This window comes from Apium graveolens, chromosome 9 (genome assembly GCF_009905375.1).
Source record: "Apium graveolens cultivar Ventura chromosome 9, ASM990537v1, whole genome shotgun sequence".
Taxonomy (NCBI): domain Eukaryota; kingdom Viridiplantae; phylum Streptophyta; class Magnoliopsida; order Apiales; family Apiaceae; genus Apium; species Apium graveolens.
In genome coordinates, this window is record NC_133655.1 from 139,717,915 (window position 1) to 139,790,003 (window position 72,089).

General features: G+C 34.3%; 2 protein-coding genes and 1 pseudogene across 3 annotated transcripts; all 3 read right to left on the reverse strand.

Moving 5' to 3' along the window:
- Nucleotides 1–3,166: 3,166 nt before the first annotated feature.
- Nucleotides 3,167–10,808, reverse strand: LOC141683041 (dual specificity protein phosphatase PHS1-like). The gene is made up of 11 exons (XM_074487729.1): nt 10,687–10,808; nt 10,484–10,561; nt 10,240–10,385; nt 9,513–9,717; nt 8,884–9,060; nt 8,633–8,793; nt 6,905–8,000; nt 5,854–6,000; nt 5,536–5,763; nt 3,822–3,979; nt 3,167–3,692 (listed from the first exon to the last, which is right to left on the reverse strand). The coding sequence occupies exons 1-11, from the start codon at nt 10,735–10,737 to the stop codon at nt 3,338–3,340; spliced, it is 2,802 nt and encodes a 933-aa protein (XP_074343830.1). The 5' UTR covers nt 10,738–10,808; the 3' UTR covers nt 3,167–3,337.
- Nucleotides 10,809–12,060: 1,252 nt separating this feature from the next.
- LOC141683042 (serine carboxypeptidase-like 45) lies at nt 12,061–15,460 on the reverse strand (annotated as a pseudogene).
- A 428-nt stretch (nt 15,461–15,888) lies between these two features.
- Nucleotides 15,889–34,361, reverse strand: LOC141683411 (coiled-coil domain-containing protein SCD2-like). Of its 2 annotated transcripts, none has more exons than XM_074488121.1 (17): nt 33,831–34,361; nt 33,127–33,296; nt 31,547–31,631; nt 24,799–24,840; nt 24,633–24,695; nt 24,125–24,174; nt 24,019–24,046; nt 23,742–23,816; nt 23,517–23,627; nt 23,337–23,397; nt 22,477–22,581; nt 22,260–22,384; nt 21,217–21,286; nt 20,670–20,711; nt 17,604–17,644; nt 16,529–16,655; nt 15,889–16,321 (listed from the first exon to the last, which is right to left on the reverse strand). In XM_074488121.1, the coding sequence occupies exons 1-17, from the start codon at nt 34,188–34,190 to the stop codon at nt 16,182–16,184; spliced, it is 1,695 nt and encodes a 564-aa protein (XP_074344222.1). In that variant the 5' UTR covers nt 34,191–34,361; the 3' UTR covers nt 15,889–16,181. The 2 variants fall into 2 exon arrangements, with proteins under 2 accessions (XP_074344222.1, XP_074344223.1); XM_074488122.1 differs by having other exon boundaries at nt 22,260–22,381; nt 33,831–34,359.
- Nucleotides 34,362–72,089: the final 37,728 nt, after the last annotated feature.

The following is a 72,089-nucleotide window of genomic DNA, read 5'->3' on the forward strand; positions in this document are numbered from 1 at the left end:
AGAAGTAATCATACATTGGTGAGTAAGTGTTAATTGAATATAATTAGTCTGAGTCTCTGTGGGAATGAACTAGAATTTATTATATATTACTTGCGAACGCGTATACTTGCGTGAATTATTAGCACGTGTTTTGTGTTTAACACATTTATAAATACTTGTTGACTCAGATTTCTTGTCATACTAATTTTTTTAAGTAAAAATTTCTGGTCACATTTTTAGTCTATCAATTTTTCATGTAACATTTATTTTGTTTCAAAACTAATTTTGTTTTGAACTGAATTAGATTTGTATTGTATCAATTATTAATATTTTATAGAAAAATAAGAATTTATTAATTTGAAAGAGTATAACAAAAAAGAATCAAGTTAGTGTTGAAGCAAGTAAAATTGTTATCGAGTTTCGTTTGATTTTATTTTAATATAAAAAGGACAGTTACGAATTTTACATAAAATTATCTATTCAATATAGGGTTTCTATTTTTTTGTTTAAATCATGAATCTATAGAATATTCCTTTATTTTAGATTCAAAAGTTATCATTTATTTCAAAATCTAACGGTCCTTTATAGTAATATGTATTACTCCTATATTAATATTTTATTATAAATTCGATTTATACTTTTGATAGTTTTCTAAATTCTAATTGAGATGTCAACTAATTAGATCTAAATTTACAATTTACTGATAAGTTAATAGGTATATTATACAATTATGATATAAATTACACCAAAAAAAGTTTTATTATGATGTATTGCTATTAATTAAAATTATTATTTTTATAATTGTTATTTATTAATAATTTAATGTCTATTGCGTACTTTTGTTTTAAAAAAGATAAAAATTATTTTTCTCCCTCGAGTCCCAACAATAATAAAATTATCATCTTACTTTATTTATCATATATATAAGATATACAATATACAATATAGATAATAAGTATATTTTTAAAAAATATGAAGATAGAGTTACACAAAATTAATAAAATAGATGATTTGAAAAATTATACTAACAAAGGTATTGTTATTTATTTTCTAGTTTATACAAGTATTTGAATATGTTGTTAGATTTACCTCAGAACACATGTATGTTATTTTGAACATTTATTTATTGTTATTAATAGTGAAACTAATGTTTTTAAATTTTAAATCAAAATTTCAAAAAAGAAATATTTTTACGAAGGTAAAAACAAAACTCGAATAACTCGATAAGAACCCGATAACTCGAAAACATGTTAAAAACTCGATAAACTCGTAGGCTCGATAAACTCGATAACTCGAAAATATGTGAAAAAACTTGATGAACTCGAAAACTCGTTAAAAAACTCGTTAAGTTCGAAAACTCGCGAACTGCTCGAACTCGGCTCGTGTATTACCCGAGCCGAGCTCGAACACACAATTCAGGCTCGATTATTTTCAGGCTCGACTCGACTCGATAAAAAAAAAGCTCGAACTCGACTGCAAAAAATTCGAACTCGGCTCAACTCTGCTCGGCTCGAATTACAGCCCTATTGGTTGGGTGCCTTGGAGGCTACTTAATGAAGAATTTTATCCTTTATGGGATATACTTAATGAGCTGTTATTTTACATTATTTATTAATTATGAAATTAATAAATAATCAAGGTTTTGGGCTTCATTAACTGAGTTTCATTACTGGATCATATCGGGTTAAATAATTCAACATTAATTATGCTTCTAGGCTAGTTTCCGGCCCATATCAATAGTATATATATGTATATGTCATTGCTAGATGAAAAATACTTTTATATATAGAACAATAAAAATTATCATAGAATCTTACATAAAATGACATATATATATATATATGGGTTCCATGGAGAACAACTTAATTGGAGAATACCGGAGAACATTTTATTTTTCTAATATTTTTTTATCTCTTATTCAAAATGCATATGTTATGTTAATGAAAACAAAATTTGTTTATAAATAAGAAAAATATGAGAATTTTTTACGGAACATATACATATATTATGCGCAAATAACATAACATACTATATTTCTATATTTAGTGTTCAACAATAATCATGACAATATTGATTAAAATTTTGACGTGTTATGTAAAACTAAAATATATTAATGAGAATTTTTGATGTAACTAAAAAAAAAGCGATTTTTTTTGCGGAACTCATAAAACATAATTACAGAACATAATAGTTCTCCGGGGAACTAGTTATCATTTGAGTCTAACCCTATATATATATATATATATATTATAATTTTCACACCATTAAAAATAATTTTTTTACAAATAAAAATAGAATATAACAAAAAATAATGATCAAATATAATAATACTACACATAATTCCATTATTACAAAACTATATGGAAAATTCACATTTGATTCTATGTTAATTTTGGAGGATTTTCTATAATACATTTAATTTCATTATTACAAAACTATATAGAAAATTCTAAATATGTTAATTTTAGATGAGTTTTTGTAATACATTTAATATGTTAACCTTACTTGTTTTTAATTAGTGTGATTCTAATATTAACAAATCATTTTTATGGAAAGGAACTTAGTATGATTGTGTTTCTTATTATTTTTCATGTAGCGCAACCGATATATAAATAAATTTATTAATTAATAAATATATCCGGACCAGATTATTAACGGATCGAATCATGCTAAATTCATGCTTGTTATCGGATCGGATTCGTATTGGATCGGATTATTAATGGATAAGACATTTTTTAAGAATACATATCCGTCAATTTAACTATGAATTGGATCGAATTTCCGATCCATTGCCATGCCTGTATTTTAAAACTAAAGTTGATAAAAAATCTTAAAATCAAAATAAGTTAGGTTTTTTTCCCTATAACCAGGTTATAAGTGGTATTATTTGTTAGATTCTGGAGCCGAGTTCCTATTTTGATAAACCGTTTGCACTTGTTCCATTGCATTACTTGGAATCACTGAAAAACAATCATTCTTTAAAGATGTGGATTCATAACACAAAGTAATCTATTATTTAAACTGTCCGGAATGTGTTTGAGGATATAATAATCTGTAGTTTATCCTGTGGGTCAGTAATTGAGAGGGCTTGGTGCTAAATTATCCATGTTTTTATAAATTTCAACGAACCAATTACTATAATCTTAACTGTGCAAAAACAGAAGAAAACTTTTTGTGGATTTTCGGAGAAAATTAAAGCATTCCTGTTTTTTTATTTAACTTTGCCTCACATTTAGGGTAATGTAAATTGCCCTGATGTTTTCAGTATGAAGCTTGAGATTTGAAAATGGAAGGTGGTCGGTGGAAGGTGTTGACTAACAGTTGCGTGTAAACATAATGAAAGACAATTCTATTTGTACTAGTCTATCATTGAATGAGATTGCTGTTTGGGGCTGACGCTCCCACCTCGGCTTATCTTCAGAGCATCCACCACTTTCTCAATCTCCATTGACATGGCACTGTCCACACTACCCGATGATAGTTTCTTGTGTGATTTCTGCAAATGTAGCTTTAATGAGCTGCTGCTCAAGCCTGCATTCTTCCCACATATCGGACAGACCTTCATCGTTGGTCTACGCTGCTGCCATTCCATGGAAACCTTTCCATGCAGCTTCCGATCAAGGTCCAGAAGTATCTTTGCAAAACCATCATTTGGCTGAGCACGACGATGGACTCGCTTCAGAGTATTCCATGCTTTTAGCAAAGTGAAGTTCCTACAGTGAGGAAAGCTAGTAGGCTGATAAAATATCTATGACGAATTTAATAAGACGGACACTGAATCTTTGCTAATCAAGCACCAGGAATGACCAAAAAGCACTCTCTATGAGAAGGGGTACACTTACTTCTTGAGCATCAAGTATGCTAGTACTACTGTTGCACTTCGGCTTCTCCCTTCAAAGCAATGAACTAGGACCTTTCCTCCTATTTGTTCAACCTCGTCAATAAAATGATGCGCCTCTGCAAAAAGATCATCAATGTTTGCATCTTCTTCATCGCTTATCTGCCCATAGACATCAGAGTCAGAGAGTATCTGTAAATTCCTGGATAATTTAATAATATATGTGCTTCCACCATGTAAAAAGGATCATATATTTAATGTCATCAATATTCATTTGATGGATAAAGATATATTGCATCATTCTTTACAAGCAGAAAACTTGCAGTTAGTAAGTTGTACCTCCCTCCTTCCATTTAAGTTGAATCATTTCTCTTTTTTACTCCAAATTACTTACAGCCTACTGATGCTATTAAGGGATTTCATACTGAACAAAACTCCTTGTACTTCAACTACATAGTTTCTCATATGCTTAACTATGAAATCAAAGCACTGCAAAAAATTCAGAAGTAGATCCTACTTTTGCATGTGAAATATTATGACCTTATAAGAACAGAATGTTGGGACGGTTAAGATTCTTCGTTTGAAACGGTCCCATTTGGTTTTATGCAATGGAGGTCAACAAAATATGAATGAACTTCTCGAAATTATGAAGCATTATTCAAGAAAGTAGTAAAGACTTACACATGGTTTTAATTGATTTCAAGAGAGCTTATGATAAAGTGCCTATAGAATTTTATCTTGGGCAAAGAAAGGTCCCCACAAAATATATTACTGTACTATTGTTAAGGACGTGTATGATAGAGTTTTAGCAAATGTAGGGACATGTGCTGAGGTTATGATTAAATTCTCGATCACTACTGGTTTGAACCAATGAAGTACCTTGTACTATGTTGTTCGCAGATGATGTCGTTTTAAGAGATGAGAGGAAAAGCAGGAATCAGTGCCAAATTTGAAAAATGCAGAAAATCATTCGAAAACAGGGGACTAGTGGGGTCTTAGACTAGTCGATCCAGGACAGGACTAAAGAATACAAATCCAGCAAGCGTTGATAGGCAAAAATCCCAATAAAAAATTTAAAGGAAGGATTAATAGACGAAACCCTTTCTAAGATTCATACGATGGTAACTGCCTTGGGATTTAATCGGCAGCAGATAAGCTAGGTAAGTCAGCATACACAAGTATATACTTCAGAAGATTAAGTTCAAATGCAAGGTTATAATGGGAGCTGCAGCGAGCCCTAATACTAGTAGACCTCCAGAGAAATAATATCGATATGGTGCCCACAACAGCATTGATATAAAGCACCATGTTTTTAGGTCAGATTTTTCTTTAAATTACGCAGTACAGGGATATGTTTAAGTCATAAGTAGAATGTTGAATCCCATGACTCTGGATATGAGTACTTTTCAGTACGAGGGTCAATTCAAGGACCACATTAATAGTTATTTATAGTTTCTTAAGAGTATAGGAAAACATGTGTCTCCTTGGTGACACCATCAATGGTTTATAAAATCAGTTAAGATATATCATACATGTAACCTGAATAATATACTTGTAAAATTATATATTGACTTGTGGCAATGCCATATCTTTGGAGTCCGCCTCAGGCGCCATGTTATCAATATGCCAACAGTATTGTGGTACAATAACAAATATGTTCATGTGTACTAAGAAGAAAATCATATATATAACAAAAGGAGAAATAGCGAAGCACTTACTGAGAAATTTTTGTACTCGAAAATCTCAGGATACTGAGAATCTGACTGTCCAATTTCATTAGAGCACAAGCACAAAATATGTGTGATTCCTAAATGTTGCAGCGTGTACTGAGATCTGGCAGCCAGGGCCCCGCCAATGAACAGTGTTCCTGAAATTAACGATGGCTTTTCTGTGTTGGCCGCATCAGATATTAATGCAATCCTCTCAAGAATGTGCTCAAGCCTAACCTGCAAGAAGATCAAAGGAAGAGAAACAAAACTCGACAAGTCTTCAACTGACAAATTTGAATTGTCATACAAGCATGAGTAAATTTGTACCTTTAACTCATAAGCATCAATAACACTACTACTCTCGCCGCTCTCAAAGAACCCCGAACTGAAATTGTTCTCCTGGCACAGTCTAACTGCTTCAACTTTAAGCATTTCATTCCACTGCTCGATTTCTTTGTTTAGTTCCACATCATCCTGAAAATTTAAGTTAGCTTAAGTATTCAATGTATCTAATTAAAGAAAAAGTTTACAGTGACTTGGGATTTAGAAACACTGCATATTCATTACTTCCACATATCTACAGCTATGAACTGTAAAAGCTTTGCAGTCCCAGTCCATATCTATTCAAGAAGGAAGAAGGGAAAATCTACCATGGTAGAGCCACAAAGTGGGTCATCTTCAAATGGGATGATTATCGAGGCATTTGAAGCTTCAACTTTAATCTCCCTCCTTGCTGCAAACACTTTTCTTACTCCCACTTCAATTAGACCCAAAAGATGATCATTAATTTTCTTTTGTGTATCCTTATTTTATAAAGAAGAATGTGATCAATTTTATGCTTTTTTTATGTTCTTACTATTTAAGAATTTTATCAAAACCTTATTTTTCTTACTCTCTATCCAGTCCCATAATTTTTTGATAAACCTACTTGGAAGAGCTAAATAGATTAATTTCATATTATCATGCATCCCAAGCTAAATTGCGATGATACTGACTTTCATGCTTCTAGGTGCAAACAACTAAAGAGAGGATCGAAATGTGAAACTTCAGAATTATCGCACATCTAATCTTTTAATTTACTGTGTCAAGTTAAATAAACTATTTGTTGATATTTGATAATTATATTTATCAAGTATTTAATCAGTTCGCAAAAGGTGCAAACTGCCCATACGGCAGCTTATCGTGTTTTGTGGTGTGATTTTTGCGGTTTAAGATCTATGCACTGCGGGTTGAAATATGGAGAAAACCGTATGTGCAGGCTGGTTTGTGATTTTAGTAAAAAAACGCAATGCCCTTACCGCGAAAACCCCTAGCACATTGTTCAAGCTGTTCATAATTACTCTAGGATGCATCAAGAAGCAAAGTGAGCAATAAGAACCTTAGCAAATTTGTGAAAGTCACGTAACTTGGATGTCAAAAACATTGTACGGAAGGATTCCGAATGTCCTTTGTTGAACCTCCCATGGCCGCCATCTCGATACATGGGGGAACCCGAATCTGACGTAGCTTTGCATCCTAGTGATGATGCCTTAGGAGTACCTTTCTGCACCTCTGATTCATTTAAATCTGTTTGGTTATCAATGGGTGGACGTTCTTTACTTGGAGTGGATGGACAAGGAACACAGCCTGTAGGTTGAGCTGAGGATCCAGAAGCAGAAGCCACCGCGTCAACATCCTCTTTGTCAACCTCAGTATTGGAGGTTTTTTCTATAATATTAAGAAATGCTTTTAAAAGGCTGTCTAATTTCTGGTGAAGAGTAAGAAGAAATATATGAAATCCCTGCAAATCGCGAACGGCTGAACGGAACCCCCTCCGGAAATCATGAACAATTGAAGACATGTCAATTAAATGAGAAACATCCACTGTATCAGTGTTCTCTGGAGAAGAGCCAAGTTTTCCTCCACTCACCTCATACAAAACTTGTGATGCATATCGAGAACTGTTGATAAGAAGCTCGACCAGCTTCGGATACTTTGCCCGATCATTTGCACGTTTACTAGCAGGGGGTCGACGGGGAACACCAGAATCAATCGCCACGATATGAAGGTCCGATATTGCTACTTCTGTTGAAGTTTGGCTTTTAGGTAGTGCTTGGCTCGATTTCGGAGATTCCATAATGTCAGAAAGATCAGAGTTTTGTGAAACCAATCCCGGTTTATGGGAGAGTCTGCTATCAACTGAAGTTGATCTTAGCTCCTTTTGGAGGGCCCGAATTATAGTTGGTCGGTATTTATTGATTATAGATTCAAAGGGTTCCTTCATTCCATCAACATATACTGATGCAATTTTGTCAGCGAGCAATAAATTTGCAAAATTTCCACGCCACCTCAGCAGCTGACAAGGAAGTCTATCTTCATTTCTGATGACAAGATCCAACAGCAAGATTCGGCCGAGGGCTGCTGCAGTTTTTGCAGCACCTTCTCGTGATTCAAATGCAATTGAACTTTCCAGTAGAGGAGATCCATGTATGTAACTGCAAAACAGAATTTTCTAAAGGAACAGAAAAGAACCGGAAATAAGTCACCAATCAAATTAAAACTCTTGTTTAACATTGAACTGAGTTTAGGATATAAAACCATAATACTTAAAAACAGAAGTACGCCACTCATGCTTTCTAAATGCAACCAGAACATGCAGCATACTGAAGCTGAGATCTTAAAACAAAATCTCGAGGATAAGTTGCATTTTACCCTATGGTTCGTATACATTTTGCATTTCACCCACCTGTGGCGACCTGGTGGGAAACCTAAGTTAACATTTTGTTAGAGAAGGCTTATTCTGACCACTTCAGGTAAAGTAAATAATAATTGAAGGAGATATAATCCATATTTTTTTAAAATGGGGTCATTATTAAAACGCAGCAAGTAAATTGCAGCGTGCTCCAAATTTTTTTATTACTAATGGATCCTTCAGAAAAATTAACTGTATCGGCCAAATGACCCTAAACATCTAAGTAGTTTACTATTTCCTTAAAATTAGCAGTATTAGGAAAAAAATGTTCGCGTTTAGTCTGGGTACCTCGGCATTAATACCAGTCAGAATGGGAGAAACAAGTTGTCATTGCTTAGTTTCTAAATGACAATAGAAATTAGGTTCTGTACATACTTCATTAGAAAAAGGCAGCGGCTCAGCTCAAGAGCTTCTAAAAGTTCCGAACATGTCATTTCACCAATTTCATCACCATCTGCATTTGCTGCATCTCGTACCCTTTCTGCAGCTTCCTTGATCTGCAACCACTCATTACTAAGATTGTGTACAACTCGAGCCTGCAATGTTGTTATCTTGCAATATTAAAAGGCCTCAAATAGGTGCTAGATGCTAAGGATCAGGTTAGAACTCTAGCACAAGGCACTGACTTGAGGAGTTAAGACACCTAGCCATTTGGCAAATTCATAGCCTAGGCGTTCTGATTGAGTCGCCATTCTCGTGGATGAAATTTTAATTACTGCAACTGCTTCTTTTGATGGAGATCCGTCCCTTTTAGGTTGGCTGAATAGTGCAAAAAAAAGAACTCCTCCAGAATTCACTGTAACCTGTAACCACATGAAGGTACATGTGGAAGATTATCGGGTTGGTGTCACAATCAGATACCCTCAAGGAAAAGATATTTGAAACCATGTACTTCACGGATTGACTTATAAATTTTCTGTAACTACTGTTTTCACATGAATTTCCAATTAATCTTGTGCACCTTTTGCACAGGACCCTGAGATTAGAAGGGCCTGAATGCCCAGGCCCAATTTTTGGCTGGTTTCCACTTCTTTGCCTCTACAATCTTCATCGTTAGTCAAGATAACAACTCGCAAACTCAATATGAATAAATTATATTGTGTTCTGGTGATTTTTTTGTAAAAAAATTGATAAGAATGCAAATCAAAATATATTCTTGTATATTAGAGTTGCACATGATTTCAAATTTCCAAGGGTCCAATTTCTAGTACATGGCAAGTGGCCTTCAAAATGGCTTAGACGGACCTGCACATACCTCTAATGGTTTGTTCATTTCATCCTCAGATGGCTCGGTGCTGCTACTATTCTCTGTGCGGTGAACAGAAGAAAGCATGTTCCAAGAGAAAGAAGTTGACTCAATATCCAGCATGGCTGCTTTACCAAGTCGGTCCAATAAACTAAATTCTGTCATTTGATCAGTAGAGAGAGCATCAGTGGAGTCCGAACTTGGTTCTCCTACACTGGGTCACAAATTTTAATATGATTAGCCTTCTAATAATAAAAAAAAAGGAACACATTAACACCTGTCACATTTTAGTCCCACTGAAAGAAATGATCCTAAGTAGCGAATTGGTTCAAACAAAGGACTGGAAACAGCATTTGAGTTTACACTAGAAAGCTGCAGAGATTGTACTCGGATTCTCGGGATACTCAGACTGCTGAAAATTTTAAATTAAAATTCATCTTTTTTACAATTTGTACTAGAAACTTAAGTGAATTTACTTAATATTCTTGTGTTTTAAATGCTTATACTGTGTCTGATTCAATTTGCATAAAACTATTAGTTTCATTAATGGATTTCATCATTCATAACATCAAATATATATATATATATATATATATATATTTATGGTTTTAATTTATGTACGGTAGTCGACTACCGCACTTGAATCCCCATATTATTTTATTTTCCTACGTATTCCCGCAGTACACACCAGCGATCCTTGCTTCTTAGAGTTTACAGAATAAAGATTATAACTAACCTTAAGAAGGGCATAGTATCTGTTGGACGAGGGTCGGGAGACAAGCCTGGATTACGGTATTGGCTGCTGCGTTTTCGAACCAATTCAAGCCACTGAGCGAACTTATACCCAGAACCCGACGTAATGTCGCCTAACATGTACAACACCTGCGCGCATATATTTTTGCACCGCCAACATTTACACAAAAAAAAAACAAACAAAAAACATACATCAGTGAATCATCATTATAATTTAGAAATGTAACCCGAGAGGTGCGGGTAAGAGGCATAGGAGCTTCATAATCATAAGATCCGAAATCGATTTCCTTATCGTCCTCGTCTTTCTGCAAACACATGCAAATCCTACATTACATTCATCTTATCAAAAAAATAGCGAAATTAATCAATCGAAGAAAGAAAAAAAAATATGGTGAGTAACATATGGAATTAAACAAGAATATATAGGTACCTGGAAAGCGTAAATGTCTTGTTTGTGATGATGATCTGTGTCTCTGGACATTGTAAATAGATTAAGTTAGATATCTTATACTCATGCTGATACTAATACTAATACTAGTATTAATGTATCACTTTTGTTCCCGGACACGAGAAGAAATAGAAGAAAGAAACTTTAGTGTTCGAAATATAGTTAATAAGTTGGTTAGGGAGGAATCATTTCTTCGGTTTATTTGGGTCCTTAATGCGGGCGGATCCGGTTCAAATATAAGGGAGGTTGAATTTTTTTTTACTAAATCAGTACATATAAAAGCAAATTAACAAATAATCATATATTAGAATAATGTAATATTTATAAGATCATCAGTCCCAATAAAAATAAAAACTGACATCAGAAAATTTTAAGTAGGGTCTATATTTTTGAGCAAAAATTAAGGGGACCATTTTTAATTTTTATTTAATTTGAATATACATATTTAACTAAATTAAAAAATTTAAGTAGGTCGGATGACCTCTATTATCCCTTGGAACATCCGTCTTTGCCTTAATGAAATCAATTATGTAGAACTAATTTAGATTGAAGGATACATAAATACATATATGATTGACAAAAAAATAATGTCGAAGCATGTTGGTATTTAGGCTTTTTTTTTAAAAAAAAATGCTAGGTACTATTTCCAAATACATACGTGTATTGTGTATATTTGATAACTTTCTAAATAATAAAATCTAAATTTGGGGTGTCTATAAGCGCCAACAAAATAAAATAAGCCAAATATTATATTACATGATTCGAATATTTTGTGAATCAATTCAGGATACACTCATCATGTTAAAGAAAAATTGTGGTTTTTCTTTTACAATAAAGATTATGGTTTTAAGATCAAGATAAATAATAAAATTGCTTGAACTGCAAAAGGTGTATATGGGGGTATGCACAGAACAGGAGTTGCATGTTCTCATATCCTAATATAATTTTGAATATCTACCGAACTTTAATGTCCTTGGATCAAGTCCACCCCATTAGCTATCTGGGCTGTTAACTAGAAAGTTAAGAAATGAGAGCAAAAATAGTATTTTAATAAGTGCTTTATTGAATCACTAATAATTATAATATAATATGAAATTATTATATCTCTCTCTCTTAGTATTACATTAATTTAATTGAAAGAATGAATTTTTTATACTAAAATATTGAAATAAGAAATATGTATAAGGAGCAAGGTTGAACATTAAATTAATTATTTATATATTAAATAACAAAAAAAATAACTAAATGAAAATATTTTATATTTTAGGAGTGAGTTAAAACATTGTTGAACTTCTTCTTCCTACATGCCTTTATTTTATCTAAAAACATTCATCTATAATAAGAACTTTCTAAAGAGGCTATATTTAACTCCTAATAATCATCAGCTATGTCTTTATGAACATTTTAATCTTAATGTACAAAGATTTTGATGCCGGAGACTGTATGAGGATTTTGATGCTGGAGACTATATGACAATCTAGCATCATGTGAAATAGAACAACGATTACATACAAGTTAAGACAACAATTCTTAATCTGTTCACTACCTATCTAACTAATGTATCATGTTAACTTTTCTGGTAAAGGCTTGCTTTTAAGAAATGATTTGAATAGCAACAGAGATCGCTCCGGCTGCGAGAAAGGAGTTTCATGCGCAGCACCTCTTAGTGTTGCATATGATAGAATATTTCCATAAACTTGAGTCCATCCACCAACCTTCACAAACCAAATTATACATCAGAGTCAGAGTTCTAGTTGATTAACATACGGAATTAGTTTAAGTTATAATGTGTTTTTATCAGATCTTATTATTATGGGTTATCTCTTGTCATCTCAGGTTCTGATTTCGATTTTCGCTCAACACCGAGATTTGTTTGAACAGATACTCACGTGTTAGGCATATAAGCCTCATTAGTAAAAAAAAGAAGTAAGTCTGTATCATAAACTATTTTTATCATAAATCTTATTTGTATAAATTTGCAGAGTTGCAGATTTTTATTCTGAAATGGTTTGTAGTGAACTGACAAAAATATGCTGAATGAAGAATGAGTGTGCCCTTTCATCTAAACTGTGTTTTAATATTCTAATAGTAGCTAGCTACTGAAGTAGTCATGGAAAATTGTTGATTGATAGGGGCTTATTAAAAAATTTATCTCAGTACCATCAAATAGTTGATCTTCATTCGTAAAATGAGTGCAGAGGAAGTGTTTTCGACAGATCCCTTCTTCTTTAGCCAAATGAAATATTATGGATTTAATATAATAATTTTTACCTGCTTCCCTTGAAACCAAACTCTGTAAGGTACAGTTGTATTCAGTCCTAACTGTTTTGCCAGTCCATGCAGCAAGGTCCGGGTTCCAGTCAATGGAAGAATAGAATCCTGATCTCCGCTGTTGTTCAGAAATGCATACATTAAATAAAACTTTTACTGAATTTGATTGATGTTAAGGAATTGGTGATTCAGAAGTCTGTGTACCTGTAAATCAGGACAGGAATTCCTTCCTTGACTAGTGAACCAATCAATGATATTGTAGGTTTTTCGACGTCAAGATAATCATAATCCAGAATTGTATTGTGAATGAACAGAAAAAATATTATGAGTTTCAAGTTCAACTAGCATATGCATGCATAGATTTATCTAAAGACAGGTACTTTGCCAGCGAGTTTTAAAATCAACTAATACTTGGATTTGTATAATGAGAATAGTCTCTGTTTTATCCATTTTGATAAATTTGACGTGTAAACTCCAAGGAGTAAAATTAAGATCTACCATCTACGTATATCTTATGCTTTCAAGACCCTACTCTACATGCAGGAAACAGATTGGGTATGTTTGTTTTTACAATTACTTGCTGCAAACCTCCCATTTTTTGACTCCAATAAGCCCAGCATGAAGTGCCTTCTGGACATCTTTGCGGTTCAGATAATTAACTGTTTCATCTTCCAAGCATACATCAATTTTGTCAGTACCGACCTGATTCAAGGATAAATTACTTGAACAGCATGAGGATCAGTCAAAACATTTTTATATAAGTAAGAATTAAATTACAAGAGAAGAATTAATTACCTGAGGGCTAATAACCTTTGATTGTGCAAACACTGACGAAATGCAGACGTCAAGTGTAACATCATATGAGTCCACAAACTTGCTAGTTTCTTTGTTAACTTCATCCATCACCCCTGAACATAACGATGAAACTGAATCTCTATAAAATTCACTCATGTAGCGAGAATAGTTGCATACACAAGTAAAGATATTGTATGTTGAATCTGATATAACTCCATGACACCATAAGAACTCAGCCCTCGAATTGAAGTCTGTCACAAATTCTAGAGCTGGATTACCCAGCTTTACAAAAAGAATAATAGAAAAAATTTAGAATATTTTTTTTTAATGCAAGTGCTTTATGCAAATTAGAAGTATATTAATCTTGAATAGTTTGTAACACAAAATATCACATTCTTACCGCAATCCCTTTCAAATTAAATACTTTCTGCTTATTATTGGATTGAATCATGAGATGCGCAAGATGAGGAATATAGTGACCTGGTATTCAAGGGGGAGATGAATCAGTATTATAAACAAGATATAGTTTAAAAGAAGTTCTTAATGCACAGTCAAATACATAACATACCTGCATAGCTTTCTCCCATTAAAAACAAGTCTCTGTGCCTATACTGAGGAAACTTAAAGAACCAGCGTTTCAAGAACATAAGATTGTCCCTGGCTTTAAATATATATCAAAAGTTCAGTAGAAGTTTTAGGAAAGGACACAACTCAAAAGTAATGTAGCTTCTTTTATTCCTCCTCATTTGAACACGTACATTTCAAAGAAATTAAAGAATCTTTCATTTCAATAAATAGGGGATCTTTAGGACTATAGCTTACTGAATATCCCTCTTTTTATAGTAACAATAGCTTGAGGATGTGATTCTTTATCTTCTCATTTCGTTTCAACTCATGGTTCGTGAACGGAATGCATAATGCAAAGATAAAAATAAGAAAAATATGAATCAAAACCTGTTAATACATCATTCAGTTCCGTTTTGGATGAATTAGTTGAGTAAGAGAACCCGACACCTGCTGGAGTCTCCCAATACAGCATATTTGCCTCTACAAAATCAGATACCAAAAATACACATATATCAAAGTCCACATTATTATCTATGATAATGCAGAAAACATGAAGCAATAATGTTAATTAACGTAAGACATGCATGGTTTGAATTATAATGATTGTACCAGAGTTCCAGGCTGCAATTATTTTTAACCAACACATTCCCATTTGTTTTAAAAGGTCCGTTTTCAGAAAATGCTCCAATACCCACACAAGAACAACCAGGCCCTGCCAAAAGCATAACATAATAAAATTCTGCTACAATTCTGCATTCAAGATAAAAATCCAAATTTTAAGCATACCTCCATTAAACCAAAGAACCAAAGGCTTGGAAGCAGGATCTTTCTCGGCCTCGACAAAGTAGTAAAAGAATGCTCTTTCTGTGTTGTTTATTTTATCTATGACAACATAACCTGAATATTGTTGAAACCCTACTTTAGGTTGGCCAGGTAACCGTGTGATCTTGTCAAAACCAGACAATGAATACTCAATTTTCATGAAAGAACAAAGGAAAAGAAGAAGCATTGAATAGGTCGTTGCCATTTGTTTACAGACCACTGCATTCTCCATCCTTTAATATACACATACTACATTGTATGAAAATGGATTAATTATCATACAGAATATGGTAAAAGTCTACCGTCAGAAATAGGAAATACAATGCTGAGTAAAAAATGTAATCCGAGAGAGGTGCTTTTTTATAATTAGTGTTAATATGATAATCTTCGTCTCTTTCCCATTGTTTGTAGAATAATTAATGATCATCTGCTCTAGTTTTTTCTGTATTGTATGTATTTCATATAGATAATATTTTACTAATAAATACTTATTACTCCATTTCTCATTATTGGTGATCAAACTTTGACTAAAACCCACATATATTATATAATTTTTTTAAAAAAATTACATCATCAAAATTTATATATAATCTACTTTTAACATATGTTTTTCGGATAAAAGCACAAGTCAAAGGATGATTCATATTTAAGACTTCAATTTTCATAAGCTGTATTTGAACCTTGTACACAATAACACAACAGGGTACAACAGCTTCCCAATTCTCAGTATGCCTCAATTAAAAATATAATCACATTTCATTTGGTATATATTCCGATTTGCTGTAGTCTTCTCCACTCCCTTATACAAGTAGAAAAGCAAGTAACATTGTTGTTGAGTACCTATACACTTTACATGTAAAAAATAATTACAGTTATCAAACTGCCAGAAAGCTTGAGCAATACCAACTATATATTGAAACTTAACTATAGTTTTGTTTGTAAGAAAATAAGATAATGGCAAAACTTTTATGAACTGAAAAAAAGAAGAAAAAATATCAGCACAAAAATCATGACGAAATCCATCACAAGGAAGTCTCTTCTGGCTCTAGAGGATCTTTGGAGTTGCCATTCGATAAAACCTGTTGGTCAATTTCTCTGCGTGAAGCCTCCCAGAGTTGCTGTTCTATGCTCAACTTCCTGAGTTCCGTCAGACCTCTTTCAACTGTGACAATGCATTACTTCAGACAACGAATTGCAAAAGTAGAAAAATCATATGCAACAGTATACGGACTATTATTCCATGAAACTAGTTCAAAGAAAACATGTCTATCACTAATTACATGAGCCACTTATCAACCTGTCATAAGAAGATAAAAATTCCTATATACATTATTAATATGTTGAAAAGCTCATGGGAAAATACAATTACCATCAACAGCATCATGTGATGTTGGTGATTGCCCACTACGATTTGTCCAGAACTGAAGGCGCTCTTCTGCAATATCATCTTCCACACCATAAACTTTCGCCCTTCTCCAATAATATGTAAGCCAAGCCTGTGGCAATAGAGGTTAATGAGGATAGTTTATCTTAACTTCTGACAGAAGTCTTCATTAACATTTCCAAGTTCTTGGACCCGTAAACTAGTTAACTTCCAAGAGTACGAGGAGTAACTAAGAGTCACTAGCTAACATCAAACCTGCTAGGAATCTGGTTTGTTAATTTTAAATACACGAGAAACCGGAGAGAGGAGCAGAAAAACAAGGGTTTTACTACAGTATTTCGTGTCTCACGGAAATGTTCGTTTAAACTTTTGAAGTTTCTTTAAAGCTATTAGGTGCAATATATCTATATATATAGAAGGCTAAACATATGAAGGTGACCAAAACTTTGGGGGCTCAAACCTCTCAAAAGTAAACAAATTTGTGCATTAATATATCAGAGAAAAAGAATGATGACTTCGTATAAAATACTTAGAACTCTCTTAGACAGGAGTAACCCTCCTGTTCTGCCCATTACTATATATAATGCCAATATCGACGGTCTAAATTTTCAAAAGTATAACAAAAATGCCATTATTTTTTATCAGTAAATATTATTAATAATCAACGGTCTAGATGGTGGGTCTCTTGGTCTCTTGATAAGGAGGGTCTCTCTAGAACCTTACCCTATTATCTTTATATATATATAATATTATATAGGTTGCTGTGAAAGCAGCCTCTTTTTCCCCAGGATACTCTCCTATCTCCCATATTTCAATTTAATGTGATTCTTCTGAAAACAATATCAATCGCCTAAAAGAAGGCCATACACTATTTTATCACAATACTCTGTGCGATTTTGATGAAATTACAAAAATATCACTAGGCTAAGCTCTATATACATGCTAGGGTGCAATAAGAGATTAGTCCCCCAATGTGCATCTTTTGTTTTGGGCAAAAAAGGGAGTATATAGTATTGTAGCGACAAAGGGCAAAAAAGGCCTGCATAAGAAAACAGCAAACCTCTTTAAATAGAACTTCTTCTGTCTCTTCCTGACTTAACTCTGCAGCCAAAACAAAACAATGGGAGGTCAATCACTACGACACATCTTCAATAGCACAGTGGAGAAACAAAAAAAATAAGCATCCAAAATTGTTGTTTCCATTGCAATAATTGTTGTTTCTACTATTGATTACATTTGTCAATTTTTTCGATACATAGTAAAAAAAGTCTTTTAAGACATTTACAAAATACTTAAATAACAGTTGAGAAATTAAATGAAACACAATATTCATTTATGTAAGGCAAAGCACAAAATTCGTTTATTACAATCCAACTTCAAAAAACTTATTGTTGATAAAACTAATATTCTTAAAAGAAAAATCAAACAGAAAACTAGTCTCTTTAGCTAAAACTCCTTGGTAATTAAGCTCTTCTTCTAACTAATTTTTCTTCTCCCTACTAGATGCTCTCCATCAAAACTCTACTTACGTACTTGCACATAGCTATATGCTATGCCGATTCGGCATTCCTATACGTGAACAGACCCTTTATCCAATTCTCCCTTCTGCAATTTTAGAAATGAAGGGTTTTAGCTAGTTCTCGCATTCCGCAATCCCCTATATTGGATAACCATCCACTCACCAATGTTATCTTTACCCAAGATTTATTCTATAATAGATTTTTCTAATGACGCCTCAACAATCTCATCATCATTCATCAACATCCTTCTCTTCCTACTTCTCTTCCAGATTGTCTTTCCTCATTGGGACCGTATTCTTTGCTAGGGTCATCATTCTCCAATATTATCTCTTACCAAGCACATAATATTCTCTTCATCTTCCATCAACAAAGGTTATGTAGCTTAGGGGAAGACCAAGCGAGGATGAGGAATAAAATCTACTTATGTTATCCACCAACCAGAGCCTAAAATATTATTGTGATCTTTCATCCAAAATTTCGAGATCATGTGGAATATGGTGACCCTAGCTCATATGCAGACCTAAGAGAAGAAGAAGACGCTAGAGAAGAAAAAATTTCTTCATAAAGGAAGACGTTCCTGAAGAGGAATAAATAAAAGAGGACGTTGTTGAGAAATTAACTAATTCAATTTAAGAGATTTTTGTTATAGAACACTGGTGAGTACGTGGTTGTTGCAAATAAGGACCTGGAATTCGATAAGTAGCTACAAACCATTATCTGTAAGTGTAGGAATGTCGAATTAACAATATCATATAGTCATGCACGACTCTGCATAATTTTGATAGAAAACACTTGAGCACAATGATAGGGAAAATGTGAATTAAATGATAAGATACATGAGTCGGATGAAGAGCTTAAGATTAATAGGGAGCTTTTAGCTAAGCACTAGTTCTTTTCCATGTAATTGTCCTTTTAAGAATATAAGTTTTAATTGCAATCAAGTAACATTGTGAAGTCTTCTAATACATGAATATTGTGCTTTTCCTTATAGATGAATATTGTGTCTTATTTAATCGCTCAATTGTTATTTTGGTATTTTGCATAAGTTTTGAAAATATGTTCCAAAAGAAATGAGAAACGTATTCAACAAAAGAAATAACAATAATCGCAATGGAAACAAGGATGTTGACGACATGAGGCCAGGTTTATGAACCAGGGCCGAAATTTTGTAACAACTTGGTGGGAAATTAGCAACTAAGGTGGAAAAGTATTATCTCTTATATCCTAAAGTTAAGTCCCACCAGAGTTGATGGAGAAACGAATTTTGCGATAGTAGAAAAGTGGATACAGAAGATGACAAAATCATGAGAATATTAGGAAGAGATGACCATCAAAAGTAACCATGGGATCTATAAACTCAAAGTAAGTGCGTATAGCTGGTGACTAATGCGAAAGAGAAAGAATGATCATAAATATGAGGCAGTCGGCTTACCGTGATTTTAAGTTCAACTTTTATATTTAAATTTTTCAATAACTATGGGAGTCATGCCTCCATCTATTTTAACCATGTTTTATAAATGATTTTGGTTGCTGAGGCTCCTATTGTTCATCGGGAAATAACTTGATTCTGGAAAATAACTGAAAACAATTGGCTGGAAAATGAATTCCGTGAAAATCTTTTTTTAGAAAACAATTTACGGAATAATATTTTCCGTTATCTGACTTTCATGAAAAAAATTATGAAAAATTGTGAGAATATGTTCAATATGGAATTCACTTTCCTCTTTTGAAAAGGGAAGTAATTTTCTAGAAACTCATAACATTTTCCAACGGAATTTCTGCTTGGAAAAAGTTTTAGTTTTGTGAAACCAAACATATGTGGAAAAATATTTTCCAAAATTCCTGACTTCTTGTTTGTATAGAATTAGGTTCCTCAAACTAAAAAAACAAATGTAGGAAAACATTTTCTGAGAAACAGACAGAGCTTAAGATAACTCATTTGATGATATGTTGATTTTGAGGTATTTGACTTGGTCTGATAATTCTAACAGTCCAGCTGTTACATGTTAAGTAACAGCTGCCCTGAAAGCTTGATAGATGGTCGAAGGTACTAAATGGATCATATACTTAACTCACTTGTATGACACAAACAGACAGCAGACAACAAGACCCAGACACACAAATCATTAAAAATACCGTGGGTGGAATAGCTCACACTCAGTACCCTTCCGTCAACAAATTCTCTGATAACCTCTCCTAAGTCTCTAAGGTAATAGAAAAAGGTACTAAATGTTAGGAATAACTTATAAAAACCACATATAATGGTAAAACAAGTACACCGACAAATATTTTTATCAAATTATTTCAAAACTAAAAACAGAAATACCACACTAGTGAAGCTCGTAAAAAGTTTGGACCATTTTTATAAAATTCTAACCGTTTGCAGGTTCAAAGCATTATGGTAGATATACATATAGATCTACTCACTGGTTAAGGGTATGGTTGATTTAACCTCAACGAGAAGGAAAATACAATAGCAATAATGAAAAAAAACAGCAAGTAATGAACAGAAGAGGGAAAAAAAATGAAATAGTTCACAAACAAAGTACAATATCAATAATGATAGATAAGAACAGAATAAGGACAGACTGGGCCACATATCTTACCATAAGCCTCTGTAAACTTGGGATCACTTGACGATTTTCGATCTGTTTCACAACAGAAATGAGAATAATTAATCTCATGTTTTACACATGCCTGTACGAGCACTCATATTCTATACATACAAAAAAACTGTAAGCAATGTATATGGTGGCTGTCTGAACTAAAATAATCTAGCCTGAGATGATTGTACAAAGACGCCACAAGACATCATACAAGTTCCAGATGCAATGATGCAACACATGTGACGACTTAAAGACACTATCGGAGACAAAAAAAAAAATCTACTTGGAACAATACAGACTAAATTGACTATTAATGATAAATGATGATAATAGTGATGATGATGGACGAAATTGAGGGGAAATATGAGGATAGCTTGATAAATATGTATATAATTATTAGACATGTGATGACCTCTCTTCTCAGTAACTTAATTCTATCAATTTGAACATTTGCTGTCATTATCTTCTACGAATCAGATTACTAAAATTAGATTTAACAGTGTACCACTGACGGCTAATAAAAATTTACCAATGACCATGGTCATACCAGAAGAGGACTGACGAATCAAATTTGGACGCCGGTGTTGAGCCAATGCCAGTACAACAGCATCCTCGACCTACCAGTATTCACACATTAGATATATAGGTATCAAAAGAAAACTATAAGATAGCCGATTAGATAATGTGATGCAAATAAAATTAAAGATTTTTATACTTTGCTTAATAAAGTACAGTGACATTCAAAAGCTCATCTTCTCTATGTAATTTTTTTTATCCTTTCTTTTTTAAATGCAACATATGCAAAGCACTCACTGTCACACACTCACGCTCTTGAAAGAAACTTCAATCTTCAACATCTTATTTAAAATAGAGAAAAATGCCCCTTAAGTACGTGGGGAGTTATATGAGTACGTAATGTATTTTTTAATAGTAAAATTCTAATTTTTTTTATCAAATTCGCTAATTACAAAAAATACCCCACTGCATTGGCATTAAAAATCCCTTTGTACTCACCTTAGTTAGGTGTGAGTACGTACTTAGGAGCATTAAACCCTTAAAATATATGAATAAATTAGAAGCTGCATTAAAAGCTCTTTCTACCACAAGTTCAAGAACTCTCTACATTGACTTAAATTTGAGTCTTTATAACTCGTTACAATCAGTTTCCTGCAGATATTCATTCAATGTGGTTCAAGCTCTAGCAAAATGGTGAAAAAAAGTGCATAGGTATCTACAAAATCGACAGAGTTACTGATTTTTAATTACCTAAAAAGTCAAATGGTGAAATTCAACATCAATTCCAACTCCAAGTCAATTTACCGAACTAAATAAGTACCAATTATCGAAGCAATGAATCCTCATAAAATTTCACATCACAGTAAAAAAGAATTTCAAGAAAAGTGACTCCATAAACGAAATTAAAACACTATGACTTGAACTTGGAAAGAGTATTAGCCAAAGTCAAAATCTATCTTCAACTCAGTAGTGACATCACATATTCCTTCTTCCAATGCAGAAATAAAAAACATTGATAAAGTAACTATAAGGTCTTCCTGATAGTTTAGTGACATGAAAAGCAAAAGGATAAACCTTTAAAGAAGCTAATTCCCTAAGTCCCATTTCAACAGAAAGCATGCTCTCAATATTTCCTTCTCCGGATAAGTCACTCAAATCACGACCAAGGTTGCTCCTCCTCTCTAAATCATTGCCACCTGCTTCACATTAAGCCCCTACTTAGTCAGACATTTAGATGCAAGCAAGCGGGGGAAATAAAATCTACAATATTATGCAGGTGAGAGGGGAGTACCGTCTTCCTTGGCTTTCTGTCCAGCAGATATAATAACTTCAAAGGGAAGAGGCGCTAAAGATGACCAATGTTCATGCTTAGAAACTGCAATATCTGCACAGATGCCTGTACGAGAAAAGGCAACTCCAATGTCAATAGGAAAATCACAAAACAATTAACTCAAGCAAGAGCATATCTGCATATCTCCAAACAGGCAAACTGCAAAGGAAGATTATGCTAAATTTGTTACTTCTTCCGATATTTATTTTATATAAGCGAGCTCATAGCTCAAATTGATTCCAATACTAGACCTTGTCATTTGTCCATAGGAATGATACAATATACACCTAAAAAATCCACTCAAACAACCACTTCATCATAAATACTGTTGCAGAAAATAGACCACCGCTTTACCATATATAATGTTGTAATATTGAACTCCATAAAACTGGCTCCAAATTTAAATTTATATAAAAAGATTTAATATTCAAGCTAAAATAGATCAAATAAATACCAACAGCTGCCTGAAGGTATTTTCTTGGCTAGTGACTTCATAATTTTCTGTTGCATGTCACATGACCAACAAGCAAATGCTTTTACACAAGGGAGGGAGAATCTGAGTTATATAATGCATCATAGGTCCAGTGTCTATTGTCCAAATATGTTTTTAGGCTAAAAAAAGCCTAGTTGTTAAAATTGAATAGAAGGCTTACCAAGTTGCATCAGCAATCAAATTTAGTGATTAGAATCCAAAAGTACCAACCAGAGTTACTAAAAGTATTTACCTCTCCTCCTCTAATAGCACGGAAGAAGTGGATACAAGGAATTAACATAGTTGAGTCTCTAAAAAGTACGGAGTAATACTTTAGGGAACACATTACCATAATTTAAAGCTAACCCCCAGTAGCGAGCAAGCCAACACCTCTTTAGAACAACCTCCTCCTAGATTTAGACATACAACCCATTATCACCCCACGTAAAGAGAACCATAAAAAAAAGGTAGAAATTTAAACAGTAGGCTTAAAAACTTGACAAGATTTTACTACAGTTTAGAGGTCTACCATCTCTTCATGAGTCAAAATCATTCTTTGTGTCACTTTGTAAAGAGACTTTGCTTCAGATTCAGCCTCCCGTAGCTGTTCTACAGTACTGGCAGTCTCATCTTTCACACTCTGATTTGAACACATCATGTTACTAATACTAAAATAAGAATCTATTACATTTTACAGAAACATATATCGGTATAAGAATCTTAAGAAAAACTGTCCCTGATTGTCATTTGGTACCTCAATTTCTGCACGAAGGGCAGCAATTTCCTCATCTTTTCCATCTTTTGTCTGTGATGCAGCTTTAAGAGCAGCCTGTGGGGGAAGAGAGAGTTTCATAGCCACTTCTGATAATGAATGGAATTTACATAGATTAACAAGATATAAATCATCATACTGCTAAATATATCCAGCAATACACCTATGCATCCAATATAATCAACTCGATCGTTTGATTCGAAGATATCTAATTAGGTCAGTAAAACATCTTTTCTACTTGTGCATAATATAAACTCACCTCCCTTTGTCGTAAAGCTGCTTCCTTCCTGCAGGTAACAACATTCTATGTCAGATCTACATGCATACAGACGCATATGGCTCAAGTTAAATATAAAAAAAATTACCTGCTCAATAACTTGGCTTCCAGAGAAACCCCTTCTCCAAGCGAAGCAACCTGCAAATTTAAATGTAAACCGTGAAATAGAGAAGTGAACATACACTAAAGGGCAGCAGGAGAGATAAGACGAGGTTCCTAACAGAACTACCAAGAAGACAATAAGCGAAATGTAATTGGATGGAAGGAGCCAGGACTTCTAATTACAAAAGACTGCACGAAGGTCAGGTTTAAGTACATATCACATATACATTGATAACATTCATTAAAAACTATACAGTGAGCAACTTTAATCATTATCATTCTGTAACATGTAAGCAAGAAGCTTAGCAAAAATTACATTGTTAGAAACTTTTAAACCATAACCATTATTATGAAAAATAAAACCCCAATTTAACAGTGTGCAATAAATCTACTTGATGTACATAAGAAGATTTTCTATCAGTTGTCAAGCTAAAGATAAACTATATAGTCTAAATTACAATGTTACATAGTATGAGGTAACTCAATTTCTTTACCTGCTTCTCTAGCTCCCTCGCCCTGGCTTCTGCTTCTTCGCGTTTTTGTTCTGCACGGCGAAGCTGTAGCTCAAACGGTCAAATTTAGTGTTACAAGCTTATTATCAATGTAGTTTGTCTTTCCTGAAATAATCAAATTTCTTTCTAAGGGAAGGCGGAAAGTCACCTTATCAAGAACAATTTCATTTTCTTCTTGAAGCATATCAAGCTGCAATAAACAGGACAATTTCATTTACTCAATAAAGAATTGTAATGTATAAATTAAACATTAACATGAAGTAGTATGCCATTAAACTCATCATGTTGATGTGATGAGGAATTCATCTTGTATGCTTATTTCGTTATTCTTATTAATATAAGGGTTTGTCTAGTGTGTGCCCATGGGCACACTCTAATGTCTTTTTGATGAGTTGGTTAGTTTTTATTGGTGTAGATTTTTGTGTATACGGGGTTCTACTATAATTATAACAAAAGAACCAGTTATAATTTGCCACCTACTTCCTTAGTGTGTGTCCATGGGCACACCACAAAAAAACTGTTAATATAATAGCATATTATTTTTAGGCATTCATTTATCTTTAAGACCATAATTTTGAGTTATGATACTAGAATTATAATATCTGATGCTAATGAGATCAGATCTAAAAAATGACTAGTCAAATACTGAAGTGATCCAGTTTGTGGGATCACTCCCTGTAAGTAAATCTGAGAATGCTGGAACATATTATGCTGTAATGATTTAGATGATCAATCTGATAAATGATAATCATCATATCTTGTGATATCCTTAGTTGTACTTTGCCATATAACTTGACTCCAATAGTATGGAGCTCTGCACTAGCTCACCGGACTGCATGTAAATAATAAAATATGGCTTTGACAATAATTCCACTCCTTAGCTTTAGTAACGGACATTTTATGGTAGAGGTATTAAACTGTAGAGTGACTATTAATTGAATAGGTTCTTTGTGATTATTAAATAAACGATGATCTTGTAATATCAGAATAGCTATTTTACACTAAAAGATATATTCCGTGATGTAAAATAAAATTTTAACACAAAAAATTAAGCAAATCACAAGCGCGATATCCTGGTTCTGTTTTCTTTTAAAAATAATGAAGCATATTAATGTATAAAAATGTGTTAAGGAGAGAAAATTAAGATGATTCTAATTTATTTGTATCCTATCATCGGCTTAAATTGTACGAACAAGACCCACAACTAAATTCCAAAGGAATTTAAAAATAATAATTGAGCATTAACCTGTATCATATTGGAAAAAAAAAATTCTACCTTTACCAAGCGTTTAATTTATTACTAAATTAAATGAAAAGAATACTAAGTATTTCCGTTGTGTACTATGAAATCTAATTTTCAATCATCTAGGAACTAGATTAAAATAATTTTTTAACGAGTTTAGGATATAGGTGTTCGTATACAATTACTTGTAACCTAGAGTTATGTCAAATGAAAAACTAACATGTATTTATTTTTTGGTACTCCTCTCCACTAATATTGACCACAATTTCATTGCTGTATGTCCCAAAACTATTGGCCACATTTCCTTATTTAAGTAAATTAAGTGTTAAATATGTTAAGTTTTTCTTAATATGTTAACAATTGAGGTTAAATTCGATAACTTTAACATAATAAACCACGAACTCTAAATAAATATTTTTTGAATAGGGGTGTAATACGAACCGAGTCGGCTCAAACTTGACTCGTACTCAAGTCAATAAAATGGGTTTGACTCGACTCTAACTCCTCGAACACATTTTCGGACTCGATAAAAAACTCGAGTCGAGCCGAGGTTTGTTTTAGCTCAACTTGAGCTCGACTTGATGAACTCGAACTCGACTCGGCTCGAACTAAAACTCGAACTCGATTACTTTTTTCCTATTTTTTTTTAAATATTCATGTGTTGGGTCATCCAATTATCTATTAATATTAATTTTACAAATTAATTTGTTTGATTTTTTATATTCACCAGTATTATTATGTTAGAATTATATTTTGTAAACATTTTGAATTAAAATAATTTGTTAATAATTTATTTATTTATACTTTCTTATAATTAGTGTTTTGAAATTAATTTTAATTTTGACTTTGAAACTTTTAATTGATAATTTTTTTAATTATTAGCTCCTTTTTCGAAAATGTAAAAATACAAAGTCAAAATATCTAATTTTGTAAAAATTAGTGTTAAAAAATAAGATGAAAATCAAAAGTCCAAGAAAAAATCATGACATACCGGTACAGGCGTACGGCCAGTTAATGTATATGATATTTCAATTATCACTTCAGTTAATCTTTCGAGGGTGAAAGACATTATTACTCACTACTGAGTTTACACTAACTCTAATACTCAGACATTATTACTCACTACTGAGTTTACACTAACTCAAATACTCACTATCGCAACTTAGTGCCTTAAATACCCACGTGATAAGCCTTTAGAAATGGTGTATCATGTTATCAAGCCACGAAAAGAAAACTGATGTACAAGGTTATAGTCGGTAACATGTGATGGAGCTAGATACGTCTCTAACAGAATCGTATCCAATGGATATGCCTATATACAAGTAGTATCCAGTTGATACGTCATATATTTCTGAAAATGAAATATGTGTGTACAAAACAATGGATACGCCTATAGTAAAAAATATTGCTTTAATACACCGTCAAATGAGTAGCATCGGCTGGACATATGAGGGTATCATACAAAAAAACTATTAGGTACGCCTACTTGTAAGCAGTATGATGTGGATATGCCTAATTTTTTCAGCACTTGATTCACCAAAGCATCAGAAATAAGATTACCTTCGTATATGGCAAAAACAAACAATGAATCGATTCAATTGATCTTAATGAATCGATTCAATTGATTTTTATAGGACATGTATATGGGAATAAAATTGTATATAAACAGATATACAATTTCAATCAGTGTAATATAAGTGGCTGGAGAGAGAGAGGGAGAGAGCGAGTGTATATGTATAATTGAAGTTGTGGAGAGCGAGTCACACATGTTTGATATGAGATGCAAATCTCCCATAAAATATGATTAAAGGGGAGGGGATCGTAAGTCTAACCGGAGCACAAACTTAGAAGGCGTTTTATGTGTTGGGCTTGCTGTTTTTTTTACTTTTTATTATATATACATGCCTTGTACATAGGCAGATAAGGTGGGTAAAAAGGACGGTTCGTCAGCAGCTGGTATATCGTGCACAAGTGTAGCCTAAAGTGGTTATTTTTGGGCATTTTTAAATCTTTCGACCAGACGATATATTAATCACTAGGTTAAGATCGATTGTTAATTTTTATATCCAATTATAAACTACAATAAGATGGTAATAATGTCATATGCAAATTGCAATATTAGTTTTAAAATATAAATGTAATTTAATAGTCGTAGCCTCAATTGCACTTCGATACAAATCATACTAATAAATATATTTTATACAACTACAAATGATTCATTGTCTTTAGTGCCAATTTTGAAAAAGCATAAATCAAATTTGTTGAAGATAAAAAATCACATTATTTAATTGTTATTATTGTCATATATTATTTAAGATGTATCGTACGTAATAAAGATAAAACGAACGTGTAAAATATTAATGAATATTAGAATATTGTTTAATTGATTGGAAAAAGTTGAGTATTTAAAACATTAAGTATGATATTCTTAAATTTTATTGTCATATTAAATGGATTAAAAAAAAATATATATTTTTAGGGTGAACTTGATATTAATATAATTTTCGTAAAATTGAAGTCAAAACTCGAAAACTCGAAAACTTGATAATAACCCTTATAAACTCGAAAACTCGGTAAACTCGTCTCGAAATTCGGTAAACTCGACAACTCATTAAAAAAGTCGACAAGCTCAAAATCGTTAAACTGGGATAAGCTTAAAAACTCGATAAAAAACTCGATAAGCTAAAAAAGTCGATAAGCTCGAAAACTCGCGAACTCGTTTATTTTACGGGTCGAGTCCGAACATAATTTTCAGATTCGATAAGCTAAAAAAGTCGATAAACACAAATTTTCTCGACTCGACTCGAATTACACCTCCATTCTTTATTGATGGTCAATATTAGTGGGACGGAGGAAGAATGATGTAGGACACTAATTAAAACGATAAAAAATGCGATATCAAATGCAAATATTATACGAATTCTCAAGAACAATGCATTTTATTATTCTCAAGAAAAGATGTATAATCAAAACTTAGTAATATGTGGGGATTATAATGCTTATATAGTAATAGAAACTCTAATAAATAACCTAAATAACTAGGACCTATAACAATTCGGCTTTATTATAAATAATCAACTTACTTATTAAACTACTAGCCCACATATAAAACATATAAATAAATACATTATTCATCTTTAGACTAGATAAATATAAATTAAATAATAACATATATATCAACTCTTTATTCTCGTTCCTCATCATTCTCCCCTTGTTAGAGAAAACTCGACCACGAGTTTTGTAAAAATCAAGAATCACGCGAGGATGAGATGGAACGATTCTGAACTTCATGGTATTCTGGAAAAAAAGGTTGAGGTACAAAGAACTCTGAGAATTGACATGCAAGCAAAGGGGGTTGAGGAAGGTACTCCGGAATAATGAAGTCGATGTGCTCAACCTTAATAATATCATTAACCACTTTATGATCCTCAACAGCTTGAAAGAAATCAGTTTGTGATTTGATTTCTTCCACTAGATCCTTACTAGCAACCTCCATATGCTCAACTTGGTTAACTTCATTAACCGGATCTTTTGTAACCTCAACCGAAACTTCTACAACATTTCCTTCAGTAGGTTCAATTTCCATATCTCCCTTGACCTTGTTCTCATTCTCCAAATGTGTAAGATGTTGAAGCCTAGGTGTTAGATTTTTGTAGATTCTTTTTTGTTTCTCGCGTTCCTCATTTTCACATTTGTCCCTTTCTTTCCTTAACTCAATATGTACTTCTTTTCCAATCTTTCAAGTTCATCAAGTTGATTATTTAACTCCATCGTAAGTTTATATTGAAGTAACCAACAATCACGCTGACAAACATAGACTTCGTAATAGAACTCATCATGTTCACGCTCAAGAAAATAGATGTTATCTTCCACGATATCAATTTGACGCTTGATGTGAGCATACATGGTTTAAACATGGAAAAACAATTGGAATTGAAGAACAATCAGAATTCAGAAGGAACAGATTTTAAATTTCCAGTAGCTGATTTTTACTTTCCGGGGCGACTTGACTGACAATATATGCAAACTGCATAAACAGTTTTAACATTCTGCAAAGCAGGGACAGGTTTTAAATATTCTGGAAGGTGGATGATTGATTTGATGGTCAAAGGCAGTACAATTAAAATGTGTATGTGAGCATGGTTCAGTATTACCCCCTTTTTGTCTCAACACAAAACAACAAGAAGATGCACGAGCAGATGTTGAAGGAAAAGTGATAATGAACTCGTTGGACTAAGATAGTGGTTGCTGCAACATGAATCAGCGGCGGAAGAACTCTGGTGACATCCTTGAACTCCAGCAAAACCTGTCCAGGTGCGACTTTTTTGCTCCTTCCCAATCTGATTCTCCTTTCTTTCTGCTGCTTGCTGGTTGAAACTGCAACCACTGGTTTAAGAAGAGATTGAAGTGCTTGCGGGTATGGCTCGAGTTATTAGGGTCCGACTATTTTGATTTGGGAATTAGGTTTAAAGCGGATCTGATGTTAAATTGGATTTGGGAATTGTGGATTTAGGGTTCTGAGCAGTTTTAATAGGCAGCGATTTTAGAGGTTAAAAGGTGGCGGTATGGTGGTGTGGCCTGGCGCTTTCAGTGCTGATGCAGCAGTGGTGTGTTGTGGTGGCTGGAGGCTGATTAGGAGTAGGAGTAGGGGTGAACAGGCAAACAGTTGTGAACAGTAAAAACGAGATGATGAATAGCGAATATTCAAGAATTCAGCTCTGATGCCAATTTGATGTAGGACAATAATTAAAACGATATAAAATGCGATATCAAATGCAAAGATTATAAGAATTCTCAAGAACAATCAATTATATTATTCTCAAAAAAAGATGTATAATCCAAGCTTAATAATAATGTGGGGATTATAATGCTTATATAGGAATAGAAACCCTAATAAATAGCCTAATAGACTAGACCCGTAACAATTGGGCTTTATTATAAATACTCAACTTAAATAATAAACTACTGGCCCACATAAAACATATAGATAAATACACTATTTACCATTAGACTAGATAAATATAAAGTAATTGATAACATATATATAATATATTAATTCTTTATCTCAAACCTCGTCAAAGTATAATTTAGGAGTAGAGTTTCTGTAATATACAACTTACTATCTTAGATGAATCAGATTATTAGGAATATTCTAGATTACGGTGAACAATAAAAAAGGATGTTTTCTTTATTATTAGGATTTTACTTGTTTGCCAAGTTTAGGCTTTTTTTGATGATCTGGTAGTAAGATAGGGTGGAGAGAGTGTAGGCAGACCTTAAACATTGTAAAAGAAAATGTAGGCGATGTGTTTGAAATCGAAGTTGTTGTAGCAAAGGAAACCAATATCATCATAGTGGACCATATTGATTTTCAAGGTGAAGACTGATGCATGACAAGCATGAAAAAATAATGAAATAATAAAAAAACAACTATCATGGTCAATGTTTGGATGAAGAGGATCTGGTTCATCATTGTCGAAGGCATGGACTTTAATGATTTAACACTTCCTCAACTAATAACTAATTCATAAAAGAGATTCGTGGGAGGTCTAGAAAAAAAATTAAAATTTTAATTTTTAATGCTTCCTCTATAATTTTTTTCTTCTGCACCAACACAAAAATCAAAGAGAATTGATCTAAGAGAGATCTTTACCTCATCACGAAGAGCAGAAGCTTCAGAAGCTTCACGTTGGGTTCCTGTATCTTTTGGGTCTACATATCCTCTATCTGCTGTAAACCTACAGAATATGAAATATTGGTAAATCCAACCACTTCTTAACTAAAAAGCAACATATGTGATTGGTGATATTAGTAAATCCAACTACTTCTTAACTAAAAAGCAACATATGTGATTGGTGACACCTACTATACGTTCGACTACCAAATTTCAGAACACCAAAAAGCTTGAAACTCTTCGGGTGTGTTTGGTATTGTTGTTGCTGACAGTAACAGCAGTTTTTTGCTAAAAAACTGTTAGAAACCTGTTTGGTAAAATTTAAAAGTTGTTTTTCGGAAAAGTGCAGCAAGTCCCGCCATGCTTTTAGAAAAAGCTGTTTTTCAGCATTTCAGCAGATGCTGATTTCACCATCAAACCTTACCAAAAACATTATTACTTTTAATTTTTTGCATCAAAACATATATATATATATCAAAAAAATTACCAAAGAGTCATCTGATTTTTACAACAGCACTTTTTTCAACAGCACTTTTTCTAACCACACAGTAATTTTTAACAGCAATCCCAAACAGAGCTTTCGTTGTAAAATCTAAAAGCGTCCATACCTAGGTGGTGCAATGCAAGGCTTACCCTAGACATTTTCCTTGATGGTCTTAATTAATTTTTGTCTTTTGGTTTGAATACTAAATAAAATATATAGTAGTACGAGACCTAATGTTAATGTTTACAAATTGACTAATTATCAATGACAATTGACAAGAGACTTGTATAGCTCAACATTTTCCTTCTAGTACTTAAAATTTTCAAGTCTTCACTGTTTTAGTTAAACATATGAATGATTTCACCTAGACAGGCCACGGCCTAAGTGGAGATTTTTAGTCATAGGGTATCAGGGAAAAGAAGGCATGGTATACTCTGAAATCATTAATTAAAATTCAAAATCTCATTGGAACATCTTCCAATGCTAAGTGTATTTTAAGACTACTATGAATATGTATAGCTGTGTTTACGAATGATGTTGTTGAAGTCGATATAATTTGGAATAAATAATAAAATCTTTTCTTTGTGCTAACTTTTTCAATGGATGGAAATTATGAGACGTACATTGATGTTGGAGGTATGAAGACTAAAATGTTGTGGCAGATAGTGGGAGACATTATGCGATAAAGAAAAGTTCGGCTACATATTCTCACCCTTTTTGAAATTTTGTTTTTCATAACAGCAGAATGATGGAAATTATTTTAGGAGAATATATTGTCCAAGAATTTATTTTTTTCTATATCAATTATTTTGCGGTAAACAAATGTAACCTAAGCATATAAGTAAATGTTCTTGTATTTCCTATCGTCCTATTAATGTACAATCACGGCACATTTTAATACGATAACACTTCAATAGCATAATGTAAAACCTAAACTGTACTTCCTTTCTTTAGAAAAACTTACAAATCCAGCATAAAAATGATTAATATAGCGCAAAACATATATTATATGCTCAAACAATAAGCATGATATTTAGGACAATAATGGAAATTAAGTGGTAGGAAAACTCATTACCTATTATTATAATTATCTCGGTGTCTAGGTGGTTCTATGGGAGGAACAGCAACTGGGGTTCTCAAAGAATTCCTACTGGGTGGCACAACCTGTGCTGATCGAACAGATGCTGGTCTTCCGGCTGAAGTTGAACGAACTGAAGGAGCATGATCCATAAAATTCCTACCTAACTACATTGTGAGAATGTACCTTTCAGTTCAGATTTTTCTAAGCAAGAAATCCCAACAGGTTTTTAATCCTAAAGACGTATAGTAATTTGATCCATAGAGTTCCAACCCAACTACATAGTAAGAATGCATGATTCAGTTTTAAATTTTTCAGCCAAGAAAATGGCACAAAATTTACCACTTAAAAAAGAACATATATAATTGCATATGCAATATCTCCAATGAGAAGTTTCTGTTGATATAAATCTTAGAGCCCTCGCCTAGAACGTCTAAATTTCAAAAGAGATTGAAGTTTCAAGCCTAAGCAAATTTTTGTGTACCAGTAAATAAATTTCCGCATTTAACCATTATCAAAAAAACATCAGAGTTTTTACTAAACATATTAAGAAAATTATGTCATTAACAGACAATTATTTAATTTCTGGATAATTGCATATTATCCGGAAAATTTAATTGCATATTACGACCTCATTGTTATCAATAATTAAATTGATCAAAACAAAGCAAAACACAAGACATTTACGAAGGAGCATATACCGCAGGGGAAGGAGATCTATTAGGCTTGGAAATCGAAACATTCGAAAAAGAACCACCACCACTCCCAGTCCCAGGCTTCAAATTCCTACTAGAAAACGAAGGAGCACCGGACCGAAACCCTAAATCATCATCTTCCTCATCATCATCAACCGTTTGCGAGGCCATGACCTGCGCTAATCGTTGCGCAGCAGCTTTAGCAGCGAAATTCTGCGTTCGTTTAACAGTGGACATTCCGGCGACCGGAGGAAGGCGAGATTGAGGGTGCGCCGGTGATCTCGCCGGCGACGATGATCCGGTGCTACTGGAGCCTCCACTCCACTGTCTAGAGTATACTGGACTTGCATTTCTTCTCCGATCCATGTATACACACAATTATATGTGTGTGTGTAGAGAAGAGAGAGTCAACGGAGATGAGATCGGCCTATATAATGTGAGCTAGAATTTAGAGGAAGAATAGATGCTGACATGTTTTTATGTGTTTGTATGTAATTGTTTCAACTTGTAGAATTGAGAATTGACGTGAACGTTACTTTACGAGGCAGCTTCAGTCAATATTTAATAATTTCTCCTGTCCGGAGAAGTCTCCGGACAGACATAGAGACTATTTTATCGATTACTCCCTCTATTTTTTTATATGTCCTTTGACTTTTGTGCACACATTTCTCATCTATTGATCATATAGTTAAAATAATAATTTTTAAATTTTTTTTCTGAATTAAAGTTTTAGTTATATATTTTTATTCATAAAAAAAAATTTAAAAATTATTATTTTAACTATGTGGTCAAAGCACTTAAAAGTGTGTGCACAAAAGTCAAACGTCATATAAAAAAACCGAGGGAGTAATTTTTTATATATTCAATTTTTAAATTTGATTATTTTTTATGTATTTTTCTTAGATATTATAGATACATTATTTGATATAAAATAAAATTTCAATTATTTTTAGATAACTATCAATTATGTAATATTGTAGGATAAATATATATCAACTTATAAATTATCAATAAAATAAGGATTTTTAATTAAATATAATTAAAATATTATAATATATATCTATTTTTTTCTCCAATTTTTTCTTCTGATTATCTGATTAATCCTAAATCGATGTATTCATTGATTTCTGCTGACTACCGATTTTTATAACATTGCATAAAGATAATTATATGGATGTTGGCCCAAAAAATATCCCTAGCTGGGAGAAATTCTCAAATGTCACTTTTTGAAAATATGTCTTGACAGCTTTGTTAGATATATTTGATAATGTCATGGCTAATATGTCTTATGTTTAGCTTTCAGATCTTGTGTGAACAGGATAGATCAGTACTTAACTGTTGATCAGTACTTATACTGGAAGTCAGGACTTAAGGATATCAGTACTTATATTATCAGGAGATAATCATCAGAAGATAGATATCAGAACTTAAGTGCTGAAGGACAATCAGATAAGGACAGTAGCTGATTAAAGGAAAGAAGATAGAGATAAAACATAAGAAGAGATATGCATGAAGAAGGAATTCCGTGAAGAATGGAATACTTGGAATAGAAGATATCAGATTGATATATTTTAGGAAGCAGAATTATATTCCATATCAATTAGCGATTATCTTGTAACTGTGTAGTATATAAACACAGGCATAGGGTTTACACTATAAGTGTTATCATTATCGAAGTTATTATTCTTTATAACCCTAGCAGCTCTCGTGATATTTGTTCATCACTGAGAGGTAACAGTTCTATATTGTAACAGAGTTTACTGTTTCAATAAAGTTTGTTTTCTGTTACTCAAGTTCTTTAAGTTCGATTTGAGTGTGTGTGACCTAACAATTGGTATCAGAGCCTATCTGTTAACTTACATACAGTTAAAGATCCAAACACAATCATGTCGGACACAGAAACTCCAACTAAGCCTACCACAACTGAGGAACCACCAAAGACACAAATTCAGAGTCGGTATGAGACCATCAGAGTCCCCATACTGAGACCATCTGAATATCCCATATGGAAGGTAAGGATGACCATGTTCCTGGAAGCAACAGATCCAGAATACCTGGATAGAATCAAGGAAGGTCCTCACAAACCAACCAAACTCGCTGTTGCAGTTGCAGGTGAAGCAGCAACGACCGTACCAAAGGAGAAGAGTGATTATACTGCTGAGGATATAGCATCAATTGCTAAGGATGCTAAGGTACGACACTTACTGCATAGTGTCATTGATAATGTAATGTCAAACAGGGTAATCAACTGCAAGACTGCTAAGGAGATATGGGATGCTCTGGAAACAAGATGTCAGGGAACTGACACAATTAAGAAGAACAGGAAGACAATACTCACTCAAGAGTATGAACACTTTGACTCAAAGACTAATGAGTCATTGAATGATTTATATGATAGATTTGTCAAACTTTTGAATGATTTGTCATTGGTTGATAAAGAGTATGATCTTGAAGATTCAAACCTTAAGTTCCTGTTAGCTCTTCCTGAATGCTGGGATTTGAAGGCAACGACAATAAGAGACAACTACAATCTTGATGAAACAACTCTTGACGAAATCTATGGAATGCTCAAGACACACGAGCTGGAGATGGAACAAAGAAGCAAGAGAAAAGGAGGAAAGTCAAGGACAGTTGCTCTTAAGGCTGAAGAAGAATTCCCCAAAGCAGCTTCCTCAAAGAAAGACAAGGGTAAAGCTCTTTTCATAAAGTCTGATACTGAGTCATCAAGTTCTGAGAGTGATGATGACTCAGATTCTGAAAGCTTGCCTGAGACTGATGCTGATGAGGAGATGATGAAACTGTGTGCTCTTATGGTGAAAGGAATCACAAAGATTGCATACAGGAAGTTCAGGAAGGGAAAGAAGTTTCCCAGGAAAAGCATAAGTTCTGATAAGAAGAATTTCAGAAGATCTGAAGGAAAAGGAGGAAAGTCTGACAGAGGAGATTACACCAATGTTAAATGCTATAACTGTGGTGAGAAAGGCCACATATCTCCTGACTGCAAGAAGGTAAAGGGTGACAAAGGCAAGGCTCTTGTCACAAAGCAGAAAAGCTGGACAGACACCTCAGACTCTGAAAGTGAGGAGAACTATGCATTAATGGCAAATGCTAATAAAGAAAGTGCTGAGAGCAGTTCTGAAGCTGCTGAAACAAAGGTACCTCAGACTACTTATGCTTTTCATACTGATGATATTAATGAGTTGAGAAGATATCTTAAAACCATGTTTGTTAGCTATAGAGATCAAACTTTAACATGTGAAAGATTAACTTCTGAAAATCTTGCATATAAGAAAAGAAATGATTTCTTAGAAAAAGAGTTAGTCATATTCCATCAAACTCAGAAGGATAGAGATGATGCTTTTTATGTTAGGGATGAAGTGCTAAAAATGAATGAATCTCTAAAAACTGAGTTAGAAAAGGAAAGAGAGATAATCAGGACTTGGACTAACTCTGGCAGAACAACTCAAAATTTGCTAAGTAGTGAAAATTGGAAAGAGGGCTTAGGTTATGGAGAAAATAAGAATGATAAAGTAACTGAAGAAATTAAGCCTGTTGTTAAGCAAAAGCCAAAGTTAAAACCTGTTAAGTTTGTAACTATAAAGTCTGATAATGAGAAATCAGAAGTTAAAGAGGAATTAACTTCTGACAAACTAAAACAGGAAAAGACAGCTAAAGTAAACATAGGCTTAATGACAAAGAAGCAGCTTAAGCATAAGCTGAAAGATGTCAAGAATGCAAACAAGGTAAAATCACCTAGGAAAAATAGGAATGGAAAGGAAGGTGTGAATAAAAGCAATGATTATAAACCTGTTCCTGATGCACCTAGGAAAACATGTCATAAATGTGGAAGTTCTAACCATCTGGCTTCTTTTTGCAGGAAAAATAAGAATATTAACTCCTTACCTTCGAAATCAGGAGTTAAGAGTCAGTCAGTTAGATACAAACCACAAAATCCTTGTTTTCATTGTGGTAGTTTATGGCATTCCATTTATACTTGTAAGGAATATCATAGTCTGTACTATGATTATTATCAAATAAAACCTTCTTTGAAGAAAGTTTCCATTGTTCCTTCTAGTATAAATTCTGATTCAAAGTCTGATAATGTAAATTCTGATAAGAAAAATGTTAACATAAACTCTGATGCTAAATCCGCTGCAAATGTTAACAAACTTAATAAGACCAAAGGATCCAAGCAAGTCTGGGTCCTTAAAACTAATAATTAGTGGTCTTTATGATTGCAGGGCAACAGGAAAAATATTCTAGTTCTGGACAGTGGATGTTCAGGTCATATGACTGGAAATAAGGCCCTGCTATCAGACTTTGTGGAGAAAGCTGGCCCAAGTGTTTCTTATGGAGATGGCAACATTGGAAAAACATTGGGATATGACAATATCAATCTTGGGAATGTCATCATTAAAGAAGTAGCTCTGGTCTCAGGACTTAAACACAACCTTCTGAGTATAAGTCAAATCTGTGACAGAGGTTATCATGTTGATTTCTTTGAAGAACACTGTGAAATTGTGAGTAAATCTAAAGGCAAAGTTGTTCTGAAAGGATATAGACGTGGTAACATTTATGAAGCTAAGCTTTCAACAAGTACTGATGGCTCTGCAATTTGTCTGTTAAGTAGAGCATCAATTGAAGAAAGCTGGAATTGGCATAAGAAACTCTCTCATTTAAATTTCAACAATATAAATGAACTGGTCAAGAAAGATCTTGTGAGAGGATTGCCAAACACAGTATTTGCTCCTGATGGTCTTTGTGATTCATGTCAGAAAGCCAAACAAAGAAAATCTTCATTCAAGAGCAAGACTGAATCATCAATTCTTGAGCCTTATCATCTTATACATGTTGATCTACTTGGTCCAGTAAATGTCATGTCTATTGCAAAGAAGAAGTATGCGTTGGTCATAGTGGATGAGTTCACCAGATACACATGGGTGTATTTCTTGCACACAAAAAGTGAAACTGCATCTATCTTGATTGATCATGTCAAACAGCTGGATAAAATGGTCAAAGATTCTGTGAAAATTTTAAGGAGTGATAATGGCACTGAGTTCAAGAATTTGATAATGGAAGAGTTCTGCAAAAGCCATGGAATAAAGCAGGAATTTTCTGCTCCTGGAACTCCACAGCAAAATGGAGTTGTTGAAAGGAAGAATAGAACTCTCATTGAAGCTGCACGTACAATGCTTGAAGAAGCAAAGCTTCCAACCTATTTCTGGGCTGAAGCTGTGCAGACTGCTTGTTTTACTCAAAATACAACACTCATTAACAAGCATGGAAAAACACCATATGAGATGGTGAAGAAAAAGAAGCCAAATCTGAAGTATTTTCATGTATTTGGATACAAGTGTTTTGTTCTCAAGACTCATCCTGAACAGCTATCAAAGTTTGATCTAAAAGCTGATGAAGGAATCTTTGTTGGATATCCACTTTCCACAAAAGCCTTCAGAGTCTATAATTTGAGAACAAAAGTGGTCATGGAATCTATCAATGTCTCTTTTGATGACAAGAAGATCACTGGTCTTAAAGATTTCGTTGACCATGATCAGCTGAGATTTGAAAATGAAGACTCATATTCTGATACTGAAAAACCTGACAGTCTAAGTCCTGATACTACAAACTCTGACGGATTAAACTCTGATGTTATTGAAACTGTGGTGACTACGTTAAAGGAAGATGCACCTATGCAGGGGGAGCATACTCAAGATCCTACCACATCTCAAGAAACATCAGAACAGGCATCTGGCTCTTCAAGTTCTGATTCGTCAAGTTCTGATAAGCCAAGTTCTGATAGTGCTGAAAATCTAAATACTGAAGAATCCAACTCAGAGAGCATAGTTTCAGGGGGAGCATCAGAAAATGAAAATGAAGATAGCATGGATCATGGGGGAGCATCCAGTTCTAGAGAAAACATTCCATCTGCAAGGAAGTGGACAAAATCACATACACCTGATTTGATAATTGGAAATCCTGATGCAGGTGTCAGAACTAGAACATGTACTTCAAATGAGTGTCTATACAATTCTTTTCTCTCTCAGACTGAGCCAAAGAAAGTAGAAGAAGCTCTTCAAGATGCTGATTGGGTGCAAGCAATGCAGGAAGAGTTGAATGAATTTGAAAGAAACAAAGTCTGGACCCTAGTACCAAGACCAAAGAATAGATCTGTTGTTGGTACAAAGTGGGTATTCAGAAACAAAACTGACAGTGATGGCATAATTACAAGGAATAAGGCAAGGCTGGTTGCAAAAGGATATTCTCAACAGGAGGGAATTGATTATGATGAAACATTTGCACCAGTTGCTAGGTTAGAAGCCATAAGGATATTTTTGGCTTATGCTGCTCACAAAAAGTTTACTGTCTTTCAAATGGATGTGAAAAGTGCTTTTCTCAATGGAGAATTGGAGGAAGAGGTATATGTTGAACAACCTCCAGGTTTTGTAGATACCAAACATTCAGATTATGTCTACAGGCTTGATAAAGCACTTTATGGACTTAAGCAAGCTCCTAGAGCATGGTATGAGACTTTAGCTCAGTTTCTTCTGGAAAGTGGATTCAACAGAGGAACAATAGACAAAACACTGTTTTACCTCAACCATGGAAAGGACTTACTTCTGGTCCAGATTTATGTTGATGATATCATTTTTGGATCTACAAATGACAAACTTTGCAAGAAGTTTGCCAAACTAATGCAGTCAAGATATCAGATGAGTATGATGGGGGAACTTAGCTATTTTCTGGGACTTCAAGTCAAGCAGAATGAGGAAGGCACTTTTATTTGTCAAATCAAGTACACCGGAAACTTGCTAAAGAAATTTGGAATGCAAGATTGTTCAAGTGCATCCACTCCAATGTCCACTGCAACAAAACTGGATAAGGATACCGGTAAATCAGTAGATATTACTGACTATAGAGGTATGATTGGCTCTCTACTCTATCTAACTGCTAGTAGACCTGATATCATGTATGCTACCTATCTTTGTGCAAGATTTCAAGCAGATCCAAGAGAACCTCACTTAACAGCTGTAAAAAGAATCTTTAAGTATCTTAAAGGAACAGCTGCTCTGGGATTATGGTATCCTAGAGAATCAGATTTTAAACTAATAGGTTACTCAGATGCAGATTTTGCAGGTTACAAAATTGACAGGAAAAGCACAAGTGGAAGCTGCCAATTTCTTGGAGGCAGATTGGTTTCTTGGTACAGCAAGAAACAAAAGTCAATTTCCACATCAACTGCAGAAGCAGAGTATATTGCTGCAGGAAGCTGTTGTGCACAGATTCTTTGGATGAAGAATCAGTTACTGGATTATGGGTTAACATATTTCAAAATCCCTATTTACTGTGATAATCAAAGTGCTATTGCTATGACAGGTAATCCAGTTCAACACTCAATGACAAAGCACATCAGCATCAGGTACCACTTCATCAGGGAACATGTGGATGAAGGTACAGTGGAATTGCATTTTGTTCCCACAGATCAACAGTTGGCAGATATCTTCACAAAACCATTATGTGAAGCTACTTTTACAAGATTGGTAAATGAACTTGGAATGGTTTCAAGTTCTTTCTTTAAATCTGCTTAGACTTGTTCTGTGTTATCAGACTTTATGCTCAGTATTTACAGGATTAATCTCATTGTGTATTCTGTGCTTAATTGATAAATGTCTTTAAGTACTGACTGTTGTCTGATATATGTTTCTAAACTCTGATAAGTGATATGTTTGTTCTAGTACCTATTCAATCCTATGAGGATAACTGTGCTAGATACTGACCTAGTAGTCTTTAATAAACAAATGATTCCATGGAAGAAGTAATTATTTCAGTGGAAATCTTATGACACTAGCAAATTCTGATAATTGAGCTTAGTTAAGTTTACTTTGTATATCTTATTACTAAGTCACAAATTAGAATAATGCTACTCATCTGTTAAGTTCTGATACTAGTAAAACTGCTGAGTGCACTAAGTGCTAATAGACCTCTCTTATCAAAAGAAAAAGCAAAAAGATTAAAGGATAAAATCAGGTACTCCTTTGAGATCTAGAGTAAAAATGTGAAAGGGACGACCCAAGTGCATTGCTGGTATTAAGTAAATATGCATTAGAAAAGCAAAATATTTTCTTGGTGACTTTTCACACTCTATGATTACTGGAGAAATACTCTGATAATAGCATAAATTCTGATAAACAGTCGTGACTCACTTACACTGAGAAGCCACTGTAAAATAGAATTTCAAAAGATGCATAAAATTAGCACAAAACAGTTGAGGTGGCCTCAAGCATGAACTCATTCATCAGTAGGTTTCAGGATAATGACAGCTCTTTAGCAAAATTTTAGTTATGCCTTATTTCTAAGATGTACTGAAGTGAATCAGACTTTACTCTTTGTCTGTTATTTAGCTTAATGCACACACTAATCACTCCATCTGAATGATGAAAATTTCTGTGGTGGTCTATGTTATTGTAGATAAACAGTCATTGTGTCATTTTTGCACAAATTCTGAGGACAAGTTCTAGTTACACGTTCTGATGATTCAGTTCTGACGTTCATAACTAAGAACTTGTATGAGGATTTACTAAGATGAGCATTCCTTTTTCGAGTTAAGAAATTATGTTCTGATGACTGTTAAGTTCTGGTATAGGTCTAAGTTCTGATTTCTCAGTCTAATCCTTTACTTGGCTTATTTTTGAATGAAATTTAATAACAGTCTCAGTTTGTACTCGCATATGTTGAAGTGGAAGATTAATAGTCACTATGATTAGGATTAATGGTTTTGTACTTGAACAGTCCACCGTTTCTTGTGTCTTGTGCGGTCTAGACCATGATTCCTCTTTTCAATGACTGTTATTCTTTTTCAAAGTCTAGGGAGACGAGGTAGAATTAATTTCTACCTGTCAGCATTAAATCTCTTTGCGTCTCTTGGCATTCTTTTGCCTATATAAACAACCACTTCACATCAGTCTTTCCATCACATTCTTCTCACACACTTATCCTCCTTCTTCTGTCAAAAACACAATGGTTTGATACAACATGTTTTTGAACACACAAACCTTCACAATGGAGCTCAGTTGTGCCGACTGACAGCAGGAGTGGCATGTAACAGCCATTCCTGAGGAGATCTGGGATTCTGTCCCACAGGAGGTGCTAACTCACCTCCTATTCTTCTATATGGACTACCATCGCCATCTGGAGCGATTGGAGGAGGAAAGGCGGGAAGCTATCCGTCAGCAAGAGCGAATCATACGACTCGCCATCTTGTTCGTCGAAGATAGGAAGAGGAAGATGACTTAATCTCGTCTTCTTCCTGTTCTTCTTCATCCTCAGCTTTGTCAGGCTTCTTAGCTAGGACTAAAGTTGTTGACGTTAGGATTAGAAGCTTAGGGAAAATCTTGTATTGATGTAATTTCTATTTCATATATGTATTGACTTGATATATTAATGAAAACTGTTTTTACTTCAAGATTTTGTCTCTGAGTTATTTTATCTTGTGTTGTTAAATCCTGCTTGATATTCTGATGACCATTTAAATTTTGTCTTTATTTAAGTTCTGATTCTCTGTCAGCACTTATTCATCGAAATTATCTCGGTCATTTTTAACATGATTCATTTTCAAAATATTAATGTTGTAGTGAAAAATAATTCAATCAGTGCTAACGGTTTAAATTTTGAATTAAAACTGTGTCTCTTGATAAATGGAACGGTTTTTCCTTGAAACAAGGCAACTGGGTAAGTAATCATTCCTGTTTTCTCGAGCCCAGTAACTATCCGTTATTACTGCATGTCTGACAGGTATCCAACGGTAACATTTTTTTTCAGAGTATAAGAACAACAGAGAGAAGATTTCTTTAATCTTTTATTTTCTTTATACTTTATCTCTCTTCTTACTTTTACTCTATTTCTCATTCTTTCTCACGTTGGTTTTTCATACAGACATTATCTCAAACACCTAACATGCATACTTGAATCTCAATATTTTTTTCACATGGCACCAAAGGATTTAATCATTGATGGAGCAAAGTTTGTTCCAAACATGTAACGACCGAGGAATTACGCTTGTATTATATTATAATAATGATAAATTATGTGTATTATTATGTGGTTAAATGTGTTAAGTCGTTAAACCCTAACTGCTATGTGATATGTGTTGGCTGTTTTGATCCAAACGTGTTTTGGATATTTATTGAGCATTTTATCATCAGTTATATATATATTATATCAAAACCTGTACAGCTCAAAACTATGTTTTAAAAGCCCGTATTTCAAACAAAATCATTGGCCCTATTTTGTCAAAAATGCCCTATCCCATATCGCTATTCTGAACCCCTAAACGTTTTACAAATTTACCTTTTTCGCGAAAAACGACTTTTCCGGACCCCTTTGGGTACCAAAAGCCCCACAAAAATCACATTTTTATTTTTATATGATCATGAAATTATCATATATCATTTTTCTTTGCATTTTTGTAATATTCACAATTTTTGGGAATTTTTGACATTAATTTTGTATTTATTGGATATTTAAAAATTCATTATTAATACCCAAAAATTATAAAACTTGGGGCCAAATATTTTTATTAGATGTATAATTAGACCCTTAATTTTATTTAGGGGTATTATTTTCATTAGTATAAATACCTGTTTTATTATTAATTATTCATTAATTAATTGTTAAAAATCAGAAAATAAAAATTAGAAAGTGTGGGAGAAGTTTGTGTTCTTGAAGAAGGGAGAAGATCAAACAGTGATTTTGGGAGATTTACTAATCCACTGAAAACGCTCGAGTAACCAATACAATCCTTGTGAAGAGACGAATCTATTGATACTAATATCAACAACTGAGGTTTGTTTAATCTCAAAATCGATTTTTATGTTCTTGGCATGAATTTCGGTTTTTGATTTTGAAGAATCATTTGATTGTTTGGATTATGTAGTTAGTTTTGTTGTAGTTCTAGGAGTAATCAGGTATTTTTATTTTGATTTTATAACCCCTGGAATGATGGGCCGAGTTCTTGGGTTTTAGTGCTTTTGATTTCGTTTTTTTCAGATTTCGAGATGCTATCTATTGTTTTTGTTGATGGGAATTGATTATAGATACTCAGTACTTTAATTTGGCATAAAAATCAAGTTGTTTGGTTGCGTTTTGAGGGGTTTGGGTTTCTTGCCGGAAAATTTCGAGTTCATCGGAATTTTGGACGTTTTTCTTGATTGTGGGGTGATGGCCGGGAATCGACCGACGCCGGACGTCGGAAGTTCGCCGGATTCTGGGCTTCTCCGGTGAGTTCTTCCGCGCCGGTCATCTTCTTCACGTCGCCGGCGATCTGTTCCTACCCTTCCCCGCCGTTCGATCCGAAAAGTCCCTGTTTCCTGTGTGCAAAGTTGTTTCTGTAATTGTTAATTAATTATTTTATATTTATAAATCAGAAATCAATTTTAACAATTCTAAAAATCTAATAAAAATTAGATTTAAATTCTGAAAAATATTATTAATAATTTCAAAATTATTTTGTTAATTTAGAAATTCGAAAATTATTATTTATTTAATTACTTAATTGTTTATTTAACGATTTATTTATTTATTTATTTATTAATAATTAGGTAATTAATTAATAAATAAGGATTAAAAATATCTGAATAATATGATTAATAATTCGTTAATTAGTTGAATAATACGAGTAACTCGTATCTATACGAGTAATATTTTGATAAGTTAGAATTATTATTCGAGCGATAGTAACAGTTAGTTGTATCGATTATTTATTTGTAAATAATCGATATAATCGAATAATTAATAATAAGTTATGAATAATGATAATAAAATTGTAATTAATCCTAGTAATTAGGGATTAATTATTTTAACATACAATAATTATTAAATAATTATTTAAAACTATAATTAAGGATTATGTAATTATAATAAATTATTTATAATAAATTATTAATTAATTAAATCTTGTTTAATTCATAATAATTCAACCGTTAATCCGATTTGAGCGAAACGAATACCTCTAGACTCAGAAAAATGAAACGAATCCAATAAAAATAATTGTGAGTTATAATTTCCTCCAAAAGAGTATGGTTTGGTGATAATTAATAGTTTGTAGGCCCTAATAGGGGTATAATTTAACCGAATAATCCCGAAAAATTATAATAAAATCAGATAAGGCTAGTTAATGCAGGTATGAGTCTAGAATCAATTCTAAAAATAATTATAAGTCTAAAAATTGATTATGTGCTTTATGTGCTATGTGCTTTATGTGATTATGTGAACCTATGTGCTATATCAATATATGTGTATATATGCGAATCAGATAGAAACGCATGGGTAGACTGATAAGGTTACGTGATATCAATTCCAGATACACGTATATAATAAGTCATCTAAACAACTATCTTTCCATGATTGGTTCAGTGTTAGCAAGGCAGAGTAAGCTAGGGACAGAAGGCGGTGAGTTGAATCAGGTTAAGTACGCGCGAGGCAAGTTTTTCCCCTATTCTAAATTCAGAATAGTGAATTATATTCCAATTTACATATCAATTACACTTTGATAATTCTTGTTCATATGCACTGATACATATCTATTGATTCTTGTTTCTATTTCATTTCGATTCTTGATTTCTCCCAATTTATTGAATCCTCTATTCATATTCCAATATTTTTACCCTTGTTACATATATTATGATATATCCTGATGTTGGGATACATCAAAAGCATTCCGATTGTTCCGGATGCTAAACTTCGGACTGGATGGTTACGATACAGGCTGGGTTTTACTCAGACCTTTAATTAATAGGCCATAGCTGCCTGAGTACTCCTTATGTTGGTTGGATCTATACAGTTGGGTATAGATTCGCACTGTATCCTGACTGATCAGCGGGTTATAGTGCATATGTTGGTTCTTGTTTCCAGTCTTGTTCATTTGGCACTCGCCAGTATTGGCAAATTATTAGTCTATACAGACTCAGATGGTTGATCAAACCAGCAGCTTATTGGTTCACTTATCTCTCTCTCTTTATACTATCTATATTGTTGCAGGCTTGTTGAGCAATTTTGGCTCATCCTCTTTTATTGTTATTCCTATTGTCTTACAGTTAAGGTAGAGAATGAAACCCATCAGAACCCGCGTAGTCAAGAAGCGAGTCAAGCAGCGGGACCCTCTTATACCAAGAGTGTTCATCCCTATCCCTGAAGAGAGCTTTGAGTTATCAGATCAGGTGTAACAGGATAAGTACTATTATGGTTTGAATAAAAGTTGTGTGGTGAGCATGTAGATAGAATAAAGTTTTGTAATAAAGAGAGTTCTTGAGACGGATTGTTTTTATTTGGTTTGTAATAAAGTAGTATGTGGTTCTTGTTTTCAGATCTTAACCTTAAAAGATCCTGATAGCAGTAGTTCGGGGTAATTATTCTATTTATATTCCGCTTTTGCAAGACTAATGTGTAGTTAATATTAGTAATGCCCCAAATCTATACCCCGGATTTGGAGGGTGTTACAGTTGGTATCAGAGCTTAGGTTTGACCTTTGAAAACAAGAACGTTAGGGCTAAGATAAGATAGGAAAATGAGATAGGATGAGAGTAAGAATGTTAGGATTGTTTGTCTATGTGATTATAAGTTATGAGTTTAGGATTGTGATTTGATTGTATTTGTGTTATTATTTTTATGTATATTAGATGGCTTCTTTATCATCATCTACGGAGAGGACCGAGACAGATCCAGGGGATGCACCGGTAGTAGCCCCAGTGTCAGAGCAGATCTTACCTCTATTGCCACCTGAGCTAGCACCAGAGATACCACTTCCCCCAGAGGTACCAGGTTTTGTAGATTATTTTCCATATTTTGAGCCAGAGATACCAGATTTTCCACCACTAGAGTTCCCGATGTTCGATATTCCTGACATGATTGATCTTCCGCAGTGGGAGGATTTAGAGCCTCAGATTCCTATGCCACCAGTCGAGATTCCAGAGCTGCCACATATGGAGCTAGAGGCAGAGCCGCCAGTGTATACGCCGATGGAGCAGCCTGTCTTATTTCCTGCCCCATTAGCCATTTATGCACCTGTTCCAGGAGTTTATCAGTTTCCTCAGCCAGAGTTTATGGATGATATTATGGTGGATGGACCATTACCTTCTCGAGGTTCCAACACTGATCTTCGGGAGCATCATACCGTGACTTACCAGCGCTTTCAGGCAGAGAGGGAGGAGAGGATTAGATGGCAGAACCAGTGTAGGGAGATCCTTGGGTTGTATGAGACACAGACGGATGGTCCTGTCAGAGCATTACGACCGGATTATATACTGAGAGAGAGGCTACATCATATTCACCGGGTTAGTTCGCAGCAGCTTACTGAGTTGAGACAGCAGGATCTTAGTGCGGAGACAGCATATCGCAGAGCATTGGGACTTACCGAGGCAGTGCTAGAGGCATTGCAGGAGGAGTTGAGCCACGTACCACCAGGATTTTGAGACCAGCAGATCAATGAGTGTGGTATTATGTATATTTTGTAGATAGAGGCAGCATAGTATTGTATGACTAGTGTGTATGAGTGTAGTTACTGACTTTGACCGATAGTAGTAGTAGCAGTATGACTGTTATATCATAGGTTTTTGTATCAAGCACTGACACTTGTAGCTGGTGTTCTACATGTATATATACGAGATGATCTTTTGCACGTTTCTTTATTTTATTTTCAGTTATTTAAGCATTTATATTTATTTCAGTACCATTGCATATTTACAAATGTAGTTTTATTTACGATCATGATGTATCCTTATGTAAAAAAAAACACATCATACTGTTTTATCTATTCAGTTATTTAATAAGCTGTTTTATTTTCTCAAATTGACTGTTTTAATATATGTTTAATATACTGTTATTAAAGAAGACCATTGTTTATTTACCAGAAAGATGGCACCTAAAAGAAAAACATAACCCGATTCATCGAATGGGAACACCGAGGGCCAAAACAATAATAAACAGATGGATCAGATGTTTAATCTCATGCAACAACAAATGTTGATGATGCAACAACAAATGCAGCAGCAACAGCAGCAGTTCCAGCAACAGATGTTACAGCAAGCCGCTCATCCAGGACATCAAGTACCACCAGCAGCGCCTACGACCACTTTCAAGCAATTTTAATTGGTGAAGCCACCGGAATTTATGGGTTCCACGGATCCTACAAAAGCGAGAGCTTGGCTGAAAGAGATGGAAAAGGCTTTTTCGTTGGTAAAGGTTGAGGAAGAGCAGAAGACGGATTTTTCTAGCTATTTCCTGAAAGGCGAAGCTAATTACTGGTGGGAATCGAAGAAAGCTTTGGAAGAAGAAGGTGTGGTGACCTGGGATAGATTCACTGATCTTTTCTTGGGGAAATATTTTCCTCGTTTTATGAAAAACCAGATGGAGATCAAGTTCCTGGAGCTGAAACAAGACAACTTATCGGTTGCGGATTATGAGACCAAGTTTACTGAATTGGCAAGGTTTGTTCCAGAGCAGGTGGATACGGACGAGAAGCGGGCCAAGAGATTTCAGCAAGGACTAAAACCATGGATTCGTAGCAGGGTAGCTGTGTTTGAATTGACAACTTATACGGCTGTTGTTCAGAAGGCTATGATTATTGAAGGAGAAAGCGAAGCAGCTCAGAAAGAGAAAGGACCAGGGAACTTTCAGAATCGTTTCAATAAAAGGCCGGGATTTCAAACTCGAGGAAAAGTAAACTTTAGGAGGCCAGAACAAAACAACCAGAGGATGGGTAATCGACTACCTGCCCCAACTCAGCAAAGGCTTATTCGACCGCCTGTACCTGATTGCAGAACGTGTGGTAGAAAGCATACGGGAATTTGCAACAAGCCAAATGTCACGTGTTTCAAATGCAAGCAAAGGGGACACTATTCTGGAGAATGTCCGATGGGAAAAGCAGAAGTTACTTATTTTCAATGTGGGAGAAAAGGACATATCGCCAGAGACTGCAGAGGAATTGCAATGGCCGCTAGTATTCCAAGAGTTTTAGCATTACCTCCACCTCCACTACCACAACAATATCAGCCCAAAGCAAGGACTTTCAACATGTCAATGAAGGAAGCGGTACAGAGTCCGAATGTGGTTGAAGGTACACTTCCTGTAAATTCCGTAAATGCTTTGGTATTGATTGATTCAGGAGCTACTAGATCTTTTATTTCTGAAGCTTTTATCTCTAAAATAAATTGTGAGGTACAGTGGTTAGATGAAGTGTTAGTCATAAAATTAGCGAATAATGATCAGGTTGCAGTAGATCAAGTATGCCCGAGTTGTGATATTGAGATAAGAAGATGTCATTTTTCAGTTGATTTGATACCTTTTAGGTTAGGGGAGTTTGATGTTATTCTAGGAATGGATTGGCTATCTAGTAATAATGCTCAAATTGACTGTGCGAATAAGAGAGTGAAATTGCAAACTGAAGAAAATGAAACGGTAGTATTTAAAGGTGAGAAGCAAAAGCAGAAATTCCTATCAATAATGCAGACGAGAAGATTGCTACGCCAAGGATGTCAAGCTTATTTAGCCTATGTACGTGATGCTGATAAGGGAAATCCAAAGATTGAAGATATTCCATTAGTTTGTGAATTTCTTGATGTTTTTCCAGACGAATTACCAGGACTTCCACCAGATCGAGAAATCGAGTTCACTATTGACTTGACGCCAGGGACCGAACCAATTTCGAAAGCTCCATATCGAATGGCACCTGTTGAAATGAGGGAATTAGCAAAGCAGTTGCAAGAACTTCTTGACAAAGGAATTATAAGGCCAAGTGTATCCCCATGGGGCGCGCCAGTATTGTTCGTGAAAAAGAAGGATGACAGTATGCGACTGTGTATTGATTATCGTGAGCTGAACAAGTTAACTATCAAGAATAAATATCCTTTACCTCGCATCGATGATTTATTTGATCAATTAAAAGGAGCAGCATGATTTTCGAAAATCGACTTACGATCGGGCTATCATTAGTTAAAGATCAAGGGCGAAGATATTCCAAAGACAGCATTTAGAACGAGGTACGGACACTATGAATTTCTTGTGATGGTTTTGGATTAACGAATGCACCTGCAGCGTTTATGGATTTGATGAATCGAATATTCAAGAAGTATTTGGATAAGTTTATCATTGTATTTATTGATGACATTTTGATCTACTCAAAGACGGGAGAAGAGCATGCAGCGCATTTAAGAACGACATTGGAGATATTACGAAAGGAGTAGCTTTATGCAAAATTTTCAAAATGTGAATTTTGGTTGAAAGAAGTGCAGTTTCTAGGGCATATCATCAGCAGAGAAGGCATTCAAGTTGATCCAGCAAAGATTGAAGCTGTGTTGAATTGGGAAAGACCAAAGACGCCGACAGAGGTTCGAAGTTTCTTAGGTTTGGCAGGATATTATCGAAGATTTGTCAAAGATTTTGCGAAGATAGCAACACCGTTGACCAAGTTAACTCGACAAAGTGAAAAGTTCGAATGGAATAGTAAATGTGAAGAAAGTTTTCAAGAGTTGAAGAATCGGTTGGTGACTGCACCAGTATTAGTACTACCAGACGAGCAAGGAAATTTTGTTATTTACAGTGACGCTTCATATCGTGGTTTAGGATGTGTGTTGATGCAACATGGTAACGTCATTGCATATGCGTCGAGACAACTTAAACCTCATGAGCAGAAATATCCTACGCATGATCTGGAATTGGCAGCAATTGTATTTGCATTAAAGCTTTGGAGACATTATCTGTACGGTGAAAAATGCGAAATCTACACAGATCATAAAAGTCTAAAGTATATCTTCACGCAAAAGGAACTGAACATGCGACAACGTCGATGGCTGGAATTGATTAAAGATTATGATGTTACAATCAGTTATCATCCAGGAAAAACAAATGTTGTAGCAGATGCACTAAGCAGAAAAGAAAGATTGAATCGGTTAACTTCATGTGAAGAATTGGTTAAAGAATTCGACAAATTGGAAATTGAGATTCGTATTCCTCATGAATCTGCAGGAACTATTTACGCTATGACTTTTCAACCAGGGTTGCTAGAAAAGATTCGCCATTGTCAAGATAAAGTGATGAGTCAAGACGACAACTTAACAGGAGAAGAGATTACAACTCAGAAAGATAATGAAGGAATTTTATGTTTTACATCAAGAATCTGGATCCCTAACGTGGTAGAATTAAAAGAAGAAATTATGCGAGATGCGCACAATTCGAAGTATTCCATTCATCCAGGAAGCACGAAAATGTATCGCGATTTGAAGGAAAACTTTTGGTGGCCGAATATGAAGAAGGAGATAGCAGAATGAGTGAGTAAATGCTACACATGCCAGCGAGTTAAAGTAGAGCATCAACGTCCGAGTGGGTTATTGCAACCATTAGACACTCCAGAATGGAAATGGGAACATCTAGCGATGGATTTCTTAGTGGGACTTCCAAGGACGAAAGCCAATCACGATGCAATTTGGGTTATTATTGATAGATTGACGAAATCAGCACATTTTCTTCCAATTAATGAGAGATTTTCATTGGACAAGCTAGTGCATTTATATCTTAAAGAAATTGTGATGCGTTATGGAGTACCAGTATCAATTGTATCGGATCGAGATCCTCGTTTCAATTCGAGATTTTGGAGACAATTCCAAGAATGTCTAGGAACGAAGTTGAATATGAGTACAGCCTATCATCCGCAAACTGACTGTCAAAGTGAAAGGACAATTCAAACGATTGAAGACATGTTACGAGTTTGTGCGATCGATTTTGAAGGTAGTTGGGATGAACATTTACCCCTAGTGGAATTTTCTTATAATAACAGCTATCACGCCAGTATTGGAATGCCACCGTATGAAGCATTATATGGAAGGAAATGCAGATCACCAGTGCATTGGGATGAAGTTGGAGAACGCAAGATTTTGGGTCCAGAATTAATTCAGCAGACAAAAGAAAAGATTAAACTCATTCGAAAATGAATCGAGACAGCACAAAACAGGCAAAGCAGATATGCAGACCAAACAAGGAAGGATGTGGACTATCAAGAAGGAGAACGCGTATTGCTCAAAATATCGCCATGGAAAGGATTGACCAGATTTGGCAATAAAGGGAAATTGAAGCCACGATATGTTGGACCATTTGAGATTTTGAAGAAAATTGGGAAGGTTGCGTACGAGGTAGCTCTACCACCCCATATGCAGCACATTCACAACGTATTTCATGTATCTATGCTTAAAAAGTATAATCCTGATACAAGGCATGTAATAGAATATGAACCAGTAGAACTTCAGACAGATTTGTCATATGTAGAGCAGCCAATAAGAATTTTAGATAGGCAAGAGAGGATATTAAGAAATAAGTCTGTGTCATTAGTGAGAGTTTTATGGAGAAACCCAGTGGTTGAAGAATCAACCTGGGAGCTTGAGAGTGAAATGTTAGAAAGGTATCCTCAGTTATTTGCATAATGTGATTCTGAGGACAGAATCTTGTTAAAGGGGGGGGGGGAGAATGTAACGACCGAGGAATTACGCTTGTATTATATTATAATAATGATAAATTATGTGTATTATTATGTGGTTAAATGTGTTAAGTCGTTAAACCCTAACTGCTATGTGATATGTGTTGGCTGTTTTGATCCAAACGTGTTTTGGATATTTATTGAGCATTTTATCATCAGTTATATATATATTATATCAAAACCTATACAGCTCAAAACTATGTTTTAAAAGACCGTATTTCAAACAAAATCATTGGCCCTATTTTGCCAAAAATTCCCTATCCCATATCGCTATTCCGAACCCCTAAACGTTTTACAAATTTACCTTTTTCGCGAAAAACGACTTTTCCGGACCCCTTTGGGTACCAAAAGCCCCACAAAAATCACATTTTTATTTTTATATGATCATGAAATTATCATATATCATTTTTCTTTGCATTTTTGTAATATTCACAATTTTTGGGAATTTTTGACATTAATTTTGTATTTATTGGATATTTAAAAATTCATTATTAATACCCAAAAATTATAAAACTTGGGGCCAAATATTTTTATTAGATGTATAATTAGACCCTTAATTTTATTTAGGGGTATTATTTTCATTAGTATAAATACCTGTTTTATTATTAATTATTCATTAATTAATTGTTAAAAATCAGAAAATAAAAATTAGAAAGTGTGGGTGAAGTTTGTGTTCTTGAAGAAGGGAGAAGATCAAACAGTGATTTTGGGAGATTTACTAATCCACTGAAAACGCTCGAGTAACCAATACAATCCTTGTGAAGAGACGAATCTATTGATACTAATATCAACAACTGAGGTTTGTTTAATCTCAAAATCGATTTTTATGTTCTTGGCATGAATTTCGGTTTTTGATTTTGAAGAATCATTTGATTGTTTGGATTATGTAGTTAGTTTTGTTGTAGTTCTAGGAGTAATCAGGTATTTTTATTTTGATTTTATAACCCCTGGAATGATGGGCCGAGTTCTTGGGTTTTAGTGCTTTTGATTTCGTTTTTTTCAGATTTCGAGATGTTATCTATTGTTTTTGTTGATGGGAATTGATTATAGATACTCAGTACTTTAATTTGGCATAAAAATCAAGTTGTTTGGTTGCGTTTTGAGGGGTTTGGGTTTCTTTCCGAAAAATTTTGAGTTCATCGGAATTTTGGACGTTTTTGCTGATTGTGGGGTGATGGCGAGCTGCTATGGTGACGGGTGAGTTCCTGGTAACATTTAGATGGATTTAGGAACAAAAACGGAGTCGATTGGTGTATGATTGGCCGGGAATCGACCGACGCCGGACGTCGGAAGTTCGCCGGATTCTGGGCTTCTCCGGTGAGTTCTTCCACGCCGGTCATCTTCTTCACGTCGCCGGCGATCTGTTCCTACCCTTCCCCGCCGTTCGATCCGAAAAGTCCCTGTTTCCTGTGTGCAAAGTTGTTTCTGTAATTGTTAATTAATTATTTTATATTTATAAATCAGAAATCAATTTTAACAATTCTAAAAATCTAATAAAAATTAGATTTAAATTCTGAAAAATATTATTAATAATTTCAAAATTATTTTCTTAATTTAGAAATTCGAAAATTATTATTTATTTAATTACTTAATTGTTTATTTAACGATTTATTTATTTATTTATTAATTAATAATTAGGTAATTAATTAATAAATAAGGATTAAAAATATCTGAATAATATGATTAATAATTCGTTAATTAGTTGAATAATACGAGTAACTCGTATCTATACGAGTAATATTTTGATAAGTTAGAATTATTATTCGAGCGATAGTAACAGTTAGTTGTATCGATTATTTATTTGTAAATAATCGATATAATCGAATAATTAATAATAAGTTATGAATAATGATAATAAAATTGTAATTAATCCTAGTAATTAGGGATTAATTATTTTAACATACAATAATTATTAAATAATTATTTAAAACTATAATTAAGGATTATGTAATTATAATAAATTATTTATAATAAATTATTAATTAATTAAATCTTGTTTAATTCATAATAATTCAACCGTTAATCCGATTTGAGCGAAACGAAGACCCCTAGACTCAGAAAAATGAAACGAATCCAATAAAAATAATTGTGAGTTATAATTTTCTCCAAAAGAGTATGGTTTGGTGATAATTAATAGTTCGTAGGCCCTAATAGGGGTATAATTTAACCGAATAATCCCGAAAAATTATAATAAAATCAGATAAGGCTAGTTAATGCAGGTATGAGTCTAGAATCAATTCTAAAAATAATTATAAGTGTAAAAATTGATTATGTGCTTTATGTGCTATGTGCTTTATGTGATTATGTGAACCTATGTGCTATATCAATATATGTGTATATATGCGAATCAGATAGAAACGCATGGGTAGACTGATAAGGTTACGTGATATCAATTCCAGATACATGTATATAGTAAGTTATCTAAACAACTATCTTTCCATGATTGGTTCAGTGTTAGCAAGGCAGAGTAAGCTAGGGACAGAAGGCGGTGAGTTGAATCAGGTTAAGTACGCGCGAGGCAAGTTTTTCCCCTATTCTAAATTCAGAATAGTGAATTATATTCCATTTTACATATCAATTACACTTTGATAATTCTTGTTCATATGCACTGATACATATCTATTGATTCTTGTTTCTATTTCATTTCGATTCTTGATTTCTCCCAATTTATTGAATCCTCTATTCATATTCCAATATTTTTACCCTTGTTATATATATTACGATATATCCTGATGTTGGGATACATCAAAAGCATTCCGATTGTTCGGGATGCTAAACTTCGGACTGGATGGTTACGATACAGGCTGGGTTTTACTCAGACCTTTAATTAATAGGCCATAGCTGCCTGAGTACTCCTTATGTTGGTTGGATCTATACAGTTGAGTATAGATTCACACTGTATCCTGACTGATCAGCGGGTTATAGTGCATATGTTGGTTCTTGTTTCCAGTCTTGTTCATTTGGCACTCGCCAGTATTGGCAAATTATTAGTCTATACAGACTCAGATGGTTGATCAAACCAGCAGCTTATTGGTTCACTTATCTCTCTCTTTTTATACTATCTATATTGTTGCAGGCTTGTTGAGCAATTTTGGCTCATCCTCTTTTATTGTTATTCCTATTGTCTTACAGTTAAGGTAGAGAATGAAACCCATCAGAACCCGCGTAGTCAAGAAGCGAGTCAAGCAGCGGGACCCTCTTATACCAAGAGTGTTCATCCCTATCCCTGAAGAGAGCTTTGAGTTATCAGATCAGGTATAACAGGATAAGTACTATTATGGTTTGAATAAAAGTTGTGTGGTGAGCATGTAGATAGAATAAAATTTTGTTATAAAGAGAGTTCTTGAGACGGATTGTTTTTATTTGGTTTGTAATAAAGTAGTATGTGGTTCTTGTTTTCAGATCTTAACCTTAAAAGATCCTGATAGCAGTAGTTCGGGGTAATTATTCTATTTATATTCCGCTTGTGCAAGACTAATGTGTAGTTAATATTAGTAATGCCCCAAATCTATACCCCGGATTTGGAGGGTGTTACAAAATAACTATGCTGTAATTCTTGATCATGCTGAAGCTCCATCTGAATTGCACTTTGTGCAAGATCTTCTTGCACATAGTGAGGTTGGGTACGCCTTAACTCAGCCTGAATTATTTTCAAGTCAACAAGTTCTGCGGTTCTGGAGGACTGGAGTTTTTGATGATGGTGGTAAACGAGGAACTCCCAGTATTATCTTCCAAGTGGGTGATTCATCCTATGTAGTCACTCCTGGTACAGTACGAAGAGCATTACATCTTCCAGAAGATTGTACCTTCTCTATACCAGAGGAATCAGAACTTTGGGGGTTAATGACTGATTTGGGATATGAAAAGAGTCTGACGAAACTTGGACAGTTGAAACGGGCTAATATCAGAAGAGAATGAAGTTTCTTCTTCGATTGCATCACCAAGGCTTTTGGCAACAAGTGTTCAAATTTTGATGTCATCCCAATTCTGAGTCAGCACATCGGGTATGCTATTATCCATCAAACTCATTTTGATTTTGCAACTGGAATAATTGGTTTTATTGGGGATAGGATGACAGAGGATCGAGATGTTGTTTATTTTGCTAGATTCTGTCAACTTATTTATACGTATTGTACTGCTGAACCCCAGTTAGTCAGCACTCAAACCCCACCTTTTAAGGTTGCAAAAAGGTACTTTAACGACCTGATAAATGCTGACACAAAGAAATTAATGGTGAGACAATTACAGATTCCTCAGTCTGTGAAACAGATTATGGTAAATGCTGATCCTGCTACTTACAAATCTGTTTACTCAAATGTTCAACCAACTCACCATAACCAAAATCCATCAACCTCAGTACCTACCTCTCATTCTACTCAACCTACCCTCAGAACTTATCTTAAATCCTATCTCTCCACTTCACAGACTGCTCAACCTTCTTCTTCAGCACCTATTGTGAAGCCTACATCCTCTAAGCCAAAGAGAACAAAGACTGTTCTTCAAACACCTCAAAAGAGGAGAAGCATTACTTTGAGAGATGAATCAGATTCTGAGGATCAGATTCCCTCTTCAGAACCTGTGGTAAATGAAGCTGAGAAGGCAACTTCTCAGAAGGATTCTGCAATTGGGGGTTCTAGGCTTCTCAAGATGCTTAGACGTATGACGGTTCCTGAAACTCCCAAGGAATCCAAATCAACAAGGAAGTACAAGAAACAGAGGGCACAAAGGCCAGTTTCAGATGATGAGGAGGAAGCAGCTAAGGAAGGGGATCAGGAATCTCTGATCTCACAAGACAAGGAATTTGCTCTAGTCATTTCTTCTCCATCAACTCCATCTCAGGAACCTGTATCTGACAAGGCTAATTCACCTTCTGTGTCTCTTGTTGATCCAGGCACAAGTGCTGAAATTGATATTCAGAACCTGGTTGTGCCTGAAATACTTTTCTTAGAAGCTCCAACAGCAAATAATCCTTCCACAACACCTGTTACTGATGCTGTTCAAACTCCTGAGTTATCACTAACACCTTCTCTGCATCAAGATGCTGATGATCAGATTTTAGGTGAGCATCAGGATATGGCTGTTGATCAGAACTTAGTATCAGATCAGCAATTAGAGGATGCTGAAGCCTCCATTGCTACTCACACTGTTGTCTTATCAGAAGATACTGATTCTCTAAGTTCTGATACTGCAAATGTTGGAGATACTGGTGAGGCTGCTACAACTGTAGATGCTGATGAAGCAGGTCCTTCAGGACATACTCCTCCACTGACTCTTCCTAAGTCTGAACTGGTAAAGGAGTTTGTTATCAGGGATGCACCAGTACCTTGGAGTGAAACTCCTGCAGGTCAGGAGTGGACTAAGGAATGGAACTCAGTTTCATGTGTTCCAAATGCTTTACATCTTGCTGAGCACTTGACTAAAGCTGATGAAATGTTACATTCTGATGATTTTAAAACCCAGCTTAGAGTCACTGCATTGAGTACTAAACATCTACAAGGTCTCCATTCCAACACTCATGCAGAGCTACACAAGATTCAGGAGAACTTTATCAAACAGGAACAAGTTTGAAAAATTGATAAGAAAAAGTTCTTCCAACCTACCATTGACAGGGTTGCTTATATTGAGAAAACTCAAGAGAAGCAACAAGCTCAGATTGATCAAATTCTGACAAATCAAGCTTCTCAGCAATCGCAACTTACTGAAATCCAGACCTCAGTGGAACTACTTATCTCTCTTTTATTACCTGCTGATGCCAAAAAGGGGGAGAAGGTAATTAAGTCCAAATGCAAAACCAACAAGACACTGCAAGGAAAGGATGATGGAAAAGATGACCAAGGAAACTCTGGAATGGGTAGTGGTCATATTCAAGGTAGAAGGTTTACATCAAGACAAGCTAGTCACAGAACAAGTTCTGATACTGGGAAAAGAATAAGTTCTGCTGCTGGTAAAAGGATAAGTTCTGATGAACTATCTAGATCTTGATGAGGAAATGTCAAGACAGTTATTTCTTCAAGAAAATCCAGGGATGGACTTGGAAAGTTTAAAGGAAGAAGAAGACAGACTTAAATCAGAGAAAGTCACATCTAAATCTGAAGCTTCTGGTAAAAAGTTACTTCCAAAACCTAAAGGCATTGTGATCAAAGAAAGGATACATACTGAAGAAACTTTGACTAGATCACAACCACAGATAGATCCAAGATCCAAGGGTAAAGAAAAGGTTGGTGAACCTATCAAGCCTTATGTACCTCCTGAGGAAGAAGAAATTACTGATGGAAAAGATGATCTTGCTCTGACTTCAAGAAAAGTTCTTAAAACAACCTCTGACATGGCTCAAGTTGTTCAGAGTCAAGAAATTGTAAGTTCTGATATTCAGAAGAAGCAAGTAACCTCTGACAGTGCTCAAGTTAACTTGATATCAGAAAATAGATCTAAAACACTCTTACCAGGATTCACTAAAGCAAAACAGACTCAATCTTTGAAGACTACTCCAAGTGGTTTTGAAGCAAGAGTAGTTACTGGAAAGGAAGCTAGAGATAAAACTGGATTGGGAAGTGCTGATGAAAGAAGAGTACACAACACTATCGATGATCCAACTTCCTTGAGTGAACCAGGTATTGGAGCAACTCCTGAGAGATTGAATCAACTAGAATCTGTACAGATGGTTTACCATACCTACTTGAAAGAATACATCATGTTGTATTTCATGACAGATTGTAGGGTTTATCATATAAGACAAAATGCCATTCCTTTGAAGTATTTTGAAGAATTGGAGCATGTACTTTTCTTACTTCAAGTGGATGACAGAATAACAGAGACTACTGCAAACTACTTAAAAGAACAGATTCAGAGACAGAAAAGGCTTTATTCTGTTAAGTCTGACAGCAGATATGTTCCAAAGTACAGAGATCACAATGGGGATATTGTTGATATGAAGCCTAATACTGCACAGATCAGAACGTATCTTGGTATTAAGGGACTTGAATTCAATCTTGAATCTGACAAAGCTTATGTCATAAGACTAGACCAGGAGTTAAGGAAAGCAAAGATTAATGATCTCAGAGCTGCAATCTTTCAAACTGGTGAAGATACTGCAGAGCTTAAAGGTGTTAAAAGGAGAATGATTGATGAACTAAGATATGCTGAGAAATGTTTGTTGAAGAACTATCTCAGAACAACTCCTGACATCAGAGAGATCAGAAGATGATGAAGCCAAGTCGAAGATCTACAACTGCTTAAATTCTGATATTTATGCAGATTGAAGTTGTTATCAGAAGTTGAAATTGGTAAAACTTTAAGGACTGTAAGTTGTAGTTATCTAGTCTATTTCTCATGCATTTGTACTTAATGTTTTTGACATCATCAAATATCTGTTTAACTTGTATATTTTGTTAATTTACAAGTTGGGGGAGATTTTTAGATATATTTGATAATGTCATGGCTAATATGTCTTATATTTAGCTTTCAGATCTTGTGTGAACAGGATAGATCAGTACTTAACTGTTGATCAGTACTTATACTGGAAGTCAGGACTTAAGGATATCAGTACTTATATTATCAGGAGATAATCATCAGAAGATAGATATCAGAACTTAAGTGCTGAAGGACAATCAGATAAGGACAGTAGCTGATTAAAGGAAAGAAGATAGAGATAAAACATAAGAAGAGATATGCATGAAGAAGGAATTTTGTGAAGAATGGAATACTTGGAATAGAAGATATCTGATTGATATATTTTAGGAAGCAGAATTATATTCCATATCAATTAGCGATTATCTTGTAACTGTGTAGTATATAAACACAGGCATAGGGTTTACACTATAAGTGTTATCATTATCGAAGTTATTATTCTTTATAACCCTAGCAGCTCTCGTGATATTTGTTCATCACTGAGAGGTAACAGTTCTATATTGTAACAGAGTTTATTGTTTCAATAAAGTTTGTTTTCTGTTACTCAAGTTCTTTAAGTTCGATTTGAGTGTGTGTGACCTAACAAGCTTATACAAGACTAAAAAAGGGGATCGTCTGTGGTAGTAGACATTCCGGTGATCAGAGGAAGTCGAGATTTAGGTTGCACCGATTGTTAGGTAACGAATACAACACAGGGGTGAATGTGTTCTGGATATTTTTATGGCTTTTTAGATGTGTGTTACTTGGTTAACAAAGCAGATTTGAAATGCAGTGATATTATGTTAACTGAAATAAAACAGTGCACACAATATTTCAAAACTCACTTGATTTTGTATTTAAATCAAACTATTGTTTTGCTACAAATCCTGGGTTTTTTGTAAGTAAAGAACTCAGCTTATTCCTTCAGAGAGTTACAATCAAAACTAGATATGTTTGATACTTATTAAAAGTAAAGGACTAGTGTTTATTTTATAAATTAGTAAATACGGGTTTACACAACATGCAATAAGATGTACTAAATCCTACTTTAAGTTATCTCTAAAACTTTTCATTTATGGCTTAGTGTATCTTTGCAAATCTTGTGAATCTGTGACTTTCCTTTGTCAGTTAATCTTGACATTTGATGTTGTACTCTTCAAACTGCTTTTGTAGACTTTTCAATCTAAGTGATTAGATCGTTTGTTGATTGATAATCCTGAATATTTAACATGTCTGCATTCTGTACTTTGAGCTTCATATCGAGATATCCAGTTTGTTCTATAGAGAACTGACATCTCGATAAATATAGTGGTTTATCGAGATCTCTTAGTTCTCTATAAGTGTCTTTGACTTGTCGAGGTCTTTGAGTTCTCTATAAGTGAACTTGGCTTGTCGAGGTCTCCAGATTTCTGCATGTGGAAATGACTTGTCGATATCTCTGAGATCTCTATAAGCATATTGACTTATCGATATCTTTGAGATCTCTAATGAGAAAATTGACTTGTTGATATCTCCAATCTTCATATCTTCATTTTGACTTGTCGATATCTTTAAGTTCTCTAATGCAAAAATGACTTGTCGATATCTCAAAAATCTCTATATACATTTTGACTTGTAGATATCTCTGAGATCTCTAATGATACTTTGACTTGTCGATATCTCCAATCTTCATGTCTTCATTTGACTTGTCGATATCACTAAGACTCCTCTATAAGCTGTTTTGGACTTCTCGATAAGTCATTCTGGAGTTCTCGAGTGACTTCTCTATATGACTTGATCTGTGACTTATAGATATTTTGACTTAACATTTTTCCTAAAACAGATTTATTTAACTACAAGCTTCCTCATAATATCTCTGAGGCATGATCTTCTTGATCTTCTTTCATAATAGTTTATTCTTAGACTTGAGACTGTTTACAGGAAAAATACTGCAGTCTAATCTTTGACATTTTTACAGACTCAAGTAATACAGTACAAAATACAAATTTATATTATCACTCAACTAATTCTTTGGGTAGTCAATTTGACTTAGTCTTTTTATGATACATGCATGTCTTGCACAATAATTTCCCCCAATTTGTGAGAAAATTGCTTATCACAAATTCATGTCTGGTAACAAGACTAACCCCAAGTTACAATGAAACAATAAATATTACAAAAAATTTGACAGAGATACAAGTACAACTTTTACACATTAGTTGATTACATGAGTTTGATAGGTACATTCATTACATGAAATCCTCATAGCCTGGCTCCTTTCTAATGAGGTCCTTAAGATTTACTAGCACTTGGAGTTTTTCTATGATTTCAGTACCTCTTAGAGCTTCCACAAGCTTGGGCCACTCATATAATGAATAACCATTCAGGTAACCAGCTCTGAATCTTGAAAATCTGCCAAACTTTTATATTTAGAAAGTGTCCATCCTTAGAAAGCCTGCTCATCCCTTTTGCCTTGAGCTTATTTGATCTTTGTACAATTCTTGCAAGTTCTTCTGCATATTTTCTATCTTTTTCTTCCTTTTCAGCCTTTGTTCTTGCCTTTCTTTCATCCCTCTCACCTATACACATAATACAGCCTTCCAAGCCCCTGTAATAGTATCCTTATCCATCATCAAGCTGATCACCCATTTATATTATGTGGTTGAAAATGTATCCATTAGGTTACTGCCAAGTAGAGTAAAGGTACCATCCTAATAATATATTCTGACTTCTGTGTAGGATACAACCTAGACTTTGACTATTTCTTCAGCTAGCTGTTGAAAGTACTCTTCATCTGTGATGCACCAATTTAGTTGTAGAAAATCAGATTGATCATAACAGTTCCGGATAACCCTTTTAGTAACTTGTAATTTCTTTGGTTTTCTTCTAACAGATTTGTAATGAGTTTTGACTGGTGGCTTGAACGAGGGTAGGTTTGTGATTTTCTTCAAGGTGGATTGGCTGGATGTGATTGGTATTTTGACTAGGGTGTTTGCAGTTAGTTTGTACAAAAACTTGGGCTTTGAGGTCAATGATAGTTGAATGGTTGAGCTTGTAGGTTTAGTGGTTTGAGCAAGTTGGATTTGTATTGACTGGACATTTTTCTTTGGTTCTCTTCCATCCTCCTTCTTCTTTCTTCTTTTCTCATCACCCTTCTTCTCATCATTCTCTTTCTTCTTGGCATCTCTTTTCTTGTCTCCTTCTTTGCAGCCAGTTTCCTTAGAGGATTGACTTGGATTTAAGCCAGAAGGTTTTTGAACATCTTTCTTTTGCTCGTCATCATCCAAGTCATCCGTATTGATTTGAGTTTTGGGCAAATTGGCTTCAGGATCTCTCAAATATCTCCCCAATAACTTGATCATTTCTTCATCCTCAACAATCTTGTACTTCTTAGTCTTCAAGTCTGTCTCCAAAGTTATAATCATCTTTTTTTTGCCATGACACATTTCTTAGGAATTTGGAAGTGTTTGCAATGTTTGGTGGCAGGATAGATGTATAACACTCCCTTGCTTGGCTGTAAATATGCTTCTGGAAAAGCAGCAACTTGAGCCTTCTTCAATTCAGTTAGCAAGAGAGTGTCTTCTTGAATCACTCTGTTGACTTTATTTATCAAAATGTCCAACTCAGATGCTCTTCTTGTTATGAGATAGTTAAGGGACACCTGTATACACCTGTCTACCCCTAAGTCATTTATGTTGACCACAATTCTTTTCTCCTGAAAGTTATCCCTTGTCACCAAGATCACCCTTATAAAATTTATTGTCTTGTCCAAGGCCTTCTTGTATGTGAAGAAGTTGTTGTTTAGAGAAGCCCTGAGAGTCATGAGCAATTCATTGAATTCCCTGCTTAGACTAGGTCCCTCGGCTGCTTTTATAAGCCTCTCCATTCCAACATCAACTTTTTTGGCTTTGTCTTTTTGAACAGCTTGGACATATGCTTGGACAGATGATCTTAATAACCTAGCCTTTATCTGCCCCTTAGTCTTGTTAGAAGGCAAGATGAGAGGTGTAGGGATTTCAGGCCTCACAACTTCTGGAAGTGCAGGCAGTAGAATGTTGAGTGCACCCATGATGGCTCCCAATGAGATTGAATTCTGCATTTGTAGATGCTTATGGGAGTCCACCAAGGTTTGAATATCAGCCTGTTGACTTTGAACCATGGGTGTGAGTTGTGATACTTAATTTGTCAAGGACTCATTAGCTGATTGCAGAGTGGAGACTTGAGTTTAGAGATTTTGGATCTGCAAGTTTGTTGATGTTGAGATGGGTTGTTAAGAGCTTGAAGTGAGAGAAGTTCCAAAAGTGGCTTGCACAGTGATGTGCCAAAAATAAATACTTTAACTACAAGCGCACAAATTTCATTTTAATATTTAAGATTCGTTCCACATTGACTATTTATTTTTCGCAAGAACCTTAATTAATAACTTAGGCGAATTAGACCTTTTTAATTTTGAGAGGAGAGATTATCATTATTTTTAACTAAATTAAATATTTAAGGCAAGCTACTGAAATAAAGCTAACTACATAGTAGAACTACTGCTGGCTAACAACTTGAAATTAAGTATATGTATTAATGGGCCGGGAAAATGTAATACAAACTAATGATAACCTACTTTAAATTAAACCAAAACAAGAATGGAAATTGGGCTAGAAAGATTATGGGCCCAACAGAAAGATAGGGAAACTAATGTACTTGTTAAGCTATGCACAAAAAGAAAGGCGGAGTTAATGCTCACATTAATAAACTACTACTAATTAAAGACCAAAGCAATTAATGATTGATGTAATGATTATTAAATAATTAAAGCAAGGATTGAAACACGGACAAAGAAATGAACTTGGGCCGAGACTTGTTAATGATTTATGGGCCAGAAATAAACAAACACAAATATGGGCTAGAAAAGGAAAACATGAGCTAGAAAATAAATTTAAAAACTCTACCTAACTAGACATACAAGTAGTTAAGCTAATTATAGTTAATTAATACCACTAAAGTACTATGTTAATATTAATGACAAATTTATTTAATACTATCTAATAACAAATACTAGGAAAATTAATGACCAGATGAGCACAATTTCTAGAAAGTAAAATGGGCCTGAGATAAACTAATTTTGGGCTTAAATCAAACAAATTACATATTAAAATACTAACATGAAAGAATGATAAAAATGAACACATTATACAAGGACGTGAACAGAATAATAACTAGGAAATAAATCAAAAAGTGAGAAAAATGACAGATTGGTTCCCTGGAACTAAAAGCCGAACCAAAACAAAGAAATGAGCTACTGGAATTAAAAGCCAACTGCCAATGACTATTACCCTAAATAAATAAATGGATATCAGCCGGAATAAAATAGACCTCGCACCAAACTTGTTGGCCGAGACGTGAGTTCAATCGGAAAATTAAATAACTCAAATTAAACACTACATCTAGAAATTGGAAGTTTCAACGCAACTCAAAAGTAAATCTAAAATATTAAATCAACCATTAAACTATATTTATAGTGTGACGCCCTCCAAACCCGGGTTAGAAGTTTGGGGTTCACAACTCAAACACAACATATAAACCAGTATAAAAGATATTATTTATAATGACCCTTCTTTACATAACCACGGATCGCAACAGGTTAAAGTATGAAGACAAGCCACAATCTTAACCTTTATTACAACGTACCAAATCCCAACTAATTTAACTTACAATTGATAATAAAATCATTCTTACAATGTGATTATCTCTATACCGCATGAAGCTTCTGCTAGCTCGATTCAACTCAACTGGAACCTTAGCCCGCACTTTGGACTTAGGAACTTCACTATCATCCATATTCTTTTCAACTGTAAAATATATAAAAGAATCGCAAGGGTGAGCTAACTAGCTCAGCAAGTCATAATAGTGATAACTGAGGTTAAACAATGATCAAATGAGATGATTCAAAGGAATCAAGTTTCTTTTTAACTAATCATTAGAATTGGATATTCATTTTAAAATATTAAAAACCAAGGTTAAGCTGCTGATCAGTCACGCACTAACCCCGAGCAAGCACACAACACTGCTCTAATTACTGGATCCAAGGCACACATTGGCTTAACATGACCATTGGTATGGTCTGACCACGAATCTGGTCCACGTATATAAAAACTATCCAATCCTAAAGCAGTTCAATATGATAACAATATGATTCAATAAAACAAGATCATAATCAATAGTGGTTAAACATTTGCATAAAAACGTAAGGAAACTTATGAATATCACAAGGGTATGTCAGGTTATGTATAAGAAATGGTTTTCCGGTTTGTAAAATGATCAGGTATTTGATCAGTAATGATTTTTCAGGATATGGTTCTTTGATGTTATAAAGAATGATTGGAATATAAAAGTTTTAGTGTTTCAAATCATTCTCTTTCAGTGTTTGGTGTTTGGTAGTTATATTTTTGAAGAGTAGTATTATATTTGTATGGTTTGGTGTCTGATGATCAACAAAGGATGGGTTACAAAGAAATAAGGCTTATGGCTCAAGATCAAGAAAATCAGGGTTCAAGGTTCAATGGTTTAAAGCTCTTGCAATGTAAAACAGGAGTTATTTTGGATAATAGCGACATGTTATAAAACAGTTCAAAAACATTGGTAATATATATCTTGCAGAAAAGTTCAGAAATACTTGCCTTACAAGGCTTTACAACTATTACTAATCAACTCTGAGCCGACTCTGCTGCTCAGGTTCTAACGTCCAACCACTAGATCCCATTAGATTCGACTTCGACACTCAGGTCTTTTTGTTGAAACTCTACTGAGGTCATCGACTAACCACTTTGTTATCTTTAGTCCATCGTCCACTTTCAGGTTCCCGACTATAACCTACAGGGTCGAAATACCCTACGTTAGACGTCTAGGTATGCCTGACATATCCTCGATACTAATTCTTATCCAATGACATTCAAACTCGACTCGTAATTATATGGATTATTATAATATAACAACACACCCAACAGTCAGGGTTTACATTCTCGAGAAATCGGTTTGGTATTCGTTTTCCGAAAATACGTATATTTGAAATTTTATAAAATCAGGGTTATGGATTTTAGAAAATTATTTCATCACATCCTGCAATCAAGTTTCATATAGAACACATATATATCTATATAACCATTCGACCTCCCGATAATCGTTGGATACGCTCCCGTATTTTTGGTAGGTAAATTTCCTGGAAATCGGGCAGCGTCTCCTTTGTTTATCGGACTACCCGTCGAAACATCAATCGACGTCAATTCCATAACAACAATCCAATTCACAACAACCACAATTCTAACTATCACTTCAACCCAACAATCAATCCAATCACAATTCGTCGACTAAATTACGTACTCGACTTTACTGTAAAAATCAAATTCTCATTTCAAAAATAATTCCACGAATTAATTTATTCATTTTAAAATATTAGGACTCAGAATTATATCATCACCGTCCACCATCGGCTCGCCGAGACTCATCGCAGACGGCGACAAAATTCGCGGGTACCCGATTAATTTCAAGTTTCCAACGCGTATTTTACCGATTACTTTCAATTATTCCTGCACAAAATATAATTTATTTCACGAATTGCCTTCAAATAATTCTGCAGAAAATGAAATAAATCAATAAATATAATCAGCCCAAATCAATCAGGAGCAGCACGTATACAACACGCGCGGACAGCCAAAAGGAAACGCAGTAACAACAGGACATAAAGAAACAGGTGGCCGAGAAACAATAATAGGAACTACACAAAGCACACAACATATGCGCTCAGGGAAAAGAAGAGACGACGACAAAGCCACCGGAATACAGCAGGGCGGCGAAGTACCGAAAAAAAATAGCAACCGGCGGAGCAAACCCGAAAGGATGGGCAACCGAGAGCTTGTATGTATGTATATAAGTGTATTCATCTGTTTGTGCAGGAGAGAGAAGAGAAATCACAGAGAAATGGGAGAGAAGAAAACGAGAGAGAGAGGTGAGATGAGGGAGACATCTGTGTTGTATTTGGTTTTGTATGTATATTTATTTATTTTTATTCTGGTGCAACTAATGAACATCAGCCACGAATCTGAAGAATAGGTAAAATTATGCCACGTGCCCCCCTTCCTGATCTCACAGTCCTATTTTGTCCCTTTTTACAAATTTAACGAACCATTGCATAAATAAAATAACTCCGAAAAATTCCAAAGTAATTCTAAAATATCACAAATAATTCAAAGTTATTAAAAATAAATTTTCCATAATTTTAAAAGTATTTCTGAAACGCAACTTATACTCGTATTTCACAATTAACGAACCGAGCTGTACTTAAAACAAATTCAGAAAATTACGAAAATGGTTTTAAAATATTACAAATATCCCAAGTTCATAAAAATGTAAATTTCAAAATTTTAGAACAATTTTCGAAGTGCACTTTATACCCGCTTTTCTCAAATAAACGAATCAACGCGCGGGTCAAATTAATCCCAAAAATTTCCAAAATAATTTTAAAATTCTCGGAATATTCCAAACTTACATAAATATGAGTTTCATAATTTTTGAAGAATTTTAGAATTAAATATGGATTTTACCATTAAACATACTCAGAAAATCATTTAAAGATAAATAATTAATAAAATATTGATTTCTCAATTTTATAAAATCTTAAAAATAATTAATGTAATTATAAAATCATAAAAACAATTTTAGAGACACTCCAAGTATTTACGCAAATAAATTGCACCAAATTCACTTTTGAAAATGAAAACAATCCAATACGATCCCATAATTAATCTCACGAACAATCCAGTATATTACAAATCACACATCAATAGTCAAACAACACATAGCTGTCAAAACCAATACACATATTTTATTTATTTAATAATTTCCATAATTACATAATTTAACAATTCAAAAATACACGAGTCGTTATATCTTCCCCCCTTAAAGAGATTTTGTCCTCAGAATCTGGTCTAACTAAATAAGTGAGGATATTTGTCAAGCATATCTGACTCTAGTTTCTAAGTAGACTCTTCTACTCGAGGATTTTCAACGTATTCACCATAGATATATACCCATTTCCAAGGACTCGCCTTGAACGATCAAGAATTTGGATTAATCACTATATGCAGAACAAACTTGGACAAGAGCCCGTTGGCTCCCAATCAATCGCTTAATTCAGATCGAGTGCTTATGGCTTTAACATTTACAGGAAAACACATTGTATGTACACACTGTTGTGACGGTCACATCAACTCATGAACAACTTTATCTATATTTATCAATACCTCGAATGGTTCATTAATTTTAGGACTTAACCTGTCCCTTCTACTCAAACTTATCCAGTCTCCTTCAAGATGAAACTTATACTAACACTACTGGTCCTATTTCTATACTCATACTCTCTCTCGATACAATTTCGGCTTCTTTCTTTGTCTACTCCAAGCTGTTTCAATCAATATTACTACGCTCTTGGTGTGCCGATTTAACTTAGAATTTGATAGCTTTCTTTCTCCTATTTTATTTTAATAGAAATGGGGACCTACACTTGCGTTTATATGAAGCTTGGTAAAGTGGCATTCCCAAGCTGACATCACTAATAAATGATCATTCCAGTGTTTCCTTAAAATTCAATCTCTTAACATATCTTACATTTTCCCCAATCACTTCCATACTTTGATTCTCCGTTTAAGGATGATAGGCGGTGCTCATTTTCAACTTGGTTTCCAAACATTTGAACATCTTTTACTCTTTTCCATCAGTTACGGCTGAAAAGTAATCTCATATTTTCATGTACTGTTATTTTTAAATATTTAAACTTCAGATTTCACTCTCCCCAATTCGTTTATTAACTCCTTGGTGGTCCTAATTACATCCAATCCTTTCTGTCGGAATATGGCATATGTTATCATACGGCTTTGCTTAGGTAGTTGTTAATGGATTATTTCAGAATCTTTTGTTAACCGTAACCAAAATTTCATTCTTGAAGATTCAACGTATAGTTGCTTTTCTTCTGATCTTTGGAAAAAAAATCCTTGGGCATTCCACGCCGACTTCCTTATTCTTTGAGTAGCTGAGGATGTTATTCATAAATACAGTTTGCTTATCTAAGTATTCCTTATACACCACGATCCTTAATTCCTTATAGCCACCTAATACACTCGTTATTTCACATAATATCACCAGAGCTTACAATGCTCTGAACTCACTTTAATTGTAATCTCTGATATATTCTCAGGTCAGATCTTAAGTTAATCCTCGAGATATAATATATTGCTTGAATTAGGTCTTGTAGGAAATTAATTCTTTATAGGGGTCACTTATTCTTATTCGTTGTTTTGCTAAACTCCCACTTCATGATTCGTCTCTTGTAAAGTCACTTCCTGGATCTGCTTTATCCACTAGGCGTTCCAATACTTCGTCTTAACTCTTTGACATGTCCAACAACTCCTGATTTATCTTGAAATTATCTTCTTATACTTGGTTATCACTATTTTTCTTTAAATTTCCATATATCTTGGCATCTCTTCAATAACTTAAATACTTAATGTTGTGAATTCCCTGTGGGATCTCATTTCTTAATTCTTCTACTTGTAGCATCCAAGTGCTGGAAGAAAATCTGGAGATATCGTGATCGTCCTCCTGGGCGCATAAATTTCCTTTTTCTAACTACTAACATAGTGATCCCTTATCTTATCTTGACATTTTATCTTTCCCTTCACAACTTCAACTGAAAGGTCACACTATCCATCTTTCTTCCTTTTGGATTATGAACTTTAGCTTCCAATTCCAACTTCGAGAATCCTATAGTTAATCCTTTTGATGTAGTCTCTATGTTCGTTCTCTCCTTTTTGTTTATCGCTTGCCACTACATTTGTCTTTCTCGTGAATACTTACTTCAAACTCTTATGGTCCGTATAAATCTTACACCTTTCCCCGTACATATCATGTTTCTCAATCATTCAAAGCGAATATGATTACTGCTAGTCCTGATTGTGAGTAGGATACTTCTGCTCATAAGGTTTCGGTTGTCTGGGTGCATATACAATAACTTTATTATACCGCATCAACACACATCCTACTCCCTTATGAATAACATTACTATAAACTACCAAATCTCCTTGAGACCTTCAAAGTGATAAAGCAGGTACTATAACCATTCCTTCATTTAACTCTACAAAAATTTCTTCACCCTTCTCCATTTCATACTTAATTATTGCTTTTCCAAATTAGCTTTGTCAAAGGTATTGCAATTTTCAAGAAATCTTGTACAAATTTTCAGTATAGCCCGTCCATGGTAAAATTTCTTACATTTGTTGGTGCTTTTGGCCTTTCTTTATTCATGGTGACTTTAATTTCTACTGAATCTCCTTTAATCTCCTCCTTAC

What these genes read in the sequence shown, in the direction of transcription:
- LOC141683041 (XM_074487729.1), bottom strand. Translation starts at nt 10,737, where the DNA reads ATGTCCAGAGACACAGATCATCATCACAAACAAGACATTTACGCTTTC. An exon ending in CGCTGCCTTTTTCTAATGAA is followed by an intron (nt 8,001 to 8,632) that starts GTATGTACAGAA and finishes TCTGTTTTGCAG; the next exon opens with TTACATACATGGATCTCCTC. An exon ending in TTGATGCTTATGAGTTAAAG is followed by an intron (nt 5,764 to 5,853) that starts GTACAAATTTAC and finishes ATCTTCTTGCAG; the next exon opens with GTTAGGCTTGAGCACATTCT.
- LOC141683411 (XM_074488121.1), bottom strand. Translation starts at nt 34,190, where the DNA reads ATGGATCGGAGAAGAAATGCAAGTCCAGTATACTCTAGACAGTGGAGT. An exon ending in CGAGATAATTATAATAATAG is followed by an intron (nt 31,632 to 33,126) that starts GTAATGAGTTTT and finishes CATATTCTGTAG; the next exon opens with GTTTACAGCAGATAGAGGAT. An exon ending in GAAGCCAAGTTATTGAGCAG is followed by an intron (nt 24,047 to 24,124) that starts GTAATTTTTTTT and finishes TGTTACCTGCAG; the next exon opens with GAAGGAAGCAGCTTTACGAC.